The sequence below is a fragment of the Humulus lupulus genome, chromosome 2 (genome assembly GCF_963169125.1).
Source record: "Humulus lupulus chromosome 2, drHumLupu1.1, whole genome shotgun sequence".
Taxonomy (NCBI): Eukaryota; Viridiplantae; Streptophyta; class Magnoliopsida; order Rosales; family Cannabaceae; genus Humulus; species Humulus lupulus.
This window is the reverse complement of record NC_084794.1, coordinates 165,256,638-165,328,726: the sequence shown is the minus strand read 5'-3', so window position 1 is coordinate 165,328,726 and position 72,089 is coordinate 165,256,638. Positions and strand designations below refer to the sequence as shown.

At 40.2% G+C, this 72,089-nt stretch overlaps 1 protein-coding gene across 2 annotated transcripts; it reads right to left on the bottom strand.

Moving 5' to 3' along the window:
* Positions 1–19,227: 19,227 nt before the first annotated feature.
* Positions 19,228–47,194, bottom strand: LOC133818678 (uncharacterized). 2 transcript variants are annotated; one of them, XM_062251699.1, is made up of 17 exons: positions 46,812–47,194; positions 46,649–46,732; positions 45,557–45,697; positions 45,371–45,441; positions 41,190–41,283; positions 40,252–40,329; positions 39,211–39,277; positions 36,985–37,074; positions 23,217–23,302; positions 23,044–23,094; positions 22,632–22,679; positions 22,044–22,164; positions 21,727–21,907; positions 20,188–20,325; positions 19,951–20,063; positions 19,544–19,615; positions 19,228–19,463 (listed from the first exon to the last, which is right to left on the bottom strand). In XM_062251699.1, exons 1-17 carry the CDS (start codon positions 46,989–46,991, stop codon positions 19,360–19,362), a joined length of 1,719 nt encoding a protein of 572 aa, XP_062107683.1. In that variant the 5' UTR covers positions 46,992–47,194; the 3' UTR covers positions 19,228–19,359. The 2 variants fall into 2 exon arrangements, with proteins under 2 accessions (XP_062107683.1, XP_062107684.1); XM_062251700.1 differs by lacking the exon at positions 36,985–37,074 and having other exon boundaries at positions 46,812–47,189.
* Positions 47,195–72,089: the final 24,895 nt, after the last annotated feature.

The following is a 72,089-nucleotide window of genomic DNA, read 5'->3' as shown; positions in this document are numbered from 1 at the left end:
CGATATAATCTCTCCATGGCCATGCCAACTATGTGGCTGGGCAGGGAGCCTTCGGACAAGTGGTACGTGGTCTCTTTGTCTACGGCCTTTGAGGAAGACCGAGGATCGGCAGGCGTGGGAGTTTGTTGCTCGGGGACAGGCGGATGTGTTAAGTCCTCTTTGGAGGGGGCGTCGGTGGGAGCATCTTTTGTTCAAGCCTTCTTCAAAGGGGTCTTGCTACTTTCCCCACGAGCTCTTTTGCTGTCTGATGCGTGTCGTATTGCGTACCAAATTTAACAAATATTTTATTTACTCTCGAACCAATTATTTAGTATAACGGCAAATAGAGGTCGAACCCAAGGGAACTATATTCAGTTTATTATTCACAAAAGCTTAACAAAGTTAAATTTAAAAGGGGGGTTTTAGAAAGTAAAAGTAAAAGCAAGAATTAAGAAAACAATTGATAGCAAGAAGAGATTAACAACGATTTTAAAGACAGTTAAGAATTATTCTCCACCTCAGACAGTCATGCATGAATATCAATAATGAATATTATTCCGATTCCCAATTAAACTATTAACCCTGCAGATAACGCTTAAGCAGTCAATTATCCCAATCTCCCTATCACAATCAATTACGGCTAAGCGCTCAATAATTAATTCTTTTTACCAAATAACAAACCTATTAAGCATACAATTCATTTAATTTAGTAAAAGCATTAACAACAGTGGAGATAGGTTAATCTAGGCAATAAATCAATGAAGCATTTAATTCATTTAACCTAGGTTCTATTCTTCATCACAATCAACAACACTTTTGACCACATCATTGATTGCAATTTATCACAAATACTTAGAACCCTAAACTATTAGGTGAATAGAAATTCTAAGATGATAATGAAATAATGTAAACCCTAATTAGTTGTACACCCTAATAAGGAATCACAAAATTCATACAATAGGCATAGAAAAATAGAATCAATTTAATATTTGGGAAATCAAGAAATAATATTCACATCTGAATTCAAACAATCATGTCTGGGTTTTGAATAACCCCTAACCTAAAAGAAACTTAGCCAACAATCATGATGAAAAACATAACCAGAATCAAAGAATAGAAGAGTTTAGAGAAGAAGAAAACTATTGAAAAAGTTGAATGCGATCCTCCTTCTTCTCCTCCGCTCTCTCTGTGTTTCTCTCTCTAAAATCGTGTATCTAAAACTTAATTCACGAATATGACCTAATCCCCCTTTTATTTCCCGTCCAAAAATTGAGAAAAATCGAATTTAATTCTGAATTCAAACGCGTGCCGCGGCAGCCATATTTCCTTGCCGCGGCACGAGGCTTCAGATATGCGATATAGGCTTTGCGTGCCGCGGTATGCAACTTTCCTTGCCGCGGCACGAGACTCTCTGTTTCTCTTGTAGCGGCAGGGACTTTTCCCTGTAGCGGCAAGGACCTCTCTGACTTGCCTCGTAGCGGCAGGGACTTTTCCCTGTAGCGGCAAGGAACTCTCTGACTTGCCTCGTAGTGGCAGGGACTTTTCCCTGTAGCGGCAAGCTCTCAGATTTCTCGTACTTTTGTTCTTTTCTCGATTTTTCTTCTCTTTAACACTTTACTCCAATGGTTAGAATCCTACAAAATCATCATTCAACCAAAAATCATCAAAAATATACAATTATCCTTAAAAATAATGATTTAGATTAAATGAAACAAATTAACAAAACGATTCTAACTATCCCCAAACACACTACTTATGAACACAAAATCTGATAAGTAGAAAGGTAAACTTTATACAAAAATATACTTATCAAATTCCCCCACACTTGAACTTTGCTAGTCCCTTAGCAAACCCACTAAACTCTAAACAAAACTAAAAACTAACACAAAGGCAGTCTCACTGAATACGATGATTGTCTCAGAGAATTACACTAAAATATTATGCTATAGTGACTTTGAATTTCATAACCATCAGATTTTCAACTCCTAAATTGATGAACCTCTTGAAATTTGTCTTAAACCACGAGTTATAACAGTCATACTTACCAGTTCACTTGAATCAAGATGAATTTATACATGTCGTTTTATTCATATATTTTTTTTTAGCAAACTAGCCCCTCATCAGAAAATGAGTATATATATATAAAGAACAACCACTCCATAAACAATAACCAATTACTCTCCACTAATATAAACACACAGAATCAAGAATCAAAAGGTCTTTATCAGCTTATAATGTATGGCTAGGGTACAGGGTAGATGAGAAGGATACATTTTAGGCTCATATTGCACCATAGCCTACCTAATATATATACTTTTTCTATTTCTACTTTGGATCTTCTTCAACAATTCCCTCATAAATTTCATACATTGTTGATCTCTCTATTTTCCCCCACACTTATTTTCATGCAAGAAAAAAAATTATTTTCCTTTTTCTCTTTTTTTTTTTTTTTTTTTGCTTTTAACATATTTCTTGGGGATAAATAGGAGATCTTTACACTTATAACCACATCATAAACAGAAACTCTTACTATACTTCTCTTTTTTCTTTCTTTCTTCTCTTTTTTTTTTTTTTTTCATATAACCTCTCATCCCATAGTAGAAATTTAACTAGCTAAGCCATGGTGCAATGGGTTATCAACACAGATAAAGAAAAAGAAAGAAGTTTAGGGTTAAGTAATGAGTTTTCATCGAAAAAAATATATGGTCAATAAGGCTCAAAACAGGGAACTAAGGATACATTATTGATAAGGTAGGCTTGAAAGGCTCAAACGATCCAAAGAAAGTGCCTTTATCATTTTCCTAATTCTGTGCACTTATGATTTCGCCTCAAGCAATTAACTAGTGTGTTCTAGAGTGGCGAGGGCTAAGTTGTATATATCTATATTTCTTTCTTATTATTATTTTTTTTTCCGACATGCATAAACTATTCCTAACACAAGTAAGTAGCAAATCTAACTGTAATAAATCGCTATTTAAATCACAAATTCAAGTAGTCATCAAAACAGAAGTCAATCACACGAATCATAATCTATCCATCATCTTCTAGCATTCAAGTTTAGTGTCACTCATAAACTCATCATCGACCATTGCATTCAATAAGACCAGCCCAAGACACAAGACAAAACAACACACACACAAACACTTATAAACAAAGACAATTAACCAGACAAACAATTTGTTACCCGTCCCCACACTTAAATTGAACATTGTCCTCAATGGAGATAAGTACAAATTGAGACAAGAACAGTAAATAAAAGAAAAATAAGAAAAGAAAATAAAAGAAAAATAAGCAAATACGAAAAAAAAAAAGAAAAACTCCCTCATCAGTTGCGACTAAAAGTGTCATCCTCATCATAGTTGAACTCCTCTGTGCCAGCTGCTTCATCAGCATCTCCATATTCCTGAGTGTTACTCGGCTGTACTGGAACAGCTGGAGGATAAGGTGGCAACCAATTTGGGGCCGGTGGGAATGCAGACATATCCGCCCCTAAATAGGTTTGCTGCATCCTGAAGCATAGGTCTTGATAAGCAGCAATCTCCATCATCCGTTGGTTGTGGGCCACCATTTCATCATGATATGCTCGCATGTCAATGCGAGCTCGGTAAAGTTCCATCTCCATGGCGGCAACCCGATCAGTAAGTGACCTGGATCGGCCTGTGTGAGGCTGAACAGGTGCATGTGAAGAAGATGCAGGTTGCTCAGAAGATGTGGCTGCGGGTTTGTCAAACTGCTGAATAGTATTCCTGTCAATGATATGCATTGGGTTTATGACCTCTTCATTATCATTCCAGCGCACACCGGCTTTCTTGCATAAGTCTGTGATTAATGAAGGATGGTAGAACCCGTACTGTGTGCTAGCCATACTCTTCAGAATAGAGGCGTGAATGATCTTGCCAACGTCAATAGTCTCGTTGGTCATAATAGCCCTCAACAAATTCCCACAGGCCAAATCAACTGTTCCAAAATGTTTTGTTGGGAATAGTTTTGCCCCAACAAAACGATGCCATGCCTTAAGTTCATAGTCCATATACTTGGACTCCAGTTTGTGTGACAAGGCATTCTCTGTCGCCCTCCACCGTGCTCCTTGAATGCCAATAGCTTGGATAATGGCATTAGGGTCCAGATTTGATTCAGAAGCATTAAATTCGTCATTGGGAATGTCTGGCAAGCCATAGTAACGGTTAATGGCAGAGGCAGAATAGGTAACGGGAACACCCCTAACCATTACCTGTAAATTCTTGCGGTCGATTGCATTAGCATAGAACTCACGAACAATCGATACAACCGCGGGCTGTGGTTGGGCACACAGTCTTTGCCAACCCCTCTGCTCGATGATACTCATCAACCTTGGGTAAGGATGATGCATGTCTAGATCAAAGCCCCGTTCTGCCACCCATGCCTTCTTCTTATCAATGGCATCCTTGTAGCTTTCAAACGCTTCTTTTGAAGTGAATTTCTTTGCATCATACTTGACTTTGGCTGTGGTAGATGGGCCTGCATGGTCAGTGCGTGATCTCTTGCTTGACATTATATCACAGGTAATAATTGAGAATTAACGCCTTCAAAGTGGTAATGATTAATAATTAATGGCACAGCACAGAGCAGAAGATGTAACACGCTCAAAATCTGACTATTCAACTCACTGTGGCATTTCATCGAACATGTAGAGTGCACAGTTTAAACTTCAGAGATCACAAGTTTATGGCTTGATCAACTACCCCCAAGATGTAGATACACTCAATATACAAGCATTTTCACCACAGAAATCAAAATCAAAGAAGGAGATCCAACAAAACCCGTCCACTCTCAGAGGAATTAGAAGTTGATAAACCTCAATCAAAGCTTACAAATAGAGAAAAATACCTTGAATCCAACCCAAAGATGATGCAAATGTGCTTGATGATGCTTGATCCCGAGCAAAGCCTACCCAATGAGCATTAGTCGGTAATGAAAGTAATGGGTGGCTAATGATGGTGATTTTGAGGAATGGGTATAATGGGTAGATGGGATAAGCAAGGTCTTTGGATTAATGAGGGTGAGAAGTGAGGATGAGTATGAGGAATGGGGTGATTATGTGTAGGGATTGAGAGGAGAGGAATGAAGATGGAGAATGGGATGGCAAAATCGGTGGGTAGTTTTTAGAAGGTAAGAGGGAGAGTGATGGGTGAGAAAAGGGAAAGAAAAAGGCCATTTTCTGTTTCTGGAAGTCGTGCCGCGGCAGGGGGTTTTACGTGTCGCGGCACATAACTCTCGGATTTTGGGGGTTCTGCACATGCCGCGGCAGGGCTTTTCTGTGCCGCGGCACACTCCTCTCGGGTTGTGGGTGTGCACAGCGTGCCGCGGCACAGTGGTCTCGGGTTCGGGCCTTCGTCTCGTGCCGCGGCAAGGCTTTTATGTGCCGCGGCATGGTGCCTTTTTCTTTCTTTTTTTTTTCTTTTTTTTCTTTTTTTATTATTATTATTTTTTTTTCACGTTTTTCACGGTTTAAAGAGAGAATCAGAGTACAAAAAAATAATAAAAAATAAAAAAAAATACTAAATGTTCAACTTAAAAATAAAAATAAAATAAAAAATAACTAAAACTGAAAACAATAAAGATGGCTACGTTTAACGTCGCTAGCTCGACTCAGAACTTCACTCTTCAGCAACATAAACTGGGTCTTCAAGGTACATCACATGAACTTGCTCCTCCTCGGCCATTGACTCATAATAAGGCTTCAATCTCTGGCCATTCACCTTGAAAGACTTCCCCGTGCTTGGGCTTACAACTTCGACCGCTCCATGAGGAAAAACCTTGGTAACAATGAACGGACCTAACCAGCGAGACTTCAACTTCCCAGGAAAGAGTTTAAGGCGAGAGTGATACATGAGGACTTTCTGACCTTCCACAAAGCTCTTCCGAAGAATATGTTTGTCATGAAAAGCTTTGGTTTTCTCCTTATAGATTTTCGCACTCTCATATGCTTCATTGCGTATTTCTTCTAACTCATACAATTGAAGCATTCTTTGTTGTCCTACAGCAACCGTGTCCAAGTTACACTTCTTTACAGCCCACCACGCCTTATGCTCTAGCTCCACCGGTAGATGGCAAGGTTTACCATACACCAACCGATAAGGTGACATACCGATAGGTGTTTTATATGCCGTTTGATACGCCCACAAGGCATCATCAAGCCTTGTACTCCAATCTTTCCGGTTTGAATTTACAGTTTTCTCAAGGATCAATTTGATTTCACGATTAGAAACCTCCGCTTGCCCGTTGGCTTGTGGATGATAAGCAGCTGTCACCTTGTGAGTTACACTATAGCGTCGAAACAATGCTTCTATACTCTTGTTGCAAAAATGAGTGCCTCGATCACTAAGTATAGCCTTAGGTGTACCAAAACGCACAAAAATGTTAGAGCGAATGAAATCCACTACTGTTTTTGAATTGTCCGTTCTAGTTGCAATCGCTTCCACCCATTTAGACACGTAGTCTACCGCCAATAAAATATATTCATAGCCGAAAGAGGGTGGGAATGGTCCCATGAAATCCATACCCCAAACATCAAAGATCTCAAGAATTAAAATGGGAGTTTGAGGCATTTGATCCTTGGCCGTTATGTTACCAACTCGTTGACAACGATCACATGCCTTACAATAAGCATAAGCATCTTTGAAAATTGTGGGCCAATAGAAACCGCTGTCAAATATCTTACGAGCTGTCCTCTTAGGTCCAAAGTGTCCACCACAAGCATAAGCATGACAAAAAGCAAGGATGGAACGAAATTCAGATTCCGGTACACACCTACGAATGATTTGATCAGTACAATACTTCCAAAGATAAGGTTCATCCCATATATAGTGGCGAGCATCATGCTTAATCTTGTTCCGTTGTGCTTGTGTGAGATCACTTGGTAACTCCTTTGAAGCAAGATAGTTTACAATGTCGGCATACCAAGGAATAACTTCTTGCATGGCAAGGAGTTGCTCATCTGGAAACCGCTCATGCAATGGTAAGAACTCCTCCTCCCGAATCAACCGACTCAAGTGATCAGCCACTAGATTTTCTGAGCCACTTTTATCTTTTATCTCCAAGTCAAACTCTTGTAACAATAAAATCCACCGAATAAGTCTTGGTTTTGCCTCCTTCTTTGCTAGCAAATATTTAAGAGCAGCATGGTCGGTGTATATGATTACTTTCGTCCCAATCAAATAAGAACGAAACTTCTCCAAAGCATAGATAACCGCCAATAGTTCCTTCTCAGTGGTAGAGTAATTTAACTGTGCATCATTTAGAGTTCTAGAAGCATAGTAAATCACATGAGGAAGCTTACCAACCCGCTGCCCTAGGACTGCACCCACTGCATAATCACTAGCGTCACACATAAGCTCAAAAGGCCACTCCCAATTTGGTGGCTGGATAATAGGAGCTGTAGTTAACGATTCTTTCAATATGTTAAAAGCCAGTAGACACTTCTCATCAAACTCGAACTTAACATCTTTTTGGAGGAGCTTGCACAGTGGTGTAGAGATTTTAGAGAAGTCCTTTATAAATCGTCGATAGAAACCCGCATGACCAAGAAACGACCGTATTTCCTTGACACTAGATGGAGGTGGTCAAGACCGAATGAGATCAACTTTGGCCTTGTCCACTTCAATTCCTTTTTCCGAGATAACATGTCCCAAAACAATCCCCTGCTGTACCATAAAATGGCATTTCTCCCAATTCAAAACTAGATTGGTCTCAATGCAGCGTTTGAGAACCAAAGTAAGATTATGCAGGCATTTATCAAATGAATCGCCATATACACTGAAATCATCCATGAACACCTCAATAATGCTCTCAATGTAATCTGAAAAGATACTAACCATACATCTCTGAAATGTAGCAGGAGCGTTGCATAAACCGAATGGCATTCTCCGAAAAGCAAATGTGCCAAAGGGACATGTGAAAGTCGTCTTCTCCTGGTCTTCTGGGGCTATGACAGTCTGATTATACCCCGAATAACCATCTAAGAAACAGTAATAGGGGTGGCCAGCCAATCTCTCGAGCATCTGATCAATGAATGGTAGGGGGAAGTGATCCTTTCGAGTTGTCGAATTTAGCTTGCGGTAATCCATACACACCCGCCACCCTGTTTGAACTCGAGTTGGAACCAACTCATTCTCATTATTCTTCACCATAGTAATGCCAGACTTCTTGGGTACCACTTGAACTGGACTCACCCATTTACTGTCAGAGATTGGGTAAATCACACCCACACTAAGGAGCTTCAGAATCTCCTTCTTCACAACTTCCATCATTGGTGGGTTTAATCTCCGTTGCGCCTCACGTGTTGGTTTAAACCCTTCTTCAAGTAAAATTCGATGCATGCACATGGAAGGGCTAATCCCCTTAATATCTGCAATAGACCAACCAATGGCTGTTTTATACTCTCGGAGTACTCTCATTAATTTTTCTTCTTGACCTTGGTTAAGATTTCTTGCAATTATAACAGGAAGTGTCTCGTTCTTCCCCAAGTAAACATATTTGAGATGCTCCGGGAGAGGCTTCAATTCAAGTGTAGGAGCTTCAATAATTGACGGCTGCAATTTCTCATTAGAAATCGGCAAATCAAGAAATGCAACCTTCTTAAAAGTCTTGTCAAAACCACTATTGAGTGTGGTTATGACATCCATGATCTCATGAGACAAATCTTCATCGGTCAACACAAGATGCTCTCTCAACACAACCTCCAAATCATCTTCACTATGCAAATCTAAAACTCGTTGAGAAAGACTATCCAACACATCAATAGAGTAAACAGCGTGCACATCACTTGGATATCTCATAGCCTCAAAAATATTAAATCGAATAGTCTCCCCATCAAATTCCATGGTCAACGTACCGTCATGCACATCAATTTTAGTTCTCGCAGTTTTCATGAATGGCCTTCCCAACAAAATTGGAGTGGAGCATGGAATAGATTCATCTTCCATATCAAGAACATAAAAATCAGCCGGAAACACCAATTCATTAACTTGAACTAAAACATCTTCTATTACACCCCTGGGATAAGCATTCGACCTATCAGCAAGTTGAATAATCACCCCCGTTTCTTCAAGTGGACCGAGATTCAATGAAGCATAAATGGAGAATGGCATGACATTGATAGAGGCTCCCAAATCCAACATACACCGCTCAATTATTTTATTCCCAATAGTGCAAGGGATAGTAAAAGTACCTGGATCCTTACACTTTGGTGGAAGCTTATTTTGTAGAACTGCGGAAACATTCTCCCCCACACTAACTTTTTCATTACCCCTCAACTTACGCTTATTAGTGCACAACTCTTTCAGGAACTTGGCATAGCGCGGCACTTGTTTAATAGCGTTAAGAAGAGGAATATTCACTTCTACCTTTCGGAATGTATCAAGAATCTCCTTGTCAACCTCTTCCTTTTTAGTCTTTTTCAGTCTGCTTGGGAATGGAGGTGGAATGACAATAGTAGGCTTAGGGCTGAGTTGTGTAGGGGTGGTTGGCTTTGGTGGAACATCATCATTGACTGAGCAATCAACTTGTGGCTTGGATGACAATGTACTGGGCACTGGAGGATTAGGTGGATCATATTGCGTCCCACTACGCAAAGTTACTGCACTAGCATTCTCTTTGGGATTCATCTCAGGTTGTGAAGGCAATTTATTAGACAGATGAGCCTCCAACCGGTTATATGATGCCGCTAATTGTCCCACCTGATTCTCCAAACTCTTGATGGAAGCTTGGGTGGTTTGCTGAAATTGAAGAGTATTTGTGGCAAGAGCATTGATTAAATCCTCAGTAGAAGGTTTAGCATTTGGTGGTGGAGCAGCCTGCGGTGGTTGTGATGGTCTAGGTGCATAATTATTTTGAGACCTCTGTTGTGTAGTGAAACCAGGTGGTCTTGCTGCTGTTGGTTGTGGAGCTAGTTGTTGTTGATTCCCATATCGAAGGTTTGGATGATCACGCCAGCCAGGATTATAGGTTTGTGAAAATGGTTCATAATACATCTGACGTAATTGACCAGGAAAATTTCCTACAGCGTTAACACCCTCAGTTTCTCCCTCTACTAGAGTGGGGCACGTATCAGTAGGGTGCCCCACTACTTGACAGATTCCACATGGCCGCACCTGTTGGCCCAAAGCTAGTTGTTGTACCACTGAAGTCAGTTGAGCTATCTGTTGACCAAGTTGATTATCAACAATAGTTTGCACTTCGTTAACCCTTCTTGAAGTTGACATATGCTCCTGGCGAATACCAAACTGTTGGGAATTAGCTGCCATATTAGAAATCAAGCTCCTGGCTGCTGCAGGAGTCTTGTCCACTAGTGCCCCTCCACTGGCTGCATCAATCATACTTCTGTCCAACGGCAGTAATCCCTCATAGAAATATTGAATCAATAGTTGCTCACTGATCTGATGGTGAGGACAACTAGCACACAACCGCTTAAAGCGCTCCCAGTAATCGTAGAGTGATTCTCCCACAGCCTGCCTGATGCCACAAATTTCTTTCCTTATACTCCCCACTTTAGACGCTGGAAAATACCGCTCCAAAAACAAGGTCTTCATAGTGTTCCAGGTCTCCACAGTACCAGGGGGGAGATAATACAGCCACTCCTTTGCTGAATCCTTTAGAGAGAAAGGAAAAGCTCGGAGTTTTATTTGTTCTTCTGTCACTGAGGCTGGCTTCATACTGGAGCATACAATATGGAACTCCTTGAGATGATTATTCGGATCCTCACCAGGCAGCCCATGAAATGATGGCAATAGATGAATGAGGCCCGACTTAAGCTCAAAATTCACATCAAGAGGTGCATATCGTGGGCCATAAAGCGAAAAAAATAATATATTAATTTTTTTGGAGGGCAGGAGGGTCTTCTGGATTAGGAGCGTTTTGATTAGCCGGAGGTTTAGCCACAGCAGCAGCAGCAGGAGTTTGGGCCTTGGCTTTCTCTTCTGCCTCCAGCCGAGCAACACACTGCGTCATCAGCGTCTTTTGCAACTGCTCGGAGAGATAGCTAATGTCTGCCTCCCGATTGTGCTTCCAGAAGTCATAGAAGCAAAGGAAGGTGGCTTCCTTATACTTCTTCAGAGTTTTAACTCTGTCCTCCTTGAGCTCGCGCACCCGTTCCTCAAGCTTCTTTACCTCATCCCTGCTAGCGGTCAGATCGAGTGTGAGCTGTTTGCACTCTTGGGTGTTGAGTTTGCAGTTCTCCTTCCATTTGTGTCGCTCGTCGATGGCTTTGTTCCGGGCCGCTTCACTCTTCTGAAGCTCTCGGGTAAGAGTAGATTGGTCCTCGCATAGCTGCTCGTTCAGCTTAGCCAGCTCCTTGTTCTCCTCGAGCAGCTTGGTCTTCTCATCCTCAAGCGCTTGCGTAGCCTGGGCAAGCCTGGAGTCAAAGTTTCTCTCTTGAGAGACCATTGCCCCAGCTCGGCGCCAGCTAGCAGTCAAGGACAAAAACCCCTGAAGAAAAAATGAGTTAAGAAAGGAAGTTTAGCATAAATGACAAAGCAGCAAAAGACGACTTACACTGGCTATCTCGTTCAACCCTCTATTAATGATTTCGTTAATATCCATTGTGGCAGTGTCAGTGATGGCGACCTGGGAGCGCTTATGCTTGGAGAGCCGATATAATCTCTCCATGGCCATGCCAACTATGTGGCTGGGCAGGGAGCCTTCGGACAAGTGGTACGTGGTCTCTTTGTCTACGGCCTTTGAGGAAGACCGAGGATCGGCAGGCGTGGGAGTTTGTTGCTCGGGGACAGGCGGATGTGTTAAGTCCTCTTTGGAGGGGGCGTCGGTGGGAGCATCTTTTGTTCAAGCCTTCTTCAAAGGGGTCTTGCTACTTTCCCCACGAGCTCTTTTGCTGTCTGATGCGTGTCGTATTGCGTACCAAATTTAACAAATATTTTATTTACTCTCGAACCAATTATTTAGTATAACGGCAAATAGAGGTCGAACCCAAGGGAACTATATTCAGTTTATTATTCACAAAAGCTTAACAAAGTTAAATTTAAAAGGGGGGTTTTAGAAAGTAAAAGTAAAAGCAAGAATTAAGAAAACAATTGATAGCAAGAAGAGATTAACAACGATTTTAAAGACAGTTAAGAATTATTCTCCACCTCAGACAGTCATGCATGAATATCAATAATGAATATTATTCCGATTCCCAATTAAACTATTAACCCTGCAGATAACGCTTAAGCAGTCAATTATCCCAATCTCCCTATCACAATCAATTACGGCTAAGCGCTCAATAATTAATTCTTTTTACCAAATAACAAACCTATTAAGCATACAATTCATTTAATTTAGTAAAAGCATTAACAACAGTGGAGATAGGTTAATCTAGGCAATAAATCAATGAAGCATTTAATTCATTTAACCTAGGTTCTATTCTTCATCACAATCAACAACACTTTTGACCACATCATTGATTGCAATTTATCACAAATACTTAGAACCCTAAACTATTAGGTGAATAGAAATTCTAAGATGATAATGAAATAATGTAAACCCTAATTAGTTGTACACCCTAATAAGGAATCACAAAATTCATACAATAGGCATAGAAAAATAGAATCAATTTAATATTAGGGAAATCAAGAAATAATATTCACATCTGAATTCAAACAATCATGTCTGGGTTTTGAATAACCCCTAACCTAAAAGAAACTTAGCCAACAATCATGATGAAAAACATAACCAGAATCAAAGAATATAAGAGTTTAGAGAAGAAGAAAACTATTGAAAAAGTTGAATGCGATCCTCCTTCTTCTCCTCCGCTCTCTCTGTGTTTCTCTCTCTAAAATCGTGTATCTAAAACTTAATTCACGAATATGACCTAATCCCCCTTTTATTTCCCGTCCAAAAATTGAGAAAAATCGAATTTAATTCTGAATTCAAACGCGTGCCGCGGCAGCCATATTTCCTTGCCGCGGCACGAGGCTTCAGATATGCGATATAGGCTTTGCGTGCCGCGGTATGCAACTTTCCTTGCCGCGGCACGAGACTCTCTGTTTCTCTTGTAGCGGCAGGGACTTTTCCCTGTAGCGGCAAGGACCTCTCTGACTTGCCTCGTAGCGGCAGGGACTTTTCCATGTAGCGACAAGGAACTCTCTGACTTGCCTCGTAGCGGCAGGGACTTTTCCCTGTAGCGGCAAGCTCTCAGATTTCTCGTACTTTTGTTCTTTTCTCGATTTTTCTTCTCTTTAACACTTTACTCCAATGGTTAGAATCCTACAAAATCATCATTCAACCAAAAATCATCAAAAATATGCAATTATCCTTAAAAATAATGATTTAGATTAAATGAAACAAATTAACAAAATGATTCTAACTATCCCCAAACACACTACTTATGAACACAAAATCTGATAAGTAGAAAGGTAAACTTTATACAAAAATATACTTATCACTGTCCTTCTTCAGGACAGAAGCCACGGCAGCAGCTTGGTAGTGTGCAAAGAAGTCCCCGGGGTCCATGCCTGCACAAAGAATGACATTTCAAACAATGAGATTAAAGGGTCGCAGAGAAACAGAGAGAGTATAAGAGTTTCAAAAGTAAGGTACCCGAGCTACACCTACTGGTCGGAACATTATCTACTAAACTACCTAGTTCCTGGAAGAAATCTGAATTTAAAGAAGGAACGTTCCTAAAGTTGTCGTCCCCATCAAATAGGTGGATGGGAATTGGCAAGTTATTTAAAAACGAGAATGGTGTACCGTATACATCCGACTGTTCGGCAGGCTCAGCAGCCTTTTGTTTCCCCTTGCCCTTGGGGACCGACGGTTCTGCTGCTCGCTGGGGAGCAGCAGGTTCCCTGATTGTAACCCCAGTTGGCCTCCTCCTAGGAGGAGGTGACTGAGGTTGCTGCTTGGGACCCTGCTCACGTCCCACGCCAGCATGGACACCACCCGCCGCAGGATCGCTGGTCACAGGAGGGGAGCCCTTAAGGCCAGCCAACCTAAGGTTAGCCTCAGTGATCAAGTTTTTAACACTCTTAGCAGCATTGGACATGCCGACTAAGAGTGCTGCCCTCGACTCCATTCCTGGAGTGGGGGTTGGGCGCAACCATGGACCTGGAGTACAGTGGAATAGTAGAGTATTATGACAAGGAAGATTTAAAGGGCAAGAACTACTGGTTTAAGGCTCGTTATTCCCCTTACCTCCTCGGGTGAATGCCAGGTTGTCCGCAACAATGTCAAGTGTGAGAAAGTACTCCAGATGATACTTCCCCACATTGGAGATATGGGTGGTTTCGGACAGAAACGTGCGTCCGGTCTCCTGATGGCAAAAATGGAAGAACCCCGTACCGTCTTGGTTGGGGTTGGACTTGAGGTCAAATAGATAATTGACCTCATGAGGGGTGGGGGCTGGCCATTTCTTGAGTTTGTAAAGGATATAGAGCGCGTTCAGCATCCTATATCCGTTCGGGGTAATCTGAAAAGGGGCCACCCCGAAGTAATTAGTCACCCCTTGGAAAAATGAATGCAGAGGCAAGGTGGCACCCGCCTCAATATGGTATCTCGACCAGGCGCTATAAGCCCCCCCTGGCAGGTTGGCTCGCTGGTCGATGGAAGGTCTGACTAGGGTCACCCCCGTCAGATTGTACTTATTTAAATAATTGGAGACCATGAGAATGGTCACCGTGCTCGGAGATACCACGTGCCACTCGACAGCCGGCTGGTCGGCATGCCGAGGATGGGCACGTGCTTGAACTTCGGTCTGAGGAAGGAATTCTCCTTGACCACTGGTCGAGGGAGCATTAGCAGGAGGCTGATTTGGAGAGTAAGGGTTGCGTCTTTTTCTGGCCTTGGTTTTTGTTCTGACCATTTTCTGAGTAGGGGCTAGTGAAGGATTTGGATTAGGGCGTGAAAATGGAATATCTGGAATCAGCGTGGATGGATTTTCTTCACCCTCGAGCAGTTGGGCCAATAGTTCGTCTTCGATAGGTCTTTCTCCCCCCAAGGGTGTAACGCCCTGGCTACCCCAGAACAGTTACGGTGAACGGTGGACCGGAAATTTGACTCGCTACCCGAGTCCTTTGGTCAAAAACGTGCTCTAAGTGTAATTAACAGGTTAAGGTATAAAACCAATAAAAAGGAAGTGGATATTTTCATTACAAACTACTTTGCAGAGCTAATCAAAACATTTACAAGCTGTTCACAGTACAAAATGGTCATTACTATTTAAAGTTTACAATCCCGCCGACCTAAGCGGCAAAAATAGGGTAAACCCCCTAGTTCCTCTGAGAACTCCTTGGCCGTGGTGGTCAAGCGGCCGTATATGTACACATCAACTCTCCACTCAAGGCTAGGTGAGTTTTTCTTTCCCTTTACCTGCACCACATAGCACCCATGTGCCAAAGCCCAGCAAGAAAACATAACACTTTTCATAAACATTATCAAATGATTATCATTATAACCACACTGAGCATAAAGCTTTAAAACAAGTGAGTAAACATCACATGAGGTCCTGGTAGACCATACTGAGTGACTGACTAGCATGCCACTAATTCCAATGGAAGAGTGGCTCTTAGGTAAGCCACTAGCCTTCATCAGGTTCTGGTAAACCATACTGAGTGACTGTCAAGCATGTCACTGTTTCAAGTGGGAGAGTGGCTGCTAGGTAAGCCACTAGCCTCCAAGCGCTTATTTCACTCATCGACCCTCGGGGTCGGCCTGGCATTAATTCTCTTTGAGTCATTCAATGCTGATAGTCGATTAGATCTAATCTCTGTTGGCTTGCGTTAACACGCTAAGGCCGTCCTGACTAATGAGTCAGCTCAATGTGACCAGTGCCCAGTACCACTGCCGAACCTGACTAATAAGTCACAGCTTCACAGTTGATACTAGCACCTTTGCCAAATCTGGCTAATGAGTCAGTACCATGCACAAGTGAGCAACATATGCTAAACATTCTATATCCAATCCAAGTCCATATTTACACAACCAGCATGCCTCATGAATATCCATGCATGTCACACTTGGGGTGCAGTTTTCTTACCTCTGGTTCGAGCTAGAATGAATAAAAGAACGACCCTGAGAATGATCATCCTTTTGGTCCTTTAGCGGTTACCTGGTCATAACCAATTATGGGATTCCATCAATAAAATGAATAATAAAATGTTCCCAAACCAAAACCTAACCTCCGGGACCACAAACACTACTCAACCGGGTAGTAGGTTCAACCCCGAGGCCTTAGGCTTGAATCCCCATGCTAAAAACTCCATTTTGGAAAAATTGACCTTAAGGGCCGTGACCCTCCCCTGCTGCGCCGCGGTGCGCCCTCCAGATAGCAAGGGCCTTCCCTGCCAGACGCCAAGGGCCGCGGCGCACCACAACTGCGCCGTGGCGCCCAGCCCAGAACAGGCAAAAAGGCAGCACGCGCACCAGAATTCTCCCCTGTGTTTTTCCTCTCAAATCAGCCCTTCAAACCAACTCAAAACCTCCTCCAAACACCCATTTAAATCTCTAGACATCACCCATAACTCCCCCTCCTCAAAACCCAACCTAAACATCAACCAAAACCCCTTCAAATCCACACTTCCATCAAGAATTCAAAAGCTGAAAACCAAAGAGAAATACAGAGCACCACCTGAAATAAGTGAGTAAAACTCACCTTGAAACCAACTTTGAACCTTCCTCAACAGCTGAACTAAGTCCACAACTTCAGCCTTTGAGTTTCCTAGCTAGAAACCTCTCCTAGAGCTCAAGAACACCAAAGGAGAAAGTGGAGGAAATGAACGTACGGGAAGGAAGAAGAATGCCCTATTTTTGTTCTGTTCTGTACGGTTTCTACAGCCATCCTAAGCCAACTTAAAGGTCATATATATCCTAGCCAAATGACCTAAATGCCCTTAGGTCATTTAAGGCTTCTAAAACCATTTCAAGGGTAATTTTGGTACTTTCCACTTATCCCGTTAATCATAATTAACGCTTCCCAATTCCTGCTAATCTCAATATTCTCAAACTCCAATATTTCACATCCCATTACCCTTTAATGCTGGGTAACACTCTAATCATTAAAACACCCCGAGACTCACCCCGAGCCCCTGTTATGACCAAACCAATAATTAACAATCTATGATCGTCTCATGCCGAATGGCTCGAACAAACCCACATCATAATGTGGTCTCAAGATATATCACCAACATGCGTACAGATAAACAATTTACCCTCAACGGGCCAAATTACCATCACACCCCTGTAATTAGAAATATGGACTCACATGCATGCATTTCACATCATATCATAACATAATCAACATATACATGCATTTTATCAATTAATAACATAATTAAGCAAGTATGGCCCTCCCGGCCTACTATTCACACCGTTAAACACAATGGAGAATTCAGGGCATTACAAAGGGTCTTGCATATGAACTGCAAACAGACAATGGAGGAGATAAGACACAATCCGCGAAGTAGTGTGAGGAAGCTGGGATAACGTTGCTCATGCCTAAATAGCCAGCAGCATCCTAATCCTACGCTAACTTCAACGTGGGTAAAAAAAAAAAAATAGGGAAAGAAGAACGTTTTCTGAAAAGAACTTTTTTCAACTCCTATAGGGCGGGAAATTTTTTTCAGTTTTTTGTCTAGCTTAAAGGTTGAATCTTTCGACAACCTAACGCCCCAAATCAGAAACTCTATCTATCAAAGTGTTGATCTAACCCATACAAGGTATAAAGACGCACTTCTACAGAATATTAGGCGGTTTATAGCAAAAACCCTAAAAATCCTATTCAAGAACGCAGACGTATCAGAGCACAAAAATAGCATGCATGGCGTAGTACAGAGCTTAAAGGATGGAATCCTTACCTGAGAGGAGGAGGAGATTCGGAAGAAAAATGAAAAATTGAGTCGGAAGACCTGCGGCACGACGTCAGACTGGTTTTCGAAGCTCTGAACACTGGTGCGAGTTCTTGAAGATTTTAGCAAAGTTGATGGGTAAAAATTTCTTGAAAGAGAAGAAAGACCTACTTATAGAGATCGAAGGGACAGCCAAAAATCAGTAATCATCACTTCCCACTTTCGAAACGTGGGGAAGTGGACAAGCCATCAGATTGCCTTTTTGGAAACCGAAAAGACTTGATTAGACATAATTATGACACGGTTTTCGAAAATGCACGGGGACTCTGATAGACGTGGGAAGACGAACAGTTGTTCCCTTAAGTTTCTTTATTACTGGTCGCACTAAACAAACTTAGGGGGCAAATGTTATCCCAAAAATCAGAAGTGAATGACATGGCAAGAATTAATTGCACGTGGCTGACACCTGGCAAAACCTGTGTTCGACTATCGACCAGGAAGATATTCGGCATTATGCGATCGGTCTCTTCATACGACCAGTCTGGTCGTAGGCACGTAACACGCGGAGGAAATCTTAGGCTGTTATGATGGAATCTGAAATTCTCTCCCATGATTTCCTGAGTATCCGATTATTTAGGAAATAATATCTGTAACAAATCAATGTAAATCTTCCCTGAGCATATAAATAGAAGAAGAGGGCTTAGGGAAGCAGATCTTTTTCTCTTTTTCTGACTTCTAAATCGCTAGAGTTTAGAGTTATCATATCAATCATATTGTATTGTTCTTCAGAGGTTAGTGAAACTCATTGAACCCTAGTTCTTTGATCATTCCTTTGAATCCCACATCAATAGCAATCTAAGTGGACGTAGGTTATTACCAGATCCTGGGGCCGAACCACTATAAAATATCGTGTTCTTATTATTTTCGTTATTACGTTCTTTTCAACGCATTCATCCACGTCAAGCGTATTTTGACTCCATGTCAGTTGCCCAAAATCAGGGTCAACAAAAACCAACAGAACGAACACAATAATGTAACGTTAATAGTTCAAGATGAATTTAAAACATCACAAGCACAATCACTATATATAGTAGTAATAGTTCGAGGGACAATAATGTTATTTATTCTTAAAAAAATTTAGATGAGCTCATGGTCGAATGGGTAAATGTCAAAAATTCCGAGTTTGAAGAGTTAATAGAGAGATAAAGAAGATGAACTCAATGTAATTTTATTAGTTAAAATATACTTTTCTAACTGTTTTTACAAGTAAAAATCAATTTTTGTAAACGGTTATAAATTGGACCAATTATAATAAGATACGTGTCAATGTATTTTTAAATTTTTTATTCATTTAAAAATATTTACAAATTATTATAATTTAATTTATAAGGCTGAGGATAATTTAGTCATTTTCAAAAATTTGTTGACCAAATTCAAGAGAAAAGTAACATTTATTAATGATTTTTATTTTGTAAGAGCAGCTGAGTATTAATAAAGAGTAATACTTGTGCAAATTCCGATAAATAAAAGACCCTATAGTTGAAAGAAAGTAAAATAGAGGAAATCATTGTCGACGAGAAAGAGTAGAAATTCTTGTAAAAAGACCACAGCAGGTCTGCAAAAGTTTCGGGGCCAGAAGTGTCACCCAATGAAGCAACTCCAGCACATCTGAAATTTAATTAAGATTGATGCCTTAGGATTTACTTGATTAGTTGACTCTAAATATATAATGACCAATTTATTCTTACCCAGAGTAAGTCTTAACTGAAGGTAGCTGACATGTGTCTTCAATCTGGACAGCATGGCTTTTACTGAAGAATCTGATATCACAAGCAAAGATTCAAAAAAATTATGACTAACTATTTATGTATAAATATTTATATAGATATATATATATATATTAAAAACGCATGCGTCTATGATTTTTTTTGTTTCCCAAGAGAAATAGATAATAGCTTGAAATGTGCAATAATCACATTTTGGTTTTTAAAGAGCTTTTTTTTTTTAAATGAAATCTTCAGACTACGTTTCCTAGTAAGGGCAGTACATAGTACAATGGCAAAGAAAGCAATCAGAATCCTACAATCAGAGCTAGAGCTGAACATATAAATATATACACTACACAGTCGATTTTACTAGATGCTTTATATCATACCAGATTCACAATTGAGCTTCGGAGAAAGACCATGTAATGCAAATTTGGCATAGGCTAGCAACCTGACCCGCTGTGAAGCACCCAACTTGTTTATTATCGATCTCAGTAGACCGCTGACAACAAATAACAGATATAATAAATAAAAGTGTAAAAAAAGAAAAAGAACAAGAAGAATTAAGATCCTCCAAACAAAGGGGATTAAGCTCAATTATTCTTTTTCTTTTCTTTTTTTTTTACTCTGTGCGTAATATTCTGAGGAAGTCGGGTGGCAAAGATTCCATAAATGAAGATATGTCTTCCATCTTTAGAGAGGTCAGCTCCTTTTTCAAGTTACTTTTCTCCACAGCTGACATTCTCCCACCAAGAACTCGTTTACTGTGATCATAATATAAAACTGCCATTAGCTGCTACCATTCATGCAATATTCCAAAATTCCTTGTTGCAGAATGTTAGTTGGATACATCATAAACTAGTAAGTATAGCAAAGTTTGAATCAACGAAATTTTTCTTAGGAGTTAAGATTAGAACTGTAGATTTTGATGAACTCTTAATAATTAGATTAATTTATTTGAATAAGAATCACAGCTTCAATAAGGGGACCAGCCAAACTGATCTCCTTAGATCTAGGAATTGAAATTCAAACAAATAAAATATCTTAAAACATCATAACAGTGAGAGAACTAGAACATCTACTAGATTCTTTCTCCTTTATTTGGATGTTTAAACTTTGACAATGGCCATAAAAATATTTGAGAAACCCAAGACCTTTTATTTTAAACTCTTTTGCCAGTAATCCCTTCAATCTTACAAGCTCCAACATATAATCACTTGTTAAGATTATATCATCCACATATACAATTAAAATAGCTATCTTTATTTCTGGAGAGAATTTCATAAACAAAGAATGATCAACTTAATATTGAGTATATCCACCCTTAATCACAGCTTTAGTAGACCTACCAAACCATGCACATGGAGATTGTTTGAGTCCATAGAGTGATTTTTAAAGCGTACAGACTTTGGTTGTAATTTGAAGAGTTTTCAAGCCTTGGGGTATCTCCATGTATACTTTTAGTCACCATTTAGGAACGTGTATTTTACATTCAATTGATACAATAGCCAATCTTGATTTGCAAGAAGGCATAATAAGATTCTAATTTTGTTCAGTTTTGCGTCTGATAATCTATATCATAAAATTGTTGAGGATGCGCGCTTAGAAAGCTCATCAGCAGATAAAGTTTAAAGCTGGCATTAAAAGGCACTATGAGGAGTAGGCAGTTGGGGATTTGGTGTTTTCAAAACTCAGGCAGCCAAGAGAAATTCAAGAAATTGGCTGCTAAGTAAGTACTACAGTCCATTTAAGATAACAGCAAGGATAGAGAAGGTTGCATACTGCTTACAGCTACCAGAAACGATCCCTATTCATCCCATTTTTCATGTCTCTCAGTTGAAGAGAGCTTACGGAATAGGAACAATTAGTACCATTTATTTGAATTCGTTTCCTATAGTATATGTACATTCTTCTTTAGTCGAAAAAAAAATATAAAAATAAAAAATCCAATAATATCCTTACACTACTCATCCAGCTAGCTAAAGACAACTGCATTTTCCTAGATTTCACAATCACGTCAACTAATATGAAAATTATTTGTCTCCCTAATGCCATAAAATACTACTATAGTCGTTGGCATATAAAAGACTGGATACTTGTAGATAGTAAAAGACATCATATTAACTTACAAACACTAATCATTAAGAGGTAAAAAAATAACAAACCTGTCAATAGTTGTTCCGGTAAAGATGACTGGAAAGTACCTAAAGTACTTCGCAACACCAAATTGTTCCCCCAATAGCTTAATCTTATTTGAGTCCACAACAACCAGAGCTTTCCAAAGCTCGCAATATTTTAACCTGAATCCTTCATCTAACTGTTTATAAATTCCATGATCTAATAGAACTGCATGATTTAACCATGAAAGAAAAGATGGTAAGGCATTGTCAGTCCAAAAAGAATTATGAGCCATTCCAGTGAAGACGACAAAAAAAAAACACAAAACAAAACTACGGATTTAATGTAATAGACAAGAACATACCCAGGGAAAACCCATGCGGACCTTCTGGACGAACTAATATGTTACCAGGGTGTGGATCACCATGCACAAAACCATGTACAAAAATCATCTCAGCAAATATTTCCACCAATACTTTTGCTACCTATACAGATAACCGAGCACATATAGCTTGAGAAAGATTTTACTCCCTATGCTTATTTATATTGTTAGCTTACAATCGTTGTGTTATTAGACCTCAAGTAGTATAAGTATAACCATTAAATTTGCAATGAGATTTGTTGACCGCAATATTAAAAGCAAAGTAAATTAAAAGATAAATTTTAACATTAGAAATGACATATTCATTGAAACTTTAATGTCTTATTAATCATTCTCATCAAACCTACTCGATGATACTTTCTCTCAGCATGTTAGTTTTATACGTCGATTTAACTACTCAAAATACACCCGTATATGGTCAAGCTCAAAAATTGCAATGTTTCATGCAGCTGATTTTTCTTTTTAACTTTGTTCAGCTCATTGGCATTCAGAGAACTCCTCCAGAGTGGATTCTCTTTGTTACAAGTTTATATTAAAAGAATAATGAAAAAAGAAACTCCAAGAACTGACCTTGGTTGGATCGATTCCATGCTTTTTCAGATATACCACGTCATCAACCTATAATCTAAACAACATCTTATTAGTAGCGTACAGTAATCAGAAGCAAAAGGATACCTATGTGACTAAAAAGGCATACATGATATAGCAGCTAGATCAAGGAAAAGCAAACCAGAAGATTGATTCAAACTAAAAAAGCTATGTATAATGTAGAATTAAATTGAAAATGCTTGCAGTCCTCGCCATGATACTAGATAAAAATTTAATTTCTTTAGCTGATAGAAAAGTCATCCAAGTTTTAATACAATTTAAAGTCAAAGAGAACAAAAATTGAAAGAAAGTAACAGCTCTTTATATATTTCCTCCAAAGCTATGCCAACTAGACCCAATTGTATACCACCAAAAAAAAAAGAAGAAGCTATACCTTTTGTCCCCTACAGAATTGCATAGTCAGAACCTGATTGGTTGTCAAATCCTGGACAAACATTCAGCCAATGCTTTAAAAAAATATACATTTAGATTAAGTGAAGTAAGAACAATTAAACAAAATGGTTCAGAATTATATTAAAGTCACAACAAATACCCCAAGGCTCATACCCAAAACACACGAGGAATCTTGAGCATTTTGTTGTTTTTGAAATTATTGGTGGTTCTCTCAGAATTTCTAGCCTCCTGAATGAAATCTGCGAGTATCAAAGAGACAGGAAAGATATTATTGGAATATGATAAGAATTCACTAAACGGTAGGGAATTGATAGACAATTATTACTAGAGGGATATATTGGTATTTTGTAATTAGTGGGATTAGTCTACTAGTATTGTTAGTTACTCTATATATATGACTAAGGAGTGAATGAGGGGGCATGGAATTTGCTATTTTGTATTGAGTTACTGCTCATCGGGAGAGAACCAAGCTCCCGAAACTTGGTGTTTGGGTCTGTAATGCTTCTTCTATAATAGAAACCTGCTTGTTTTGGTATGTTAAATCTCTGGTTCATATCAAATTGGTATCAGAACCACTGATGTTGGTCATGGTGGGAGACATATTGGGCGTACTGCAGGTGCCATCAAGACCTCAGTGCCATCCGCGACTTGACGAGGCAACTCGGTGAGCATTTCAACTGTCCTTTTCCATGCTTCCTTTGTCAGGTCCATTTATGGCAGCACAAGATGGTACCAATGAGGATGGCGACCTGTTTCTCAGCAACAAATTCGATCTCCTCACTAATATCAAAGGAGATGATTTGAATGATAGCGCCAGTGAGGTAGACCATCTCGATCTCGGTTACCTTTCTGCTGAGGAAGACGATTGACATTGACTCCCTCTTCCCTGACATCGGTGAAGCGAAGCACGACCAATTGGTGGAAGCCAAAGGAGACCGCTCTTCACAGTCGACTCTAACGAAGAAGTTTGCCACAGATTCAGTTGCTCGGTTGGGTACGACCATCAAATCGGATGCACCTGCTCGACTGCCTTTGTATTTGCCACTGCCTTTGTGCTAGATGCAGAACATGACAACGTCAGTGGCGACAGTACAAGTGAGGCTGCCACTACTAGTGGTGGAGAACAGGTGTTTTGATCGTAGCAAAGTTGTTCCATCCTCCGAGCCACTCCTTATCAACACATTCCAGTTGGTTTAACAAACCAAGCAGCAGGGATGGCTACTCGACTATACTCAATTGACTCTGGCATCGGCGGTAACATTTTCAATGGTACCAACAAGCACCGTATGTGGGTGCAAATTTGTTTCACATCACGAGATCCAAGGGGAAATTGACAACCACATAACCCAGCAATACAGAACGGGTTGTACTCGGCGGAACATTCCCCCAACTACTCCTGGTGCACATTATGCATTATCCATGGCTGTTTTGGTGAGCAAATCCAAGGCTAGAGGGGCGTCGAGATATCAATGAGGAGAGGTGGTACTCACAGCTGGCATTGGTGTTGATGAAGGAAGGTGTTTCGATGGCATTCCTGATTGGGGATACATCTACGGCAACAAAATTTAAGGAACAACACCTATGCGATGACGGTGGCAACGAACTACCACAATTGAAAGTGGTGGAGGCGCAAGCTTTTCGATCGAGGCAAAGACGTGCCGCAAGGTTGTCAAATTCCGGGGCTGAGGTTGCCATGGTTCGTGGAGGCCCTATCAACGGACAAGGTGTGTAATGACCCAAAAATTACTAATGAGGCTTAAGGGCCTTGATTAGTGTGCCGGGAAGGCATAATTGGTTTAAGTGTGATTTAAATGATTGAATGCATGATTATGTGATAAGCATGCTTATATGATTATATGGATATATGAGATGCATGATTATGAGTATTAGTATGCATGTAGGCCCTGTTTAGATTATAAGGGTATATTTGTAATTTTGGCCCGTTGAGGACATAAATATAATTATTTGCGATAAATTGCTCAGACCACATTATTATGTGAATATATTTGCAGCTGGTGGCTCGAGGCGATCCTAGTGAGCGATTTAGCGAAAAAGTCACAATGAAGATTTATACCTAGCTCGGGGGAGTCTGGGGGTATTTCTGGGAACTTGGGAAAATATATTGGAGATAATTAGGCATCGAGGAAAATAATTGGTGATTAATTAAATGACGGGATTTAAGTGGTAAATATTAGGAACACTTGAGGAATTAGCGGGAATTGGGAACAAATGACCAAAATGCCCTTAGAGTGTTTAAAGACTTGGTTATTTGGGAGGGCAAAATGGTCTTTTGGTGTTTAAAAAGGGATAAGTATTAATCTGCTTTTTAGAGTTAGTGGAAGTTATAGAAAGTGTTAGAAGCTGAAGGAAAGAAAGAAAGAAAGAAGAAAAAAAACAGAACATTTAACTCACCTCTTTCTCTTCCACACAGCTTGCCCTATTCCTCACTATTTCTTGTGGATTTTGGAGCTGGAAACTCAGGGAGGGTCTAGGCAAAGTCTTGGGACTTTGATCCTTGGAGTGGCTAGAAGTTCAGCTGGAGTTAGTGTCCAAATTAAGGTAAAGTTTACTGAGTTTGGTCTGAATTTTCTGACTTTGATGAAGTTGTTTCTGAATTTGAGTTTTGGATAGGAATCAATGGGCTTGAGCTTGGGGATTTGAAGAACTAAAGGCTGGAAGGGCATAGAAACAACCTAAGGTCGAATTCTCTCATTAAAGGTAACAATTTCTGGCTTTGAAGTTTTGAATTTCTGGGTTTTCTGGTTTAGTTCTTGAGCTTCAAGCTCAATCTTGATTTTCTGTGTTTGATGGTGCATGTGGCCAAGTTTGATGTTGTTGGGCCATGTTGGATGAGATGTAGTGGATAGTAGGCTTAATTTGAAGTGTGGTTGAGGTTTGGAGGGGATTTATGGAGCTTTGGCTCAAGGAAATTCGAAGGAAAAACTCAGAGGGTTGCTGGAGCTGCTTGTAGCGCTGTAGTGCTAGCATTAGAGCGCTACAGCACTATGCCTGGTTTCCTGGGGGCGTTTGTCTCTGCTTGTAGCGCTATAGTGCCCACCTTGTGGCAGTGTAGCGCTACCCTGCCTCCAGAAGTAGGTTTTGAGTATTTTTCTTAGGGTTTTCGCTTGGGGGCTCGGGGGTCGATTCCACCACCCCGTTTGGTGGAATTGGGCTTCCCGAGGGCTTGGGATTGGTCCTGAAGTTGGGTTACGAAATTGAGATTTAATGATAGTTCTATTTTACGGTTGTGACTAGGTGTACGCTAGGGCTCGGACGGGATCGTGCTCAAAGGTCGTTTTCATTAACCAGAGCGCTCAGAATCAAAGGTTAGAAACTGCACCCGGTTATGTGGTTATGTTGGGACTAAGAGCTCTCTATACTTGTATGTGATGTCATAAGATGGTATTATGTCATGGGGACATGTGATAAACGACCTAAGAGTGCCAGAATCAACATTTGTGCACAGGACGCGGCTCGGCCACTGGTAACTGAGGTTAAGTACATAATCACTAAGCTCGGCCTAAGCAAGCCGGAGTCAGTGAGATAATCCGAGGGTGCGGCCTAAGGGCGTCGACTTGGATATTGTGTGATAGGTTTATTGTTGTTTAACTGATGATTGTGACAAGTTTGTTGTCTGGATGACTGATTATTGGCTTGTAAATTGATATCTTTGATTATGTGGGCAATATGACCTGTTGTATATCTGAGTGATGATTTGTGAAATATCTGACTGTTGATTATCGTTTATGCTCTGTATTATGGCTTTCTTGTTGGGCCTTGGCTCACGGGTGCTACGTGGTGCAAGTAAAGGCAAGGGCAAGGTGGACTAGTCCTGAGTTGGAGAGCTCTGGGGCTGAATGTACATAGTCAGCTGATCGATCGCCACGGCCGAGGGATGGTACAAGGACAAGAGAACCTAAAATGTCTATTTTTCCCTTAAGTGGTCAGTAGTTGTATATATATCCTGGAATTTTGTAAACTGTCCTTAAACTCTATTTATTTTGGGATCCCATGTATGAAATGTTTATTTAAATGAAATGTATCTTTTATGACCAAAATCTTTTAACCCTAGTTCAATTATAGTTCCAGTAACACGCTTCTAACTAAATGACTTGATTAGTAAGTCTTGCACCTTTATAAACACACAGTGTAACGACCTTGGTTATCCAGAGTGTAACAAGATGAGACGAATTCTTGTGTGGTTCTCTCATGAAAATCGCTTTGCCAATGTTATTGTTTGGGCACTGGTTAATCAAGTGAATATTGACAGCTAGGAAATCATAGAATTACCGTGTGATAGGCTGGCAGTTTTTATTGTGTATATTATCTTTCCTTAGAATATTTCAATTAAATGTAAAGATTTTATTTTATTCTTATATAGTCTATAAATATTGTTCATCACAGTGAATAAAATATCAAATTTTATCACCAAATTATCTCTTTTGTCTCTAAATTTCTTCATGGTATCAAAGCCTAAGGCTCGATCTTCTACGAATCACTCTGTTTTCTCCATTTTTTCCGGCGGCTCCTCTGTTCTCTGGTAGCTTCCAGGCGTTTGTCCAAGTTATCCTCCTTTCAGTCGCTCCCACCAGCCAGTCCAATTGTTCCAAGCGTTCAACTTATGTGACAAAGGTGGTTCAATTGAAGGTTGTCTCTTCTCAATCCGGCAGAGTTCATCTTCTCAGGTGACGTCCAGATTTTCAATATCAGATTTTTTTTTTCTTTCTTCTTCTCTGCTTCAGTAATGTCAACCAGTGAGGAAGCTATTTCTCAGACCACTGGGCCTATCAATTCCACCCATTCGAACACCACATCACCAACCCCAACTCAATCGAGCAACTCCGTGGGGTCTCTCTACAGCCATGACAGTGGTTCTATACAGATTACAACACACAAACTTGAAGGGAAGAACTATTTGGAATGGGCACAATCTGTCAAGATTGTCGTATGTGGCCGCAGTAAGCTTGGTTACATTACCGGTGACCTCCCTGCTCCTCCCTTGAGTGATCCAACTTACAAGGTATGGCAGGCTGAAAACTCTATTGTTCTTGCCTGGCTAATAAATTCGATGGATCAAAAAATTAGTCGCAGGTATCTTTTCTTCAAAACTGTAAAAGAGGTATGAGATGCTGCCAGAAAAAATGTATACTGGCCTTGGGAATACTTCTCAAATATTTGAGATTCGTACCAAACTCAAGGAGATCAAACAAGGTACTCTGACTGTGACTCAATATTTTTCAGATTTACAAGATTTATCGCAGGAACTTGATCTCTACCTCGAGACCACACCATTATGTGCTGCGTGCAGTATAATACAGCGATAACAATTGGAAAAAGAAAGAGTGTATTAGTTTCTTGCTAGGTTGAATAGCAACCTCGATGAGGTTCGAGGTCGCATAATCAGTCGTTCTCCTCTCCCTGATACTGAAGAAGCATTCTTTGAGGTTCGTCGTGAAGAGGCACGACGCCAAGTCATGCTTAATGCTTCGAAATCCCAACCTCTAAAAGGATCAGCTCTTGCTGCCAAATCTGGTTCGTATGAAAAATCCAATCCTGATCCAAGGCCAAATCGCAAGGGAGATAGACTTTGGTGCAACCATTATCAACACCATGGACATACTCGTTCTACCTCCTGGGAAATCCATGGCAAACTAGTCAACTGGACTCCACGGCGTCACAATGACAAAAAGGCATACCAAACTCAGACCCAAGACACCCCCTCCAACACCACTCAGGGAACCACTTCACTCCCATTCAGTAAGGAACAACTTGCACATTTGTTTACTGTTTTGAATCAATCATCTCTCAATTCTCCATCTGGTTCTAGATCTCATAGTGCATCTTGTTCTGTTGCACACACTGGTAATCTCTCTTCTACTATAAAACATTTTCAAACACCATGGATAATTGATTCAGGTGTTTCTAATCACATGACTAGTTTATTTCACTTGTTTGAATCCTACTCTCCGTGTTTTAATAATTCTAGCGTCAAGATTCCTGATGGCACTCTTTCTCCTATTGCAGGCATTGGTAAAATTAAATTGTCGACTAATTTAATTTTAAATTCAGTCCTTCATGTTCCTTCTTTAAAAAGCAATTTAATCTTTGTTAGTAAGTTAACTTCTGATAATAGTTGTCTTGCTAAATTTCTACCAAAATCTTGTCAACTTCAGGAACTATCATCGGGGGGACGATTGGCAATGCTAGAATTCATAAAGGACCTTATTTCTTTGAAAATCGTCAACAAATAAAAATGCAGCAGCCTAGTTCCACTAGTTTGGCTTCAATTTTATCTAATTCTGACTTTGTTTCTACTTTCAATTTTGTTTTCGTTTCAAATAAAGACAAAATTATATTATGGCATTATCGACTTGGACATCCGAGTTTTTCATATTTAAAACATTTGTTTCCAACATTGTTTTTAAATAATACTATTGACTCTTTCCAATGTGATATTTGTCAATTTGCTAAGCATACTCGATCTGTCTTTCCTCAGAAACATTATACTCCAATTAGTCATTTCTCTTTAATTCATAGTGATCTATGGGGACCTTCCAAAGTCACTACTTCCAACGGTCATCGTTGGTTCATCACATTCATTGATGATCATACACGTCTCACGTGGGTCTGTCTACTCAAACACAAGTCTGATACACATGTTGTATTTCAAAATTTTCATAGTATGATTCAAACACAATTTTAGATATCTATTCGAATATTACGAACAGACAATGGCAGAGTATTTTAATTCTGCCTTGGGACCTTATCTTTCCCAAAAAGGCATCAATCAGCAAAGCTTTTGTGTTGATACCCCTCAACAAAATGGTGTGGCTGAACAGAAAAAATCGTCATCTCTTAGAAGTGGCCCGGGCTCTAATTTTTACTATGCATGTTCCTAAGTATTTTTTGGGAGATGTTATTCTCACCGTTGCATATCTTATCAACCGCCTCCCGAGTCAACCTCTTCATTTTAGGACACCCAATTCTGTTCTTCTTGCTTCCTATCCTCACATCTCCTCTGGCTCTCTTCCTGTTAAAACTTTTGGGTGTACCGCCTTTGTTCATGTACATCTTCGAGATGGTACTAAACTTGACCCAAGAGCCATTAAAACCATCTTCCTTGGTTACTCTCCTACTCAGAAAGGTTACACGTGTTATTGTTCTCTCACAAAGAAACCTTATGTCTCCCGGGATGTCACATTCTTCGAAGGTACTTCATATTTCTCACCCACTTCGCTTTAGGGGGAGAACAATACTCATCATAATGAAGCTCAATGGTCGTGGCAATTAGAGCTTCCTCTTGATTCCTCTATCCTCCAGACATGACTCCCTCTATCCAGCCTCCAAACTTGTAAGTTTGCTTTCCATTATGAACAAGCTTGGACTCATTAATATCTATAGTCAAGTTTGAGGGGGAGTATTGACAGCTAGGAAATCATAGAATTACCGTGTGATAGGGTGACAGTTTTTATTGTGTATATTATCTTTCCTTAGTTATAATATTTCAATTAAATGTAAAGATTTTATTTTATTCTTGTATAGCCTATAAATACTATTCATCACAGTGAATAAAATATCAAGTTTTATCACCAAATCATCTCTTTTGTCTCGGAATTTCTTCAATGAAGTACTCACGCTTTTGCCCCAAGCCCAATTTAACAGGCCTGAGAATGATCAAGGCCCAGTATTTGGTGGATCTTTCTCAATCCAATAATGAATGGATATTGAAGCATGCATTCATGAGTGAGCTTCTCACTCTTATTCTAGTTGAAGCCCATTTAGAAAAAACCATTACTTTGGCCCAAGTAAATAACATGCCCACCAAGGAAGGATTCCACGATCAGATTCCAATGCACCTTCATATTTTGCTCTGGAGGTATATGACTATGGAAAATCAAAACATTAGTAGCAGTAGAATCTTTTGGGCACCATTTTTCTTGGACTACATGGTTCGTCCAAGCATATTTGGAATCAAAGGTTTTCCTCTTGATGGTTCTGCTGCCAATTCATCAATCACTCAACTTGTGGTGGCTCAGACAATGTCACCAGTCTATAATACAATGACCACGTGTGGCAGATACAAAATTCAGCAATACATAGGCAAATTCCTACTAGTTCCACTTCACTATCGGCAATGTTGGGAAGTACTTATGATTTCTACAAGAATTGTTTTTCTCAATCACAAATCTATAATGCGATTTTGGGTCATGGATGGTTTCGAGAGGCATCATTACTAGAATGGGTCCTTGACGGAGGTCGAGTCCTGTAGGGGCATTTACGTATACTTTCCCTTTTCATTCACCTTGGGGACAAGGTGAAACTCAGGCAGCTAGGAATGATATTCAGTGGGAGAGCCACCTTGATGAACAACTCTTTACAGCTGCTTTATTTGTTCTTCACCTTGTGGACAACGTGAAACTTGGGGTGGTGGGTATTGATAAGAATTCACTAAAGGGTAGGGGATTGATAGACTATTTTACTAGAGGGGTATATTGGTATTTTGTAATTAGTGGGATTAGTCTAATAGTATTGTTAGTTACTCTATAATATGACTAAGGAGTGAATAAGAGGGCATGGAATTTGTTATTTTGTATTGAGCTACTGCTCATTGGGAGAGAACCAAGCTCTCGAAACTTGGTGTTTGGGTTTGTAATGCTTCTTCTATAATAGAAACCTGCTAGTTTTGGTGTGTTAAATCTCTGGTTCATTACCTAATAATATTTTCTTGTGTATTTATTTAAAGATGAATATTCAAATACATATATAGGAATCAAAATCAAATAAAGATAATTCCTAAAATCATGGCTCATTAAAACAAACAAATTCTGTATCTAAGAAAATAACACAACTACCCCTTAAGCTTGGTTGTAGATATCGATAATCCAATCTTGTCTAATAGAAGATCTAAACACTTGACCCTTTGTAAAAATATCAGCCAATTGTTGATTGGTAGGTACTCAATGTTGATAATACCTCTATCAAGATTTTCTTTAATAAAGTGTTGATCCACTTCCGCATGTTCCATTCTATTGTGATGCAATGAATTGAAACCCATATGGTCAATTAATTATCACAGTAAAGTTGTATAGATTCTTCGTATTTCATCTCCAATTCCTCCACCAATCTTTTTCTTTTAAAACTTCACAAACTTCATGAGACATAGTTCTGTACTCTACTTTTGCACTGCTCCTTGAGACAACAGACTATTTCTTTCTTCGCCACGTTACCATGCTGCCTAATAAGACAGTACCTACATGCACTTGCAGGCACTACGCTCATTCACCACCACTGTTCATGAACAGTAAAGACTCGTAACTCGACATGCACTACGATGGGTATGAAAAAAGTAGAATGTGTTGTGTTGTCAGTTTAGATAGTGGACACCTATCCTATTCTAGCTTTTTCCATGATGAATGTTAAAGGCATTATTGTAATTTGAGATGTATACGTGATCGCCATTAATGCAAGAACATTCTTTTTGTTCCATTACTCACTGTTCAGAGATCATTCTCAAATTTATTTCTTGTTCAAAATATCTTTTATTAATTAACAAATTCCTTGTGTCAATGTTTCGGCACCATCTGTGAGAAAATTTCTTCGAAATTTTTCTGCAAAACTCTATTTTGGAGAACTACCCAAGTCCAGTATGGTGAGACGATCTTCTCGCCTTCGTGACATTGAGATCAGTTTGGACGACAAGAGGAGAACCTAAGGCTCCCCAAGAGGTCGAGACTCACAAGGGGAAAGATGAGATTCAAGCCCCTCTTCTCGTAGGCAGGGGAAAAAGTCCTGACGGTTGTACTCAGTGAGCTTTGATAAGGGCTGCCAACAAGTGGTTCAAAAAGTTAGCACTAGGTTCAGTCAGTACATAGAAACAACTATCACACAAGTTTGTTCAATAGCACCATGCCGTGCAAGACTACACGATCCCATTGACTTGCTTTACGAATGTCAAATAGAGCGAATAGGAGTCCCCAAAGAGCTACATTTAGAGTTTCAACGTTGAAGCGGCCAAAGCAGGCCTTGTGTCTAAACACTCTGAAGATGGCAAGTCGCGGGGGCACGTATGGAGAGTAAGTTGGGGAACAACATGCTCAGAAAAGAGGTCAAGGACTTGGAATAATTCTATCAACGAGCTCAACGTTACATCAGCATTGAGGATGGGGAAGAAATTCTCCATGCAAGCGACACCATACGAGAACATCCTCACAAACCATCCCTAGAGCTCACTCAGGAAGGGAGTGACAAGAAGCGACGGCAAGAACCCAAAAAAGACCCTCCTAGGAGGCACAAGAAAGATAGCAAGAGTCGTACAACCCCATGCACGTACTTCTCTGAGCTCAACAGGTCTCAAGAACATTGCTTCACCTCGAACAAGAATAATGTTCCATTCAAGCGATCACCGCCCATTCAGAAGAACTATTCCAAGCAAAACTATAACAAGTATTGCTGCTACCACAACAATATAGGCCATACTATTGCTATAGTCTACCAAATTTTTTTATTTTATTTGTTAATTGTGAAGTGCAAGGAATTTTAATGTTTAGAGTTAATTGTGTGAATTGCATTTTATTTGTTTTATTTATTTGATTTATTTTGTGAATTAATTTATGAGTTTTGATTGGGTGCATGAGAGTGCATGGTTAGTAGAGGTAGACTTGTGCACTTGTGTGTGGGCATGTACATGATATGCATGGTGAGCATGCATTAGATTTCCATGCATATTAATTTCCCTATTTTATTTAAAGAAAAAGAAATTATAAGAAGGGAAAACTCTAGAACATTTGTGTGAACACAAGTGTAAAATTTAAAGTTTAGAAAGAATGGAGAGAGAGTGGCGTGAGCTATAGAGGAGATTAGAGTGGGAAACTTTTCATTTAATTGTATATTTTTCTTGATAGGAATTAGAGGAAAATGAATAATATGATATGGATAGATGAGGTGGAGGAGATTTGCTTGAGACATTTTGGGATAGTGGAGAATTGAAATTGGGAGTGTGAATGGCCCTGTGTGGCTGAGAGAGAGAGAGAGAGAGAGAGATGGGTCGGCCAACTCAAGGGAAATGGTTTCCTTTTTGTGCATTGATGCTTTGATTTGGAAGAGGAAATTAAGGGAAAGGATGAGGATGGGATTAGGTAAATTGCCTCTAGAGCTTCACTAGGTTAAATAAGGATCAAATGAGTCTTAGGGACTCATTCTTGGGCTGCCGAGCATAGAGGGATAAAGAGGAAGAGAGAGCACTAGATAGAGAGAGGAAGAAAGAAAGAGAGAGGAAGGAGAAAAGGCTAGGGGTTCAAAATTACTAGGTATGATTTGATCTTGGATTTTGGTTTTGATTCCCCTAAGTATAAGTTTCCCCTCCTCAATTCTAAGTTTTCTTTTCTTTCTTTTCTTTGTGGTGTTCGAAATTACTAGGTGCCAAGTTTGATCTTTTGCTTGTGTTCTTGAACACAATCAAGGTAATGGATTCTTTCCCTAATCTATTGTTGATTTGATGGTTTGATTCTTGAATCATGGTTTTGTAATATTGTTTGATGTTTTGACAATATATGTTATTGTTTGATTAGTTAGCCTTGATGAGTTGTTTTGGTTTAGAAGTTGTTTAGTGAATAATGAAAACTCTTTATGTGTTTTGATGATGGTATTTTGTTTAGAAACATGCTAAGAGTGTTGTTATGGGTTTGAAAGATTTATTTGGGGTTCTAAGCCTATGGGGTTCGGCTAGGGTGATTTCTATACTATTGTTGGATTTTTTATTTTTATCTTTTATAGAAAGCATGTTAGTGTCGTTTTGAGTTGTACCTTTAACTTGCTGTTTAGGGTTCATATGGATTTTAAAGAGTTTTGATTTGAGTTTTGGTTTAATATTGAAATATGATTATTCAAAAATCTTTTAAAACGATTTATCATTATTTTGAGATTAAGGATTTATAGATAAACAATTTTGGTATGGTAATAATGAAATAATGCAGATTGACACTAGAAAATGCTATAGAGGTTTCTGCCATATCTTGTTATAGCATTTCTTTTTATTTTGTTGTTGATTTGTTTATTGATAAGCATGATGAATTGATGTATCTGATTTTAAAAGGAAGCATGATTAGTTGTATTTTATGTTTAATGGTATATTTGACCAAAGCTTTACAATTGAGTTTATGTCTTGAAAATGGTTAAGTTATTGGTGCATGCTAATTAAATTTGTTGGAATGCATGAAATTATAGAAATATGGCAGGATAATGGGTTAAGTGAATATGAGCATATTTAAATAAACTATGCTTCCTGATTTTATTTTATATTTACGGAAATTTATAAATTATTTAACAAGAGAATAAATTATGTCTTAAATTCATATTTCAAAACTGACAAGAAAAATTGTGATTTTTCACATGTTGACTGTATTTTTCTTCAATAAATACATGCAAATTCTTGTTTTGAAAACATTGAGGTTTCGCTAGTAGAATTGGGATTATTATTTTATGATTTTAGGTGAATTTGTTGTATGATAAAGTTGTGGTATAACTTGTGTCACGTGTGCATGACCCATGCACACATGGGGTATATTTGTAAGGTGTGTTTAGTTTTATTTAATATCAAGACAAGTATTTGATTGACTTTTCTAGGCATTGAGAAAGCCATCTCACGATCTGTAAGCTTGGACTAAGGTAAGGAAGTTAGATAGTACTTATTCTTGGATTGCTATAATGTTGCTAATGTTTTATGATAATGTATATGTTTGTGTGATTGATGCTAAGGCTACGGCAAAAGTATGTCACAAAAGTAGACCGAAAGGGTGTCAAAAATGTTTTATGAATGTAAGGAAGTTAGCTAGATTTATGTTTTGTTTCTGAATGGACTCTAGTTAGGTTGATATGTATGGAATTGTTTGTGTCTGCTTAACGTAGTATTGCAGCATTATAAAGCCAAGCGTGCCTAAGATTCTGGACAATAGGGGTGCCATGGAAGTGACCAAAAGAAGTCACATGTGATCACTGGTCAATAGGGGAGCCATAATTTGGACAATAGGGGAGTCATGATCTTATATATATGTTTATGTTGCTGATCATTGGACAATAGGGGAATCATGATCTTATGTTGTATGCTTATGATGCTTGTGATTTAATGTTGTATGCTTATGCTTATGTTACTTGTGATTTATGTTGAATACTTATCTTGTGATGTTGGACAATAGGGGTATCATGATCTTATGATGTATGATTATGCTTATGTTGTATATTTATGAATGTGATCTTAAGATGTATGAGATGTTTACGTTGCCTATAATCTTATGATTATGATTATGACCTAATAAAGTACGCTTATGTTTATGTTATAAATAAGTCTGAGGTTTCTAATTATGACTTATGTTGATAATGATTACTGTAAGAATAGCATGTAAAGAATTTCGTTTATGCTTTGATAGTTGTAATTTCTTTCTTTGTTTGTACTTCCTTACTGGACTTTAGCTCACCCCTTACTTTCCTATTTTAGGTAGATGTTAGTTTCTCTTTGGCACATGTTGTGATGTGGGGCGTTCTGTGTCTAAGTATGTATGTTGTGGGGTGAGGATGAATGGAAAACGATCTAGAAAACACCAATGAACGTTTTAAGAGTTTATTATGTTAATTATAATCTCAGTGGGACCTTACTATTTTAATTTAAAATTGCATGAAAGACTTTGTATTTTATTTTTAACAAATGAGCCCATAATGCATGTTTAAATAGGGCCCCGCTGCACCTTTTTTAAAATTGTGGTATTTTTTTTCTAAATAAGTAACGATTAGTGGTCACTTGCAAAGGATAGTAAAAAGGGGCATTTTGAACGCAATCATCTCAAGAACGAGATTGAGGAGTTAATCAGGAGAGAACACTTGACAAAATATGTGAAGGAGGAAAACAAACGAGAAAGGCGATATGAGCAACCTTGCCCACAACGAGGACCTCTCCAAGACCCTGCCATGGTAGGTGATTTCAACACTATATTCGAGCCCCCCATGCACCGCGAGCCTGAAACTAAGACCCCCAAAAAGTTTCAAAGGTGAGAACGTTTCAATCACGTTTTCCAAGGAAGATGTTCTCAAAAATAATATTAGGCCACAATATATATAATCAAATTAACTAATCGTTATAACTCCCACACTCTAGAAAATCATTAGCGTTACAAATATTAATTCATTCAAACATGTTAGTTTTTTTTTAAATAATAAATAGAGAGTAAATTTAGTTATGTCCCCAGCAACTATATTCATGGTTCCGTCTGTCATTGCATTCAACTAATCACTGATTACAGCAAAGCTAGAAAAGCATGAACAAAATGAGAGAAAGAAGCTTGCCACTAAACTAAGGAATGGTCAATAAGTTCAAGGCAAGGCAAACTGACTGTTCCACATCTGCTATCCTACAAAGAACCTTTGTTAAAATCAATTAGGTGTAATTTTAATTTTATTACTCAATATTTAAGTTTCATGTTTGGTTGTAATTCTTCTTGATTTAAGGAGAAATAAAGAAAGTTAGGATTGTAATGTGCTATTTATACCTCTGTTTTCGTAGTCGTGAAAAGAGCATAATAGAATTCAGTCCATAGTCATTTATTTACATGATATCAGAGAATATAAGTGAGTCGTGGATTACCGGCAAGTTGACTGACCAAAAAACTAACCCCTTGGCACCATGGGTCAATACAAGTGTCGATTCTAGTTTGACTAGCGACTATGCCAATTCCGAAACGACCCAGTCTGGTGTTCCAGCTTCACCAGCAACAGCACAAATCAATCCTCTCAATGGCGGCACCAATACTTTTGGTTTGTCCTCTTTTTAGTTGACAATTCACAATAGGTTGACAGATTCACAAGAGTTTTAAGGCAAGATAGCTACACTCAATGTCAATTCGATCACACTATGTTTGTGAAACATGCAATTAGAGGGAGCTCGCCATACTAATTGTATATGTGGTTGATATAGTACTTACAGGCAATTGCGAAGAGGAAATAATTGATCTAAAGCATATGCTCTCTAGAGAGTTTGAAATCAAGGATCTAGGACAATAAGTATTTTTTGGGAATGGAAGTGGCTAGGTCAAGCCAAGGTATCTTAGTTTCTCAACGAAAATATGTCCTAGAACTCTTGCAAGAAACTGGAATGACTCCCTAATACTAAACTCAGAGCTTCAACAGAGGGGCCAACCGGTTGACCGAGGTAGGTACCAACATTTGGTGGGAAAATTGATTTGCTTAACCCACACTCGACCTGATATTAGTTTTGCAATCAATGTTGTTAGCCAATTTCTCAATAATCCCTCAGAGGAACACATGAATGTTGTGTATCAAATCCTAAAATATCTCAAAGGCAATCCTGAAAAGGGGCTAATGTTTAGGAAAAGTCTCAATAGAAGTCTTGAAGTCTAACAGACGCAGACTGGATCACCTATAGATCAGAAACCTACTTCAAGGTACTGCTCATTTGTATGGGGAAATCTAGTGACATGGCGAAGTAAGAAGCAACAGGTGGTGGCTCACAGCAGTGCTGAAGCTGAATTCCGAGCCCTAGCTCATGGAATCTGTGAAGGTATCTGGTTAAGACGTCGCTTGCAAGACTTATGTGAAGGTATCTGGTTAAAACGTCTACTTGCAAGACTTAGAAGTAGGACTGACACTCCTATATCGATACTTCATCATTGAGAAGAGTGAGAGTAATATGACCACCTTGAATCATGTTCCTTCTTAGCAGCAAGCAGCAGACATCCTAACTAAAGCACTCCTAGCTTCTGTGAGCTAAGTTCTAAATCTGAAATGACGAGCATATATCGACCAGCTTGAAGGGGAGTGTAGGAATCAAGCTAGTCAATATGATTCCTAAAAATCAGAAATTTTGATTATGTATAACAGATTTTCAGTTTATTTTTTATTGTCTTTGTTGCTGTAAATATCCTAGGTCAACCCTCTTTATTTAGCTGATTTTGTTTCTTATTTGTAAATATCAGATCTGATCTTTTTCTCTGTATAAATACCCTGTTGTATATCAATAAAAAACAAGAAACTATTAGCGACAAAAAAGAAAAAAGAAACTATTCTCCAAAAAAATTCACTTATATAGAAAAATCAAATAAATAAACAAATCAATGCAATAAGCAATTATGTTTTCATGACATACCCAATTCCACAATTATGTCTTCCACAAATTCTGAAACCAACCACTCGAACCTGTAATCTGGGAAAAACTATTAAATAAAAAGGATTTATTTAAAACAAATACAATACAAAACAAAGTATTATCATTAACTAACAAAGATTCCAAGATTAGAATGAAAAAAAAATGCACATACATCAAGAAAACAAATGTGTAAGTTGGAATCAGAAAAGAAAAAAGGAGGTACTGTTTTATTTTTATTACTCAAGATCTATATGAAAAAACAACCACAAAGGCTTACACTTAAATAGAGATAACCAAATCAGCTAGATATTGGTAGAATAAATTGCATAACTAAAAAAGGAAAGAATCCTAAATTCTCTCCTCTTAAAAAGAGTCAACCAAGGGCTGCCTCTATTAGAATATCAGGTGAGTAATCACCTGATATGTTTCCCAAAATGCCACAACTTAAGAACCAATGCAGGGGACGAGAAGTGTCAGTTGTGAATGGTTTTTGTAAAAAGAGAAACAGTATAAACCTCCTTTCATAAAAATATTGTGGTTCAAGCCAAAAAGAATAAATTATTTGATTATTGCACTTGACTATTTCCACTTGGTCAAACTGATAAAGATGTTATGGCATAAGTGATTAGATTAAAATTATTGAATTTTCAAAAGAAGAAACAGGAGATTAATAAATGTATAAAGGCTGCAACATGTTAACATGTGAATCTTAATGGTGATAAAGGAAACATGGGACGTTGCCACGTTTGAGATTTCAAATATTGTAAAATGCAAGTGTTCTATCATATTTGAACTAATTTATTTTCTACAGTGAGAAACAAAAATTAATCAAAATATTTTTCATGATAGATTAGTTATTACTCCAAAATATGACAGGAAAAGAGCTTTAAAATTATATCAGTGAATACATTCAACCCCAGTCCCATGGATTTCAGAGAAACGATTGGAAATTTTGTTTGTATTTAGATTTCAAATGAAAGACAACAAAACCAAGTTTCATCAAAACATAAATTGCAAAATGTGAATAGATTCAGTGCGTACCCACGAAACAGATTTTGAAAGGAAAGACATGGTTGTTGTGTCTATTTTCAACTGCTGCAGCAACCCAGGGTACTGAACCTGCTCTCCTTGTAAAACAATACTTACCCATTAGTTATGCACTTGTATCAATTCTTATTAAGATAAATTAAAACACAGCAAGCTAGTGTACTAGAAGAAATATAAGAGTTATCTTTCCCATTCCACCCTACAACATATATAGTGAAAAAAAACATAATAAAGACAAATTAGACTCAAAATTAGGCTATTATCTTGCTGTACATCTATTTCCTAATACCATCATTTAATGCACCAAAAACCAGAAAGAAAAAATCAATGATAGTAAGACACTACCCCAGGATCACAAGCAGAAAAGTTGATTGCATATGAGACTATACAGACTATTACTATTTACATATATCCATAGTAAAAATGAACAAAGATGCAGCATTGCATAGAAAAATCGTCATGAGCACCTATCAAATTGAACTAAAGGAGCAACATTTTTGTTAAACACTGCAAAAGGAGTTACCCAAGAGGGGAAGTTCAAATGGTTAAGTGTGTGGTCTGTTCCCACAAGGTCTGACGTTTGAATCCCTCCTAGATGCCTACATAGCAATTGCTATATTGTAGAGCTAGACAGGGAGCCTAGTTTCAAATAAATAAATAAAAAAAAGAGAGAGAGAGAGAGAGAGTTTCAACATTGTTTCTCATACTAACTGGAATGTGGTGGTGGTCTGAGTTTTAATCCCAAAATGAGATCCTATGTAATGGTGTTAAAGAAGGTTAAAAATTTATTACTTTTCTCTTCTCCAGAAATTTTGATTAGTATACTTAGCTTAGGTAGACATTAGATAAAGAAGTGCTGAGGATAAGCTAACTTGTAAGAAAAAAATCATAAACAACAGCATAGTAAAAATAATATTACTTCACTGACCAACCTTGATTGCTACTTCTTGACCATCCTTCAAAACAGCACGGTGTACTTGGGCAATAGAAGCAGCAGCAATTGGGTTTTCATCAAGTGACAAAAATCTGTGGATTATATAAATGAGAAAATTCAACTAATTGTCACGCTATTTCAAATCTGTGTAAAACTTTGTAGTTGTACAACCCTTATAGGACTTTATCAGATTTCTTGTAGCTTAGAATCTTAGAAACTCTAACCCCTTGTCACCAATTCCTCAGTTTTCTCATTGGCAAAACGTTTATATTTGGCTCCATTTTTCCAATATAAAAAAATTTGTTATGAAGAAAAAACCCCTCCCTCCAACCCCTGCCCCTTTTCTTCATTCAAGTTGTTGACTTGTTCATGGACTTTCTCTTCGACGGGCTATGAAGCAAAAGTTGTATTAAGAGCAGATGATGGGCTACATCTGTATACCAACCTAGACATCCCAAAAAGGCTGCTTCATTCTAAAACATCCTATAATACATAAAACATAAAACTATCACCATAATTATCACATTACAACAACAAATACCAATCACAAAGAAACACTGAGGTATTGTTCTCCTTAAAATTCTTATTATTGAAAATCTATATAGCCAACAAATGCTTAACTTTTTTGGAAATAAATCCCACATCCTCTTCTACATCATTGAAAATTGTATCGCACCTTTCCAGCCATACTGCTCAAATAATAACAAAGACAACCTAATTTCCATATTGTCTTCTTTCTTTGACATGAAACACCCCTGTGGCACCTTTCACGCTCCACATGTTGCACTATATCATGACAAGATTCTAACCGCATCTAATCAACTCCAATATGCTGTATGACAGCCCCAAATAGCCCCAATAAAAAAAACAAAGAAGTACATGGTTCTTGGCCTCTAAGTTTCTTTTACATAACTCACACTAGTTGGGTGAACCTGTAAAAAAGGGTTTCCATCTCTGTAATACCTCACAAGCATTCAGCTTGTTCAGAGCTACCAACCATTCAAATAACTTTTCCTTAGCTAGAACCAAAGATCTCCAAATGAATGAACAAAACCATCGCCCTTGACTAGATTCTTAAAAATTGACTAGCACGATAAATTCTCATAACATTCTTCCTTCCAAATTACTTTGTCTGCCACTGAAGTACAACATTTGAATGGTTTTAGCACCAAGATCAATTGTGACACTTGTACCAACTCACTGTCCGTTAAATTCCTTATTTCCCTTCTGCAATAAATCTGTTGTGCAAAGTATCATTTCTAGAGAGTAGGGGGAAGTTGCCAGCAAGGTTGTTTCACATAACGAAACAACCTTAAAAAAATCTAATGGAGTCTCCCTCTCCTATATAATAATATTTTTTAAGAGCACAAGGTATCCTAATGAAATAAAATGCCAAAGACTTTTGAAAGTAACTCTAGCGATCATGAGGTATCCCACCCTTTTGAAGCCAAATCGTACTTATTGATGACCTTGTGCCACAGCATGTCTTTGCCATCAATAATCTCCATAACCATTTCGTAAGGCTCTACTACATTTTACAATATTCCTATTCCTGGTCCTCCAAACTCAATATGCTTACACACCTTCGCCCAAACAAGGATGAAAATATTAATATTCATAGAAATATTGATACTATAATTTATGAAAATATCATAGCTATCTTCGATATTCATGGAAATTTCAAGAAAATTTAAGGTCACATATAATAGTCTAAAAAAAATTGATAAAAATGTAGAAATACAATAATATTGAATAATTACATTAATATATACAATATAATAATAAATAAATAAATGATAGTTATATATTATAACATCTTCTTAACATAATTGATAAAGAATAAAATTGCTTTTTTACTTAAAAGAAAAAAAATAAGAAATTGATATGAATAGTACAGAACTTGAAATTTGAGTTCTGTATGGTCACATTTGGATAATGGGATTGCATAGGATGGATTAAATAATATTAGAGAAAAAACATAGAAGAATAAATAAGTTAATTATTTGCCAAAAACAAATTGGATACAAAGAAGCAATTCTTTTTTCTTATCATGGAAATACATGGAGATGTGGATTGGATAAGATAAATTATCAAATTAACCCAAACTATGGGGATTATTTAGATTATTGGATTAGTTTTTTCAATATCCTCTCTAATTTCATAACAAAATTACATGATAAAAATCATTTAATCCAATCAAATTCAATCCGACCCTCCAAAGGTGACTTTTATATATATATATATATATATATATATATACCTTTCATAAAGAGAGCAATATTCATTAAAGAAGACCAAAGACATGATTATTATAAAATATACATTTTTTAATATAAAAAATTAAAATAGAAATAAAATATCGATATGTCAATGACAAATGAGAATTGTTCCACTGCTGCTGAATGAAAAATTCTCAATATCTATATTTATCCGATTTTCTTCGATACTTCCACAAAATTTTGACAGATTTTATTTTTGAACTGAATAAATATTGGAACTTGAATTTTCTGATATTTCCACCGTTATTTTTATTTTTAAATCCTTGCTCCCAAGTAACCAAGTGATCACCTTCCTCTCCATCACTCTTCCCATCAGAAATTTTTTATTCTTTATTTTTTTTGAAAAAAGAGACGGAGGTCAAAGGAGACCTCTACTCAATAACATTAAAAACCCTCACTTATGGCGGAGGAATACCGTGGTAAAAACAGAAAAAATTTACTGCCACAAAAACGCCCACTCCCTACACAAATCCAAAAAATAAACTCCCTAAAAACCTTTCGATCTATACACCCACGTTGCAACCCAGAACCCAATTTTATCCCACAGAGAGTCCACAGAATAGGAAGACTCATAAAAAATCCTACTATTTCTCTCCAACCAAATTGCCCAAAAAGTGCCCAACACAATACTTTGCCGTAAACGGGCCTTCCTTTTTCCTCCCTCTAATTGACTTAAAAACAATTGAGAACACGATGAAGGCATACTCCAAGAGAACCCGAACTCATTATACACTTTACCCCACAAAGCCCTTGAGAAAGAGGACTCCAGGAATAAATGGCTCACTGATTCACCCTCATTCTTACAGCAAACACACCAATTGGGCAATAACAACTGAAAAGGTTTTCTCCTTTGCAAATTATCATTGACATTTAACTTATCCAAGAATAGCAGCCAACCAAACTCTTTAACATTTAACATTTAATTTTTTATTCTAACCAATACGTCCTCTGCAACCTTCTTAGAAACCCGGAAAAGAGAAAAATAATAAATTGGTAAGGCTAATAGAACTGAATGAATCAATGTCAAATGGCCACCTCAAGACAAAATACATCTCTTCCACACGCTATTGAAGTTATGCTTGTAGCTCTAATTTTCACTCTCCTACTATTGAATCATTTTACCAAAAATTTGGCTTAATGGATATTTACTAGGTAATTTGAATATTGTTCCCCAGTTTTGGATCAAACTCAATTACCTCAATACTCATGCTTTTCTCCAAGGGGTGGCAAATTTTCCCTAGGAAAATAGGTGTAGGAAAAAATAACATTTCTTCTCTTTCAGGCTTCATTTTTATTCCCCTTGTCTTTACCTATTCTTCCAAATGATATCTTATTTTTTCTTACTTGGATTTGGGCTTGTTATATTTGTTTTTCATTTTGCTAGTGAGACTGGCCACTAAGACAAATTAAGGTGTCTCTTATTACCTCTTCTAGTTGCCTACTCTTTTTTCTTTTCTTTTCTTTTTCCCTTTACATGTTTTAATAAATAAACAAAGACGATACTATTAAAATATTAAGAGGTGATTGTTTTAAGTAATTGAGTGACTTTGGAAAGTGTAAAGGGGTTTAGGATGAAAGTAATATTAAACTCAAGTGTATAAAATGGTTCATTTTACCCTTAAAATACATGCGAGGCCCACAAAAATTATTAACTTTACCCTTACAAATTTGAACCAAGCATGGGAAATGTTTTAGATTCTCATTCCCACCTTCACTTTTAACCCATACCAAACACCCCTAAAGGTTACAAAAAGATGATAAGTTATCATCTTCAAATTAAGGCCACAAACTTCAATCTCTACTTTTTTTTAAAAAAAAAAAACCTTGTGTTGTTTAGCTTTAAATGTTAGAAATATCAAACAACAAAAAAGAGCTCTGGCTAGTGTGAGATATAACTTACATTTCTGACAAATCTTGTCTCAGGTTGTAAATTAGCACCTCTTTGATAGCTCCAAAAAGGTAAGGTACTGCCTAAGGACATCAAGAACCAGATAAATTCAGTAAACAATAGCCATTTATGCCTCTGCAAATACATATCAAACTGAGAGAAAAGCCACATTTAAACAGACAAGAAAACCCTTCCAACCTGATCTTGTAATACAGATAGAGTCAATGAGTATTCTTTTGGAACATTTCGCAAAGCAGCAACAAATTGACCAGCCTTCACATAAAACCCTTTGTTGACCTCACACAGTTTCAAAATTCTCTCTGCCGAGCGCAAGTGAACCTTCAAAAACTCAATACATAGTCACTAAATCTAGTTTTCCATATAGTAAGTAAGAACATGCAAACCTATTAATAAACATACACAATTCTCTGTAAGAATTGTATCCCTACATTATGTGAGAATTATAATCAACAGCAGTCACATTTCAATGTCACAATGCAGACATCTTTCCAATATAGGTAATATGACGTGAGATGCTAACAGTAAAATTATTACATCCTATTATGACCAAGCGAATCAGAAAAAAAAAAGAGAAAACTGAGGTAAAAGAGAGAAAAGAAGAGTCTGAAGAATGGACTCGTTCAGCGATTTGCATTGAATGAATGGAGCTGCACTTATAGACAGTTTATTACAACAGAATACTCTAAGAGAATTACAACCAATCCAACTTGTTTTAATAACAGCTAACTAACTCTAACCAACTCTCTAACAGCTACAACTAACCAGTTAACACATCCTTCTTAATTATTTAAAAAATATCACCCTAAAAAAGACCTAGGCCAAATGATTTAACATAGTTTTAGGCTAATAGCTGACAATTTGTTAAACTCTGTTGTGATTTGCCTTATCAATCACTAATAAAGCTATCTTTCTCGCTAAAGAAAATTACAAAGACTCAACATTGCCAAGTTATTTTCGCTCTATTATTGACTCTATAGAAACATTCTCCTTTTTGTGAGGAGAAAAGATGTAAAACACAAAATCATTTCAATGACAAAAGTAATTTAAACAAAGTAGACATAAATGGGAGTACACATGAATTTGAATAAGATCAAACAGTATATCAACCAAATGCAATAGTCTATAACAGCTATAACGATGAAAGGAAGTTCAATTAGCCTAATTTTATGCCAAAATATTATGTGTAAATAAAATTTCAAAGGCGTGATATAATAATCAACATTTTCTGAGAAGCCAAACAGTATGGTAGATGAAAATACAGTAGCTGACCTCAGATAATTTACGCCGATACCCGTCAGAGTCAGTTGGTAATCTACGCAAAGAAAACTTGTAGTCGACGGCGGTAAGAGTGATCTGCAACCGTAAATAAACAACTTAATTGAAGAAGAGGGGAGCAATAGTAGAAGTAACGAATGACAGAAGAGACACTGACAGCAAAGATTGCGCGAGAGGAGCGAAGAACGCCATGAATTGTGGCACGAATCTTCTCGGGAAAGTTCGAGGAATCGCGAGAAAATGAAGAAGAATGAGGATTGAAGTAGGCTTGGAAAGTAAGGCCAGTGGCTGTGGCAGTGAGTAAGCATAGAGTGGTTCTGGACCTCGGCATTCGCATTTTCCAGTTTGACAAGACGTTGGAGATTCATTCGTCATAAATGCCCTTATTTGATTAAGGTAAATTTGAGTTTTTATGCTTAATATGAAAAGTATCCTTAATATTCACTTTTTGATGCTAATGTAATGTTTCCCATTCTTTCAAAATACCTCTCCCATATTCTTTTTCCCCTGTTCCTCTCTTCTTTCTCTTTCTCTCACGGTTCTCTCTCACTCCCACTTTCTCACTTTTCTTCCATTCACTAGTTACAACAACCACCAACACCACAATCACAACCATTTTTTTTTTTTTTAGAAAATGTTCCAAATCCTCGGCATTCTTGTAGTGAATCTAAGACTTCACTTAATACCCACAGCAACATCCATTGCTAGGGATCATAGAGGAGAAAATCCATGGATACATAGTTCTTAAATATAATGATGGATGTTGTTTATTTACATTTATGTTCATATTTCGAACATATTTGTATTTACAATTACCTTTGTATGTTTTCTTGATTTTTTTCTATTTCTTTTGTGAACACTTTTTTAACAATGTTGGTGTTGATGCTCAAAATCTCACCAAGGGAAAATATGAGATCGACGCCATGAAGCCCCCATTTACACAGCATAGAAGCCATGGCCTTGCTCGGACAGCAGGTGGCCTCGCTCGGCCACGCCCACACGCACCAAGTGGCCTCGCTCGGCCGTGCCCCAGGCGCGAGGCCCTTCTCGCGCGCACACCACCTGGCGTTGCCCGGCCACCGCGCACGCGTCTCCCTGGCGTCGCTCGGCCACCGCGCGCGCATCTCCATGGCGTCGCTCGGCCGTACCTCGACGCTCATGGTCCAAGAGTGGCCTCGCCCATGCCCACGAAGGGGCCTCGCCCAATAAGCCCCGTGGTGGCCTCGCCCATGCCCACGGAGGGGCCTCGCCCAATAGGCCCCGTGGTGGCCTCGCCTAATAGGCCCCGTGGTGGCCTCGCCCATGCCCACGGAGGGGCCTCGCCAAATAGGCCCCGTGGTGGCCTCGCCCATGCCCACGGGGGGGCCTCGCCCAATAGGCCCCGTGGTGGCCTCGCCCATGGCCTCATGGGGGTCACATCCGCAGCACACCCAACCTCGTGAGCAGCCAAGAGAGCCGCGCCATCAATAAGCCTTCCAAGAGTCCCATTCCTTACACCTAGAGACCCCTATGCTTAGAGGCTCCAGTACGAGTCGAATGGGACATACTTGTACGACCAAGTACTGAGTACGGATACCAGTGCCAGTGAGACTGCTGGGGTAAGGATCATGGTCCGTACGTCTACGGCCATAGGTCAGAGCCGACACCACTACCTCCTGCGCCACTACGCCTGCCACCACGCATCAGACATGGGTATAGACAAGTAGTGGAAACATCCTCCTGACACCTGCTCATGTACGGGATGTACGACCACAACCTCTGAAGCCACTCCCCTGACACAGTACATATGTACCACTTGGTCTCCTGGACCACTATGTACCTAAGGCCATTAGAGCCTACTATAAAATGAACTCTAAGACCACCTGAGAAGGGGTTGGAAATTTTACTGTAGCGAAGGCTTGAGTGTGAATGAAAGACTGAATTCTCCATTATCGTTCTATCATTGTTCTTGAGTGATTGTTTAAGTTTCTACAGCTTTTCCATTAGAGACCTTGACTTGATAATTTTTCCAACTCAACTTAGTTGACGAGTTCTCACCGTCAACAGTTTGGCGCCGTCTGTGGGAACGTTAGTTTCAAGCTACTGTTCCACCATTGTTTCCGGCAAGAAGAAAATGCCAAGACGTTCAAAGCGACTGAGGGAGCCACGAGAGGTAGAGGTTCACCTGAACGGAGTCCAGCTGAAGGCCTCCATGAAGGATGCTCCTCCACCCAGAGACGCGGAGCCCCCGAAGGACCCTGAGGTTCACGGAGGTGATAGAGTGGCCTCGTCACCGGGCGCTCCACCTGGAGAAAGTCCTCCAAGAGCACCACCAGGAAATGTTAATGAGTTCCCTCCTCCAAAACCACCGCAGGTACCGAACTCCGGCAGGCAGGACTCGGGCCCTTCTGCCCGTAGGCATGATAAGCACCCCCGGGTCCATTCCGTGAGCTCGAGTTCGAAATCTCGGTTTTATGAAGAGGAAATACGTGAGCTCCACCGTAAGAACCAAAGGTTGGAAACCACCTTGGAGAACATGCAAGAGGTCCTGAACGGCCTGTTGCATGGTAAGTCGAGCGTGACCTTGCCTAAGAGGAAGGAGAAGGGCAAGGATGGGGTGGAGACCACTGTACCGGTAGATGATGGGAGAACCCGACACTCAACCAGTAACACCCCCCGAGCGAAGCAACGTGAGCACCCTGAACTGCCTAAGCAGGCCCAGAAACCAGCGCCGAGGACCAACGCTGCCCCTCGCAATGAGAACAAGGTCACCTCTAAAAGAGCACCCTCAAACTTACGGGAGGAGCTCAATAAAAAGAAGGCGGGCAAAGGGACCACGCCCCCTGTGGCACCTCAAGAAGGCAAGGGAAAGGCAGATCTTAGCCCGTCCGCTCTAAGGGACACTCTAAGCAAGAGGAGGCAGGACCTGGACACGGAGATGAGGAGCCTGCGAAGCAAGAACGTCACCGCATCAGGCAGCCAGGTCTTTGAGGGAGAATTCGACCATGAGTCACCTTTCGTCAGGGAGATCCAGGCCATCAGGCTCCCTGCCAACTTTAAAGAGCCCCACATGACCCCCTACGAAGGAGACACGGATCCAAAATATCATCTAGATACATTTAATGACCTGATGAAGCTGAGGGGAATTGGCTGCGGGGCGCGATGTCATTGCTTCGCTGTCACCTTAAGAGGACCTGCCTACAAATGGTTCAGGAGGCTTAGACCGGGGTCCATCCGGTCTTGGCAACAACTTTCTGATGAATTCCTCCAGCAGCACCACGCCATGCGAGATTACACAATGCCAGGCACCAGCCTCGCCAATGTGAAACAAGGAGAAAATGAGAGTTTGAAGAGCTATATCCACCGGTTCAATATGGAGGCGGCTAAGGTAGGGAGCCTAACCCGCCGAGAGCTGAAAATGGCCATCACCGCTGGAGTACGCCTAGGGAGCAAGTTATGGGATAACATGCTCAAGAGAGAGGTCACAGACTTGGATGATTTCTACGAGCGGGCACAAAAGTACATTCGCGTGGAGGATGGTCACGAAAACCTTAAAGCTGGAAAAGGCCCATCGCCCTCGAAACCTTCTGCCCAGGAAAACCAAAGTCGTGCCAAGAAGAAGGGTGTATATGAGGGAACGAGGGACGATCGTCCCCAGAAGCACCAACGCTCTAGCGAGCGCATACAAAGCCCCTACACTTTTTACACAGACCTCACCCATGCGAGAGAGGATATTTTCGTTACGAACGAAAACTGGGTCCCTTTTAAAAGGCCCCCGCCAATAAAAAAGGATCGGTCTAAAAGAGACCCGGGCAAGTATTGCCAATATCACAAGGATATCGGCCACACCACCGCGGAGTGCAGCCATTTGAAGGTGGAAATCGAGGAGCTCATCCGCCGAGGACATTTGGGCAGATATGTGTGCAAGGAGAACCAAAGGCCAGAAGAAGGAGAGTCCCCTCCGCGGGCACGGAGGGTGGCCCCAGAAGTGCAGGGAGAGGTCAGGACCATCTTTGGAGGACCAGGAGTCGGAGGCGATTCAAGGAAGGGGCGAGACAAGTACGCCAAGGAGGCCAGACGAAGTCCACCACCTTGTGTTTTAAGTTTGGAGCAGCGCCCCCCGAAGAGCTTCAAAGGCGAGAATGACTCAATAACTTTCACTGAAGAAGATGCACAGGGGGTGCGTTTCCCTCATGATGACCCCTGGTGCTAACCGCCCAGCTTGCTAACATGAGGGTACGTCGGGTCATGGTGGATAACGGGAGCTCTGTGGACATTTTGTATCGACCAGCGCTGGAGAAGATGGGGTTGAGCCTCCGTCACCTAAAACCTTGCACTACGACTTTGTATGGGTTTACGGGAGATTCGATGCAACCCCTAGGGACAATCGAATTAGCCCTCACCATGGGGGAGCAACCAAAGCAAACCACCATAATGGCTAACTTTGTCGTGGTGGAGTGCACCTCAGCCTTCAATGCGGTATTAGGGAGACCCTCTCTGAGAGAATTGAAGGCGATAACTTCTGTGTATCACCTAGCTATGAAATTCCCAACCCCTGGGGGAGTAGCATGCGTGAAAGGGGGGTAGAAGGAAGCGAGGGAATGCTATAACATGTCCCTCCGCGCAGCCACCAAACCATCTATACCAATGACAATGGCTGTGTATGAAGGAGCGACCCACACAAGTAGATCCGCACAAGATTGGACCCACGGGTTACGGAGCCTCTCAAGAAGTACTACCAGCAAGGCTTCAGCTCTCAGGGCCAAAAGAACCTATGTTTAGTTTGTTCTTCGTTGTTTTAGCTTAAGCAAGTAACAATCGAAGAGGCTACCTAGGTAACCTCCTAGTTAGATGTAACCCCCTTTTTTATTTACAAAGTCAGTTGTAAACCGCGTGTTATGAATGAAACTGTTTGCAACTTCATGTGTTATTTTTCTTCGCTACGCGGGCATCAGCCAAAGTGTCAGCCGAAATAAATTTCACCAAACACTTGGGGGGCAGGACAGGAGGCAATAACATGCAGCTAGCGAGGGGAACCTAAAAAGGGCCCTCTAAGGGAGGATCCTAAAAAGGACCCCTCGCCCTCCTAAAAAGGAGACTCCTAAAAAAGAGGCTCCTAAAAAAGACCCTCTAATAGGGGATCTTAAAAAGGGCCCTCCATCAGGAGGAAGTGGCTCGTGAAGACAAAGCAAGCAACAAGCAGGAGAACCCAAAGAAGGACCCCTTGCACCGGGATCCTAAAAAGGATCCTATGCACCAGGAGGATCCTAAAAAGGGCCCTCCATCAGGAGGACCCAAAAGGGAGCATGGCCCTAAAAAGGACCCTTTAATGGGAGGTCCTAGAAGGACCCCTTATATCGGGGCCTTAGGCGAAGTCCTTAAATACAGAAAACAGGGAGAGGACCTTGCAAGGCATCCCTTGGGTTTACAAGGATTAGCTACCCTTGTGAACATCAAGGAGGCCAAAAGGTCTTACGAAAGAAAAATATATAGTGACAACACTAATAAGTCTAGAGCGGCCACCAAGCCGTCTAGCCAAAAAGGGTCCTAAAAGAGACCCTTGCAAAAATAGTACTATGCATAATGACGAGAGGGATGCTTCTCGCAAAAAATAATAAGCGCGCGCAAGAATATATAAAAGGATAGCTAGGACCCAAGGGGTCAAAATATCCTTATAAGAGTAATCAAGGGGCACCAAAAGAGGTCCCAGTGAACCCTTTCACATGGGCTCCCAAGGACCTCCAGCCTGGTAAATAAAAGAGGGGAACCAACCAAACCCCATCATACAGGCTCAAAAGGGCCTCGAATGCAGTAGAATAAGAGACACTCCACATGGCCGCTCGAGCGACGGCATGCTCACCAAAAGAAGAGAAATCAAAATTGGGATCCTGCCTCCATAGGTTGTAAAGGGCGCTGTCTATGGACTTGTACTCAATGACAGTCTTCTCTGCCTCCAAGGAAGAACTTCTCTCCTGCAAGGGGTCCTGGTAACCTCGACTTCGGCCCTTGCAGTTTGGAGTTCGACCCTGATAGACTCGACTTCGGCCTCTAAATAAGTAACCCTTTCCTGCGACACCGTCACGATATCCTTGGTCGCTTGGAGTTCGCTCTTCAGGATGGCAACTTGGTCCTTCAGCTCCTTGGCCTTGGCAACCGCCTTCAGCTTCCTCCTCGACGAGGTGGCAAGTTCGGCCCGAACCTTCTTTGGCTTAGACTGGGTTTTCTCAAGCTCTTTCTCGAGCTCCGGGACCCGAGCTGTAAGGCAGTCCCTCTCAGCAGTAGACGCAGAAAGGTTGCTAGACGAGTCGGGAAACTGTAGAGCCACAGTATTGGCCTGCAAAAATAGACCAAAAGGAGGTATTAGTCTCCAAATAGATACCCCAAGAAATTAGCCCATACTTAAAAAAATAAAAAATAAAACTATGGAAAAAGTGAGGTGATGGGGGATTGAACCCCTTACCTCTTGAAGGAAGGGTTCTCTAAACCACTAAGCCAAGGAAGTAAGGTGGAAATATTAAGCCACGCATGAAGGCCTACTTATAAGAACTAAGGTGAATGGTCTACAAGAGCACCTAAAGGTACTCTCCTAGACTGGGGGGGAAGTGTTGATGCTCAAAATCTCACCAAGGGAAAATATGAGATCGACGCCATGAAGCCCCCATTTACACGGCATAGAAGCCATGGCCTCGCTCGGCCAAGCTCGGACACCAGGTGGCCTTGCTCGGCCACGCTTGGACACCAGGTGGCCTCGCTCGGCCACGCTCGCACGCACCAAGTGGCCTCGCTCGGCCGTGCCCCAGGCGCGAGGCCCTCCTCGCGCGCACACCACCTGGCGTCGCTCGGCCACCACGCGCGCATCTCCATGGCGTCGCTCGGCCGTACCTCGGCGCTCATGGTCCAAGAGTGGCCTCGCCCAATAGGCCCCATGGTGGCCTCGCCCATGCCCACGGAGGGGCCTCGCCCAATAGGCCCCGTGGTGGCCTCACCCATGCCCACGGAGGGGCCTCGCCCAATAGGCCCCGTGGTGGCCTCGCCCATGCCCACGGAGGGGCCTCGCCAAATAGGCCCCGTGGTGGCCTCGCCCAATAGGTCCCGTGGTGGCCTCGCCCAATAGGCCCCGTGGTGGCCTCGCCCATGGCCTCATGGGGGTCACATCCGCAGCACACTCAGCCTCGTGAGCAGCCAAGAGAGCCACGCCATCAATAAGCCTTCCAAGGGTCCCATTCCTTACACCTAGAGACCCCTATGCTTAGAGGCTCCAGTACGAGTCGAATGGGACATACTTGTACGACCAAGTACTGAGTACAGATACCAGTGCCAGTGAGACTGCTGGGGTAAGGATCATGGTCCGTACGTCTACGGCCATAGGTCAGAGCCGACACCACTACCTCCTGCGCCACTACGCCTGCCACCACGCATCAGACATGGGTACAGACAAGTAGTGGAAACATCCTCCTGACACCTGCTCCTGTACGGGATGTACGACCACAACCTCTGAAGCCACTCCCCTGACACAGTACATATGTACCACTTGGTCTCCTGGACCACTATGTACCTAAGGCCATTAGAGCCTACTATAAAATGAACTCTAAGACCACCTGAGAAGGGGTTGGAAATTTTACTGTAGCAAAGGCTTGAGTGTGAATGAAAGACTGAATTCTCCATTATCGTTCTATCATTGTTCTTGAGTGATTGTTTAAGTTTCTACAGCTTTTCCATTAGAGACCTTGACTTGATAATTTTTCCAACTCAACTTAGTTGACGAGTTCTCACCGTCAACAGTTGGCTTGATGAAGCTCCCTAGAACTCTGATACTATCGTCAAGAAGCATCGTGGATCGTTGGCCACTTATCAAGAGCGAATATGTTACTGATGAGACTTGCTACTTGGCAAACAACATAAAAGAGATATGAAAAACCATTACGACATTGATATGAGTTATGAAAAGGCCTAGAGATGCAAAGATAAAGCAATTATGTATGTGAGGGGAACACTTGAAGATTCCTATGCAGAGTTACATGCATACTTGTACATGTTGCAGCTAAAAAATCCAGGTACAAGTACTAATTTTGTGACAGAAGAGGGTTGTTTCATCTATTACTTCTTTTCCTTTGGAGTTTTCAGAAGGAGATTCAGAAGCTATCATCCTATGATATGTGTGGACGACACATTATTTAAAGACCAAATATGGTGGCCACATGTAATGTGTCGTTGCATTGGATGCAAACAACCACTTGTATCCACTTGCGTTTCGGTTGGTGGATAGTGAGAATCACAACTCTTGGACCTATTTCATGATGTTGGCTGGTATTTTCGTCAACTTATAAGGAGTAATAAATGAAGAGTTGTTTTGTGTGTAAAATCATAATTAGAATCTTTACTGTGAATAATGAATCAAATGCAATAATAAATGTAAGAGACACATGTTTATAGTTGTTCGGCCTTAAAAAGATGACCTACATCCACTTTAGTCAACTGTATTAATGATGAACTTTGAACCAGCAAGAACAGTTACATTGAGTTTTTATTTTGTTCTTGAGGTAGTTACAACAATGGAGAGTGAAAGCTTTCTTAGAGATGAAGAGTCACTAACTCACTAACCAACCCCCTTTACATTTTGATTTGCAGTATTTATAGTCGCACAAATGGGAAGAGCTGACAGTGGCAAGTCGTTTCTGAGACACTCGGAGGAATACCAGGTTTATGTACTGTAACACCCTGGATAACCAGGACCGCTACACTGTGTATTTATAAAGGTGTAGGACTCGCTAATCAAGTCATTTAATTAAAAACGTGTCACTAACCATGAATGTGCTAGGGTTAAAAAGGGTTTTGGTCTCAAAAGATACAATTTATATAATTGAACAGTTTTACACATGGGATCCCAAAAGGAAACAATGTTTAAAAGTTGTTTTACAGAATCTCCAAAATACGGACAATCGTCAGCCATTCTAAGGCAAAACAGACATTTCTGGTTCCCCTGTTCCTGCTTTCCCCTCAACCGTGGCGGCTGAGCAGCTGGTTATGTACATTCAGCTCGCAGAGCTCTCCTAGTCAGGGCTGATCGAGTTTTCCCTTACCTTTACCTGCACCACGTAGCACCCGTGAGCCAAGGCCCAGCAAGAAAACATAATATGCATCACAAACACAATAACAGATGAATAATTCTTTGAACAAGATCAAACACTCAATACTCATATTAACCACATAGCACGTATTCAGAATCAAATATACAACTAAGCATTAATAACAATCAAGTTACATAATAATCAGGGCCGACAACTTAGGCCGCACCCTCTGTTTATCCCACTGACTCCGACCCGCTTAAACCGAGCTCAGTGAATAATAAGCTGTCCTCGGCTACCAGTGGCCAAGCCGCACCATGTGTGCTAGTGTAACCCTTGGCACTCTTAGGCTGTTGGTTTGCTGTTTCCATGGCATAATACCATCCTTTCAAGCATATATATTAGGGAGCCCTTAGTCCCATTACAAATACACAACCGGGTGCACTTTTCTTACCTTTATTTCCCACGTTCACCGACTATGAGCGACGTCCCTCGAGCACGATCCGTTTCCCGAGCCCTAGTTTAACACCTAGTCACAACCAATGTAATGGATTCCATTAATATTCAAATAAAGGTTTCTGGGTACAATACTAGCTTCTGGGACATCGAATTCCACCAAACACGGTGGTGAAATCGATCCCGAGCACCCAAGGTTAGATTCCCGCCCTTAAAATCCCCAAAAGATCAAGAATGCACCCAAGGGTTCGGCCCTTGAAACCTAGCCGCGGCCCGACCCTTAAATAGAAACCAAGCCCCCCCTTTGAAGGCAGACACGCACCGCGGCCCTGCCCTATGGCGTCGCAGCGCCCTCCTTTGGCCAAGCCTCCCTAGCTCTCTTGCTTCGCAGGGCTGCAGCACTCTATAACATAGCCGCGGCCCTACCCTTCGTGCCCAGAAAATCCACCATTTCTAGCATCCTAACCTCATCCAAAACCATCCCAAAGCACCCTAACTCAAAACCCATTAATCACAAAACCTGTAACATGATTCTAACAACATAATCCAACAGAAATCCAGCTTAAAAACCTACTAAAATTCCATTTTGATCTCTGAAACCCAGCAACTCAAAACACCAAAACCAGTCATGCAAAAACTCAGATTTTAACCTCTAAATTACGAGTTGAAGCTTACCTCTTTTGTCGAACCACTTCCTTGACAACCTTTGAGCTAAAACCCAAGCACTCAGCTTCAATTCAGCCCTTAAACATCAAAATCATAAACACCTTAATATTTAGCAAAAATACTCAGAGTTTTAACACCCAAAAACACAACTCAACTCTTACCTTAATCTTGGTTGAGTGACCCTTAGTCTGAGTTAAGCTAAACCTTCATGAATCCAGCTCAAGCACATAATTTTCCAGCTGATTTCCCTTAGATTTTTTGTAGTTTTCTTGGGAGAGAGAAGAGAAGAGAAGGTCGGTTTGTGTCTTTTTGTTCTACTGCTTTCATTAACTTAATCTAATCTTAGCCAATTAAGTCAATCCCGAGGCTCGGGGTACCGGAAACGTCCCCGAGGGAAAAATGGTAAATTTTCCCAATATTCCCGCCTAAGTCTCCTAACCTCAAATATATCTCCATATATTTATTTCCATAACCCGATACCTAAAATACCCCTGACTTATCTAAAGTCAAATATTAGGCCCCATTGTGACTTTTCCCGCTATCTAGCTCCCTAAGATCACCTCAAGTCGCACACTACAAATCTACCCACATAATAATGTGGTTCTCACAGATATAACATTTAACCTCATATATATTCATATAATCATACAAACATGCTTATCATATAATTATGCATTAAACCAATAAATTCACACATAAACCAATTATGCCTTCCCAGCACACTAATCAAGGCTCTTAAGCCATATTAGTGATTTTGGGTCGTTACAACTATCCCCTCCTACTGAGAATTTTGTCCTCGAAATTTACCTGAATAGCTCGGGATACTGATCCCGCATTGCTGTCTCTAACTCCCAAGTCGCTTCCTCGACCTTGCTATCTCTCCACAACACTTTAACTAACGGAATTGTCTTATTCCGTAAAAATTTGTCCTTCCGATCCAAAATCTGAACTGGTCGCTCTTCATAGGACAAATCTGCCTGTAACTCCAAGTCCTCATATTTCAGTACATGAGTTGTATCTGAAACATACTTCCGCAACATGGAGACATGGAATACACCATGAACTCCTGACAGTGACGGTGGCAAGGCCAACCTGTAAGCCACCTGTCCAATCCTCTCTAGGATCTCGAAAGGTCCAACAAACCAAGGGCTCAACTTGCCCTTTACTCCAAATCTCCTCACCCATCTCAATGGTGAGACTCACAGAAACACGTGGTCCCCAACCTGAAACTCCACATTCCTATGCTTAGGATCAGCGTAGCTTTTCTGTCTACTATGCGAAGCGAGCATTCTGGCTCGAATCTTCTCAATAGCCTCATTAGTCTTCTGAACCATATCTGGCCTTAAGTACCTTCTCTCACCCATCTCATCCCAATGAATGGGTGATCTACACTTTCTCCCATATAACATTTCATGAGGAGCCACTCCAATCGTGGATTGATAACTGTTGTTATACGAGAACTCAATCAATGGTAGATACTTACTCCAAGATCCCTCGAAATCTATCACACATGTCCTACGCATGTCCTCCAACACCTGAATCATTCTCTCAGACTGTCCATCAGTCTGAGGATGAAAAGTTGTGCTAAATTTCAACTGTATCCCCATAGATCCCTGCAGAGCTCCCCAAAACTTAGAGGTAAAGATAGGATCTCGATCAGACACAATAGACTTTGGAACCCCATGGAGACGCACTGTCTCTTTCACATACAACTCTGCATACTGTTCCACTGTATAGGTCGACTTCACTGGTAGAAAATGAGTTGACTTGGAGTATATGTCTACTATTACCCACATCGAGTCACAAAGTCCCACTATCTTGGGTAGACCTCCCACAAAGTCCATTGTAATATCTTCCCATTTCCATTCAGGAATATCCAAAGGTTGAAGCAGTCCCGCTGGTCGCTGATGCTCAGCCTTTACTTGCTGACACGTCAAACATCTAGACACATACTCTACCACATCCTTCTTCATCCCGGGCCACCAATATAATGTCTGTAGATCATGATACATCTTCGTGGTACCCAGATGAAGTGAGTATGGCGTAGTGTGAGACTCATCCAGTATCTATCGTCTGATCCCCTCATCTGTTGGAACACAAATCCGCCCCTAATATCGAAGCACACTAGTCTCAGAGACGGAATAATCCTTAGCTGTCCCCGCTAAAACATGCTGCCTAACTTCCTGCAACTGCGCATCCACCAATTGTCCCTCCTTAATCCTCTCTAGCAGGGTCGACTGCAACGTAATATTAGCTAACTGGCCCACCACCAATTCTATTCTTGCCCTGGCCATCTCATCAGCTAACTCTCTTGAGATCTGGGTGGAACTATACAATTGTGTAGGGCTCCTCCTACTCAATGCATCTACCACCACATTGGCCTTCCCTGGGTGGTAAAGGATATTGCAGTCATAATCCTTAACCAGCTCCAACCAACGCCTCTGTCTCATGTTCAGCTCCTTCTGAGTGAATAAATATTTCAAACTCTTGTGGTGAGTATATCTCGCAATTCTCCCCATACATATAATGCCGCCAAACCTTCAGTGCAAATACCACTGCCGCCAGCTCCAAATCATGAGTAGGGTACCGCTGCTCATACTCCTTCAGCTGCCGCGATGCATAGGCTATAATTTCTCATTCTGCATCAGCACACAACCTAAACTCATCCTCAATGCATCACAGTAAACCACAAACTTTCCTTCCTCCGAAGGAAGACTCAGCATAGGTGCAGATATAAGCCGTCGCTTCAATTCTTGGAAACTGTTCTCACACCTCTCTGACCAAACAAACCTTTGATTCTTTCTTGTCAGCTCTGTCATCGGTGAAGTGATCTTTGAAAATCCCTCCACAATTCGCCAGTAATAACCTGCCAACCCAAGGAAACTCCGCACCTCCGAGGCGTTCCTTGGCCTCGGCCAATCTCTTACTACTTCCACCTTGGACGGATCCACCTTAATCCCTTCTGCACCGACTATATGCCCAAGGAAAGTCACCTCTGGTAACCAAAATTCACACTTCTTAAACTTGGCATACATCTGATGCTCCCTTAACCTCTGTAAAACCTGTCGAAGATGCTGCTCATGCTCTACCTCTGAATTGGAGTATACTAGAATGGCATCGATGAAGACAATGACAAACCGATCTAAGAAGTCCTTGAACACCTTGTTCATCAAATCCATAAAAGTTGTCGGAGCATTGGTCAAACCGAAAGACATGACCAAGAACTCATAGTGCCCATACCGCGTCCGGAAGGCCGTCTTCGGTATATCCTCATCTTTGATCCTCAGCTAGTGATAACCAGATCGTAGATTAATCTTTGAGAACACCGTCTTTCCCTGCAGCTGATCGAACAAGTCATCAATCCTTGGTAGAGGATACTTATTCTTGATAATCAACTTGCTCAATTTTCTGTAGTCTATACACATTTGTTGTGAAAATTAATATACGCAAGTATACGCAATCGTCAAACAAGTAATAAAGTGATAAGTAAGATCGTCTCCACAGGGATTGCAAATGAAATTTAATGCAAAATCAATTATTTAACAATTTGGATTTTAAGAAAATAAATTGATTGGATGTTGTGAACTAAAATAAAATGATTAAACTGGAATCAAGATTAAAATATTGCTACAAACGCTGGAAAATTAACTGCAAGAAAAAGTATCTATGGAATGATAGACTTGAATAGCTAAATCCCCCTATGTTTTATCTGCCCAGTTGTTACAGCATTACTTCAGCAAAACGCACAGAGTTAACTAGAATTCCTTACAAGCCCATGAGATTTTTCCAAAACTCATGAAATAAGTTCTATCATCTAACCCAATATATTCCTATATTAAATCAGATTCAAGAACATAATTTAAGCATCAATTCTCAAAGTTATGCAAGGTAGTAAAATACTCCTATTCTACTTACTAAGAACAACCTAGAAAATGGGTGTTCTCTTGCATCATTCAAGTACCAACTACTAGAATTAACCTTTCCAGTATTAAATCTAGCTTAATAACCTGCCATTGATTTCCAAACAACAACAGTAAATAAACATGAAGCTCACTTGAATGAACAATGACAATTTAGCTTAAGTAATGCATTCAAATTTAAAATACATGACAAAAGGGGTTTTTAACCATTCAACTCTCAAAAGTTTAGCTCATAACTAAAGTAGCAAACATAAACCAAAATAGAAAATTAATATCCATGAGTGCTAGAATAGCTATGCAAAATAAGAAAATACAAAATAGAGAAGAAAGGAAGAAATGAGAACAAAGCCTAGATTGATGGTGTTGTAGGTTGGATCTTCTTGTCCTTATCTTCCTCATTCAATTCCTTGTGTTTCCTTCTTTTTCTTCTTCTTCTTCATGCTCTTTTTTTTCTGCAACTTTTCTCCCACGTTAATGGCAGCTCCTCTTTTTTGTATATTCAATGTGATGGTGGCTGGTACTTAGTTACCTCCTCTCTAGGGTACAATTTTCATTTTACCCTAATTAAAAAGCCCACTTTCTTCTCTTTGGTCCACTAGTCCAATCCACATCAGCCAGCTGACCTAACTTTTAAGTGACTGCCACATAAGCTCTGAGTTAGATGAAGAAAAGCCTCCTGGTATTTTGTCCACGTCATTTCCCAGTACCCAGAAATGCTATAGCATTTCTCCAGCAATTCAGCAGCATTTCCAGCTTAGTGTTCTCTTTAGCCTCGAATTCCTTTCTTTCCCTTAGCGATTCAAAAATTCCTTTCCTAAACAACAAAACAAACAGAATTAATTAATTAATTAATTACATTTAATACTAACAACTTAAAAGACTCCTAAATTAGTACACTAACTAGAAAAGAAAGATAAAAACTAATCAAACTTACAAACAACATCACATTCATTACTCTTTTCACTAAAAATCAAGTTCAAAGTTAATAAAAATAACTCTTTACCATAGAGTTATCAACATTCTCAGAGTCCTGTCCTTCTTCTTAACAAACAACACTGGAGCACCCCATGGCGAGTAACTAGGCCTGATGAACCCCAAATCCAAAAGTTCTTGTAACTGTATCTTTAGTTCCTTCAACTCAGCTGGTGCCATTCTGTATGGTGTCCTTGATACTAGCTCTGTCCCTGGTGCTAACTCAATCTCAAAATGAATCTCCCTGCACGGTGGCAACCCTGGAAGATCCTTAGGAAATATGTCCAAAAACTCACACACCAATCTGGTCTCCCCCGGCCCTGCCGGCATAACCCTAGTGGTATCCACTACACTTGCTAGAAAACCTATGCATCCCCCCTGCAACAAGTCTCTGGCTCTCAGTGCTGAAATCATGGGTACGTGGGGTCCACTTACCGCACCCACAAAAATAAAAGGATCCTCGCCCTCAGGCTCGAAAGTCACCATCTTCTTCCTGTAGTCAATCGTAGCCCCATATCTGACCAACCAATCCATCCCTAAGATCATATCAAAATCCTCCATGTCTAACTCAATCAGATCTACCGAAAGTTCCCTACTATCAACCATCACTGGCAGTGCCCTAATCCATCTCCTAGAAATTACCAGTTCCCCTGTAGGCAATAAAGTCCCAAATCCCGTAGTTCGATATTCACTAGGTCTACACAATCTATCAATCACTTTACTAGAAACAAAGGAATGTGTAGCACCAGAATCAATCAATACAATAAAAGGAGAGCCAGTGCTAGAAAGCTGACCTGTCACTACCGAGGGACTAGCCTCGGCCTCTGCCTGCGTCAAAGTGAATACTCGAGCTGGAGTCAAGCTATCCACTTTCCCTGCTTCACCTTTCTTCACTGTTGGGCAGTCCTTCCTGAGATGCCCGACTGTTCCGCACACAAAACAAGCTTTGGCCCGACATTCACCTAAGTGACGCCTTCTACACCTTGGGCACTCTGGATAGGTCCGCCATGCCTCGCCGCCACCTTGATGGCCACCCTGACCACCCCGACCCCTCCTATCAGGACCAACAGCGATCGAAGTGTCAGGAGCCTTTCTCTTGAAGTCACTGGGGCCTCCACCCCTACCTGTCCCTGAATAAGGAGGCACCACTCCGCGGCCTTCATGCCTCACCACACTTTCCCTCCAAATCTTGTTCTCCACTTCCTCAGTGGTAAGAGCCTTCTCAACGGCCTGGGCATAAGTTGTTCCTCCAGGTACTGTTGTAATCCTGACATCCCGGGCTATCATAGCATTAAGCCCCCTGATAAATCTGTCCTGCCTAGCAGCATCAGTAGGCACAAGATCTAGTGCAAACTTCACAAGCCTGTTAAATTTTAGGGCATACTCTGTAACAATCATATTGCCCTGCACCAAACCCACAAACTCATTAACCTTTGCTGCCCTGACGGCAACATTATAGTATTTCTGGCTAAACAAGTCCCTGAAGCCTTCCCAACTCAAAGCAGTCACATCCTTAGTTTGCGATGCCACTTCCCACTAGATGCGGGCATCCTCTCTCAAAATATACATGGCACAGGCCACTCTATCATGTCCCTCTATTCTCATGAAATCCAAAATAGTAGTAATCATGGTCAACCATTGCTCAGCCTTCAATGGATCATGTCCCCCTTCAAAGATTAGAGGTACCGCTCATATAACGGCTCCCACCTATTCCCAACCTCCCTAGACTATACAACTGGTACCACTGCAGGTGGTACAATAGGAGCAGCACCCCCTGATGGAGCCTGCTATCGCAGTAGACGAATCTGTTCATCCTGGCTCTGTAATCGAGCCTGCATATCTGCCATGAGTTGCTGCCAGTTCTCAGGGACTGGCGAAGGAATCTGGCCCTGGTCATCACCCCCGGTCCTAAACCTAGTGCCGGCTAGTCGCGTAGATTTTCTTGGACGCATAGCTATCCAAGCCAATCTGTAATCAACGACTCGGCAGTCAGACCATGATGACAAGGTAAAAGCTTCCCAAAATCCATCAAAGAAACATAACCAACCATAGACATTCAAATATAGGCATTCATCCACATGCACCGACTGCTAATAAGCATGCCCCAACATTACCTCACAACAGCTAAGATAAAAGCATTCATCCATGCATAATATACAGTTAATCATTCAAATATTCATTTACATGCACTGCGATGCTAGTAAGCAAGACTTAATATTTCCACCCAGCAGTCAAGGGCCAGGCCCTATCAGTATCTCATACACCCTATTAATCCAATGAACAACAACATACAAGCATATAAGCATACATACACATTACCAAACCCTGAATCGAGCTTGTCTCTAGCAGCGAATGTACATGTCCAGCCGGTCTTCAGGAACCCTTAAACCTAGGACGCTCTGATACCAAGTTGTAACGCCCTGGATAACCAGGACCGCTACACAGTGTACTTATAAAGGTGCAGGACTCGCTAATCAAGTCATTTAATTAAAAATGTGTCACTAACCATGAATGTGCTAGGGTTAAAAAGGTTTTTGGTCTCAAAAGATACAATTTATATAATTAAACAGTTTTACACATGGGATCCCAAAAAGAAACAGTGTTTAAAAGTTGGTTTACAGAATCTCCAAAATACGGACAATCGTTAGCCATTCTAAGGCAAAATAGACATTTCTGGTTCCCCTGTTTCTGCTTTCCCCTCAACCGTGGCGGCTGAGCAGCTGGTTATGTACATTCAGCTCGCAGAGGTCTCTTAGTCAGGGCTGATCGAGTTTTCCCTTGCCTTTACCTGCACCACGTAGCACCCGTGAGCCCAGGCCCAGCAAGAAAACATAATATGCATCACAAACACAATAACAGATGAATAATTCTTTGAACAAGATCAAACACTCAATACTCATATTAACCACATAGCACGTATTCAGAATCAAAGATACAACTAAGCATTAATAACAATCAAGTTACATAATAATCAGGGCCGACAACTTAGGCCGCACCCTCTGTTTATCCCACTGACTCCGGCCTGCTTAAACCGAGCTCAGTGAATAATAAGCTGTCCTCGGCTACCAGTGGCCAAGCTGCGCCCTGTGCGCTAGTGTAACCCTTGGCACTCTTAGGCCATTGGTTTACTGTTTACATGGCATAATACCATCCTTTCAAGCATACAGATTAGAGAGTCTTTAGTCCCATTACAAATACACAACCGGGTGCAGTTTTCTTACCTTTATTTTCCACGTTCACTGACTATGAGCGACGTCCCTCGAGCACGATCCGTTTCCTGAGCCCTAGCTTAACACCTAGTGTAATGCCCTACTTCCTTAGAGCCGTTACTGAGTTTTAAACGTGCTTTTAACTCGCTAATCGAGGTTTTAAGGCAAACGTGTAATCAAACCATAAACAGAGTCTTAAACTTTGAAAATAATTCCATTTACTGAAAATCACAAAATGTTTAACATTTGGGATCCCAAAATACTGTTTATAATTATTTACAACTCAAAATATATTTAAAGTCGACTAAACGAAAAAATAAGGTTCTTTACAAACAACCTCCAAAAAATACCCCTAGCCGTGGCAGCCAGGCAGACCAGACATGTACGCGCCGCCTCACGCTCTCCATACTCATGGTCGGTTGACTTTCTCTTTGCCCTTACCTGCACCACAGAGCACCCGTGAGCCGAAGCCCAGCAAGAAAACTCCACAAAGATATATAGCACATGCATATAAACCACTCAGCATACAACAAATTCATCAACAAGCTAAACACATACGGCCAAGCCGTCCAGGCGCTTTACCAGGCCCTGGGTTGTGGTCTACATCGTAAGGATATCCTAGGTATCCTTTAGGGTCTTACCCTAGCAACTCGCACTCCGCGTGCTAAACGCTACTCCCGGCCCCTTGTTGTTTCCGGTCTTTGCCGTTCCCAGCCCTTGCCGATCACTCACATATATGCATTCACAGCATAACTAAAACATAACTTAAGCATATACTAACACAGTCAATGGGCTACACCCAACACATAATCATATAGGGTTGTGCCCTGTAATACAACTATGGGGCCTCGCCCTGCTCTATGGGTGCAACAACTTTCTTACCTGTGTCCCGAGCTTCTTGAGCACTGAACCCTCGAGCACGGTCCTCTAATCCGAGCCTCTCTGAGAACCTAGTCACAACACATAAATAGCACCCCCATTACTAACCAATAAAAAAAATGTCTCCCAGAACCAATCCTGAGCTCTCGGGACCTCCCGGATCCCCACACAAGGTGGCGGAAGCGTCCCCTGAGCCCCCTAGGCAAAAGCCTAAAAACTGAAATTTCCCCCTGCCCAGAAATGGCCTAGCACCACGGCGCCACCTTATGAGGGCCGCAGCGCCCAGAAGGGCCCCTGTCCATTGATGCAGCCTAGCGCCGCGGCACCCCTTCGCAAACCCAGAAATCTGGGTTTCTCCAAATGTTTTCCCTGAGCCAAAACACTCCCAAATCATTACCAAGACTTTACCTAAGTCCCAAATTCAATTCAAAACCCCACATAGACCATCTAACAACTCAAAAACATCAACAATAAGTTCAAACACACAATCAAACCTACAATTCACAATTTGGTTTAAAACTTCAGAAACTTAAACCAAGCCTTTCAAAACTTAAACCAGAACTTGTAAAACTTAAACCATCCCTCAGAATTCTTAAACCACACTAGCAATCGACCAAACAGAGATGCATGAAACCCTTACCTCAAGTGGAGATTCGACCTTGAGCTACTTTCCCAATCAAATTCCAAGCTTAATTCAACAAAATTCAAGCTGAACCTAACCACAATTCATCCCAAGAATTCACCAAACAAAACACACAATTCAATTCTCAAACCATGATATTCTTAGCTGAATTCTACAACATAATTACACAGAATTCCCTTACCTCAATATGCAGAACAATCCTCTAAGTTCTCTAGCCTTATCTCCCTTCTTGATCCCACAAAATTCAGAGTTTCCCTTCCTTCCTTCTTGCTTCTTAGATTCTCCTTAAATTTTAGCAAGAATTGAATTTTGTCTAAGTGTAGAAAACATGAATGACCTTCTCTCAGCCATAGTTATCTAAATCCCAGCCAAAAGACCCATTTTCCCTTCCATCCAACTCTCTTTCTAGCTAAACCTAAAGGGAAGCCTAGACCTTTCCCTATTCTTTTACATAAATACCACTTTCTCACTTAAAGTAACTATCCTCAATGGTTACCTATAGTTACCCAAGTTACTAAAATACCATTAACCTTTAATTAAAAGTCCCCAACTAAATTTATAGTATTCCCGAAATACCCCTAAGCTCCTCCCGAGCTGGGTATTTAATCCTGTTGTGACTTTTAGCGAAATAGCTCTCTAGGACCGTCTCGGAACGTGCATCACAAATATATTACTATTATATCAAGAATATCACATATATTACATTTATGCCCTCAACGGGCTATAATTACCAATTTGCCCCTAATAACCAAATGGGCCCACATGCATATTTATTTCACCTAAACATGCATTCTAACCACATATTCATTAAATTCACATAAATTAATACAGTATAACAATTATTGCCCTCTAGGCACACTAATCAAGGCTCCAAGCCTTATTAGCGAATTTGGGTCGCTACACCTAGTCACAACCAATGTAATGGATTCCATTAATATTCAAATAAAGGTTTCCGGGTACAATACTAGCTTCCGAGACATCGAATTCCACCAAACACGGTGGTGAAATCGATCCCGACTAGGTTTCAAGGGCCGCAACCCTTGGGTGCATTCTTGATCTTTTTGGGGATTTTAAGCGCGAGCCTTAAACAGAAACCAAGCCCCCCCTCTGAAGGCAGACATGCGCCGCGGCCCTGCCCTATGGCACCGTGATGCCCTCCTTTGGCTGAGCCTCCCTGACTCTCTTGCTTCGTAGGGCCGCAGCGCTCTATAACAGAGCCGCGGCCCTACCCTTCGTGCTAAGAAAATCCACCATTTCTAGCATCCTAACCTCATCCAAAACCATCCCAAAGCACCCTAACTCAAAACCCATTAATCACAAAACCTTTAACATGATTCTAACAACATAATCCAACAGAAATCCAGCTTAAAAACCTACTAAAATTCCATTTTGATCTCTGAAACCCAGCAACTCAAAATACCAAAACCAGTCATGCAAAAACTCAGATTTTAACCTCTAAATTACGAGTTGAAGCTTACCTCTTTTGCTAAACCACTTCCTTGACAACCTCTGAGCTAAAACCCAAGCACTCAGCTTCAATTTAGCCCTTAAACATCAAAATCATAAACACCTTAATATTCAGCAAAAATACTTAGAGTTCTAACACCCAAAAACACAACTCAACTCTTACCTTAATCTTGGTTGAGTGACCCTTAGTCTGAGTTAAGCTAAACCTTCATGAATCCAGCTCAAGCACATAATTTTTCAGCTGATTTCCCTTATATTTTCTGTAGTTTTCTTGGGAGAGAGAAGAGAAGAGAAGAGAGGAGAAGAGAAGAGAAGGTCGGTTTGTGTCTTTTTGTTCTACTGCTTTCATTAACTTAATCTAATCTTAGCCAGTTAAGTCAATCCCGAGGCTCGAGGTACCGGAAACGTCCCAGAGGGAAAAACGGTAAATTTCCCCAATATTCCCGCCTATGTCTCCTAACCTCAAATATATCTCCATATATTTATTTCCATAACCCGTTAGTCTAAATAACTACCCGATACCTAAAATACCCCTGACTTATCCAAAATCAAATATTAAGCCCCGTTGTGACTTTTCCCGCTATCTAGCTCCCTGGGATCGCCTCAAGTCGCACACTGCAAATCTACCCACATAATAATGTGGGTCTCACAGATATAACATTTAACCTCATCTATAGTCATATAATCATACAAACATGTTTATCATATAATCATGCATTAAACCAATAAATTCACACATAAACCAATTATGCCTTCCCAACGCACTAATCAAGGCTCTTAAGCCATATTAGTGATTTTGGGTCGTTACATGTACCCTTCAAATATGACAATCTAGCATGCCCTTTGCTTGATAAGGTTGGTTGCACATTCTAATGTTGGGGAAGGCTTGGGTGGCAAAGACCACCAACAAGCAATGTGTTGGGAAAACTTATATAGGATCTTTATTTATTTTTATGTGGATCTAATATTAAACAAATTAATATGAAATAACCTAGAACATGTTTCTAAAATTGAATTCAATAAGAAACAATGATAAGAATACTTACAGTATACGCAGCAGAATGAATGAGTCATTCCTTTAGTTTCTTTAACCCTTGTATCCTTTCTGTCGCAGAGTATTATCAAGAAACTGAACCGATCTTCAATCTTCTTCACATTCTTCCAAAGTATCCTTAGAATCACCTAGACTAGAGTGAGCAATTCTCAGCACATGAGATGGATACAGTGAAAAGAAGAGAAAATAACAAAGAGGCTTAGAAAATGACTTGTGTTTAGAGAGAATCTAAAAACTATCAGAAAATTTGACTTGTGACTTTTTTTCTTCTCTCACTCAGCACTCATTTTATAGACTCAATTAGGTCATTTAATTTAATTAAAAAATCAATAAAATAATATCCAATTAATAGCCATAGGTCGAAATTATCATGGGCTTTAGGCCCGTGAAATTTCCCATTTGATTATAAGCCCATTTGACTTAAAATCAAGACTTGTATTATTTTCTATTGATTTAATTAATTAAATAATTATTTAAATCTTTTATCAAATTAATTATTTATAATTTGAACCTTGATTTAAACTTATTTATTAATTTAGATACCAATTTATCTTAATTAATAAATCTGCCATAATTTCTCTTTTCTTCTCAAAATTACACAACTCTGTGAAACTATCCAAAATTGACCTGGTCAACTTTGATAATTCTAATTGATAATTAAATAAATTAATTGAGACTATCTATATGATTTTATCCAAGGTACAATGGGGACCATGGGCCTATGAAATCAAGCTCCAATAAGTTATCATAAATCTAACAAATAAATTTACTAACTTATTAATTCCTCGTGACTCCACTATATACTCGGAATTGCACTCTTGAATTCATAGAGCGCTTTATAAAAAATATAGATACACTATTAATTATCCATTGTTACAACCATAATTGTCACTCAATCCTCTATAGACGGTCTACAATGAGATAGGACTAAAATACCGTTTTACCCCTCATTGTATTTTATCCTTAAAACACTTAGTTCCTTGTAAATGATATTGTAGTAAACTAATTTAATTACTAAAATGAGATCTCTATCATTTAACACCTTGAACCAAACTAAAAAGAAACCATCGTTTCACTTCTTCATCAGAAGCTATAGATGTTCATATCTATGATTAACACTCCCACTCAATTATACTACCGAGTTCCCAAGATGTAAGTATGGGCTAGTCCGTAGGGTAAGCTGGTAATGAACAAGTCAAAGAACTCAAATAATACAATCAGTTAGAATACTAATTACCCAGAATTGAGATTGAATTGACCTATGGTCAACTATATGATATGACTAGAATAGATAATAATGATATGTTTACTTATCTTATCAACTGTCAATATCGGTCCTGTCCGATGTAACAAATACATCCGATCTTATCTACTTTGCTAATGTTCTGGAAAGAACATAACACCATAATGTGCAAGTAGATAATATCGTAGATTGGCAAGTCAGTGTAAATCTTGTGCACTGACTAATCTTAGGACTAACTTATTTTGATCATATAATCATATTTATATTCCATTGTGATTACGTCACTATAAATACGATTAGCTATATGCTCGGGATTTAATAGAAGTTTATATTAAACAAATAATCATGAAAATAAAACATGTGAGCAAAGTGATTGACCAAGTCAAAAAATGATTTCTATTCTTGTATTGATAATAAATGAGATTACAAAGAAATTTGATTTTAATTAGGGCATAAAACCCCAACATAGTGATGGTCAACAACGACTAGCAAGGGCCATCAGTGACTAGATAGGGCCATCAGTGATGAGGGACTGGAGAAGAGCCCCTCGTATTTGTGAATGACAACGACCAAGTGTGAATAGTGACATGGCCTAAACGGTTGAGGGTTGATTGACTCATGCAATTGGAGAAGTAGACTTTTGTTGAAGAAGTCTGTTTTTGTCTAAGTGTGTTGGGACTGATAAGGGTCACTCCCTCGATGAGCAATGGTGATTGCGGTGTCTTGCCACTTCACCACTTATTTTGACATGTCATCAGCTACGGGGTTGCCACGTGGCAATACCAAAATTGGGTATAACATTTGTCACCTAAGTTAGGCTTCGTGTTGGTGTAAGGCTGACTTCAATTTGTGAGGTGTCATCCACTCGCTCTTGTCTTTTACTCTGCTACTTCTGGGTTACCCACATCTGTGATTCTTGGGCAAATGAAGTCGTCGAGTGGAAAGGACGAAGTTGAGGCTCTTTAGAAGGCTATTGGCCTTGTCCATTAAGATGAAGTCTTATGGCTTGGAAAATTGGTACCCACTTACTTCTATTCCTCTTCGCCTTTTGCAAATAGATATGGTTTGGGAGAACGTGTGTAGCGTCCAAAATTTTCTAATAAGGCTTAGGGCCTTGATTAGTGTGCCTGGAGGGCAATAATTGATTTATTATATTAATATTTGAATTTGATGATTATGTGATTAGAAATGCATGTTTAGGTGAATTAAATATGCATGTGGGCCCCATTTGGTTGTTAGGCATATTTGTAATTTTAGTTCGCTGAAGGCCATAAATGCAATATTTGTGTATATTGTGATTGGCACCACGTGTGAGTGGTGATATATTTGTGATGCACGATCTGAGACAGTCCTAGGGAGCAATTTAGCTAGAAAGTCACATCGGGGTCAAATACCTGGCTCGGGAGGAGCCTAGGGGTATTTTGGGTATATAGTATGTGTTTGGAATTTATTGAGTAACGGGTAGTGATTTGGTAGTTATTTGGTTATGTCAGGACTTAACGGGGATTTATAGGAATACTCGAGGACTTAATGGAATTTGGGTATAGGATTTTTATTAGAAGAAGGGGGAAAGTGGTAATTTGGCCTTAAGAGTGGATAGACTTGGTTGAAGAGAAGTCTTTCATGTTACTCACACTTTGGCATTCACTTGAAACTTTTGGAAGCTTTAGAGGAAACCAGAAGCAAGGATAAGAAAAGAAGAAGAAGAAGAGCTAATTTTCTTTGGGATCAAGGGAGGAATTCAAGGCTAGAGTTTGGAAGGCTAACAGTTTGGAACTTTGGGAATAAATTCAGAGACTTAGTAAGCTCAATGGTAAGCTCTTTAAACACAATTTTTTCTGTTGAATTCTACTGGAAGTAATATGTATGTGAGCTGAATTGA

Bases quoted from the DNA above. Each gene is read 5' to 3' on its own strand.
- LOC133818678 (XM_062251699.1), bottom strand. From the start codon at position 46,991: ATGCGAATGCCGAGGTCCAGAACCACTCTATGCTTACTCACTGCCACA. The intron at 46,733-46,811 runs GTCAGTGTCTCT...TTACGGTTGCAG, and splicing joins CCTCTCGCGCAATCTTTGCT to ATCACTCTTACCGCCGTCGA. The intron at 23,095-23,216 runs GTATGAGCCTTG...ATGTTTGTCCAG, and splicing joins AGATTCCTCGTGTGTTTTGG to GATTTGACAACCAATCAGGT.